General features: G+C 49.9%; 5 protein-coding genes and 1 pseudogene across 11 annotated transcripts; 2 read left to right on the top strand and 4 right to left on the bottom strand.

Moving 5' to 3' along the window:
- Positions 1–1,270: 1,270 nt before the first annotated feature.
- On the bottom strand, positions 1,271–5,783 carry SPN (sialophorin). The gene is made up of 2 exons (XM_080830943.1): positions 5,738–5,783; positions 1,271–5,368 (listed from the first exon to the last, which is right to left on the bottom strand). Exon 2 carries the CDS (start codon positions 5,336–5,338, stop codon positions 4,064–4,066), a length of 1,275 nt encoding a protein of 424 aa, XP_080687069.1. The 5' UTR covers positions 5,339–5,368; positions 5,738–5,783; the 3' UTR covers positions 1,271–4,063.
- Positions 5,784–39,581: 33,798 nt separating this feature from the next.
- CD2BP2 (CD2 cytoplasmic tail binding protein 2) lies at positions 39,582–42,562 on the bottom strand. 5 transcript variants are annotated; one of them, XM_080830805.1, is made up of 8 exons: positions 42,436–42,562; positions 41,517–41,626; positions 41,328–41,431; positions 40,959–41,094; positions 40,678–40,835; positions 40,117–40,558; positions 39,928–40,034; positions 39,582–39,832 (listed from the first exon to the last, which is right to left on the bottom strand). In XM_080830805.1, the coding sequence occupies exons 3-8, from the start codon at positions 41,403–41,405 to the stop codon at positions 39,722–39,724; spliced, it is 1,032 nt and encodes a 343-aa protein (XP_080686931.1). In that variant the 5' UTR covers positions 41,406–41,431; positions 41,517–41,626; positions 42,436–42,562; the 3' UTR covers positions 39,582–39,721. The 5 variants fall into 5 exon arrangements, with proteins under 5 accessions (XP_080686931.1, XP_080686930.1, XP_080686928.1 ...); XM_080830804.1 differs by lacking the exon at positions 42,436–42,562 and adding an exon at positions 41,973–42,069; XM_080830802.1 differs by lacking the exon at positions 42,436–42,562 and adding an exon at positions 41,973–42,045 and having other exon boundaries at positions 39,582–39,853.
- A 68-nt stretch (positions 42,563–42,630) lies between these two features.
- LOC308359625 (sesquipedalian-1-like) lies at positions 42,631–43,693 on the top strand (annotated as a pseudogene). Its single transcript, XR_013968494.1, has 2 exons — positions 42,631–42,705; positions 42,926–43,693. The product of XR_013968494.1 is annotated as a sesquipedalian-1-like (transcript).
- Positions 43,694–43,729: 36 nt separating this feature from the next.
- TBC1D10B (TBC1 domain family member 10B) lies at positions 43,730–54,205 on the bottom strand. Its single transcript, XM_080830800.1, has 9 exons — positions 53,010–54,205; positions 49,981–50,080; positions 49,576–49,683; positions 49,380–49,486; positions 46,273–46,387; positions 46,080–46,145; positions 45,722–45,911; positions 45,223–45,377; positions 43,730–45,121 (listed from the first exon to the last, which is right to left on the bottom strand). The coding sequence occupies exons 1-9, from the start codon at positions 53,960–53,962 to the stop codon at positions 44,477–44,479; spliced, it is 2,439 nt and encodes an 812-aa protein (XP_080686926.1). The 5' UTR covers positions 53,963–54,205; the 3' UTR covers positions 43,730–44,476.
- A 3,442-nt stretch (positions 54,206–57,647) lies between these two features.
- On the top strand, positions 57,648–62,549 carry MYL11 (myosin light chain 11). Of its 2 annotated transcripts, none has more exons than XM_080830604.1 (7): positions 57,648–57,902; positions 58,540–58,635; positions 58,885–58,960; positions 59,157–59,261; positions 59,368–59,446; positions 59,951–59,999; positions 60,090–60,294. In XM_080830604.1, the coding sequence occupies exons 1-7, from the start codon at positions 57,900–57,902 to the stop codon at positions 60,192–60,194; spliced, it is 513 nt and encodes a 170-aa protein (XP_080686730.1). In that variant the 5' UTR covers positions 57,648–57,899; the 3' UTR covers positions 60,195–60,294. The 2 variants fall into 2 exon arrangements, with proteins under 2 accessions (XP_080686730.1, XP_080686729.1); XM_080830603.1 differs by lacking the exon at positions 60,090–60,294 and adding an exon at positions 61,746–62,549 and having other exon boundaries at positions 57,812–57,902.
- SEPTIN1 (septin 1) lies at positions 60,469–64,753 on the bottom strand. The gene is made up of 11 exons (XM_080830602.1): positions 64,526–64,753; positions 64,260–64,350; positions 64,061–64,147; positions 63,711–63,834; positions 63,261–63,395; positions 63,048–63,165; positions 62,071–62,172; positions 61,834–61,933; positions 61,450–61,615; positions 61,116–61,206; positions 60,469–61,009 (listed from the first exon to the last, which is right to left on the bottom strand). The coding sequence occupies exons 1-11, from the start codon at positions 64,526–64,528 to the stop codon at positions 60,923–60,925; spliced, it is 1,104 nt and encodes a 367-aa protein (XP_080686728.1). The 5' UTR covers positions 64,529–64,753; the 3' UTR covers positions 60,469–60,922.
- Positions 64,754–68,012: the final 3,259 nt, after the last annotated feature.

Here is a 68,012-nt window from a genome sequence, read left to right as displayed (position 1 = left end):
GTGCTCTGTCTGTCAAATAAATAAATAAAATCTTTTTAAAAAAGATTTTTATTTATTTATTTATTTGACAGAGAGAGAGAGATCACAAGCAGGCAGAGAGAGGAGGAAGCAGGCTCCCCACTGAGCAGAGAGCCCAATGCGGGGCTTGATCCCAGGACCTTGAGACCATGACCTGAGCCGAAGGGAGAGGCTTAACCCACTGAGCCACCCAGGCTCCCCAAATAAATAAAATATTTTTTTTTAAGAATTTATTTGTTTATTTGACAGAGAGAGATCACAAGTAGGCAGAGAGGTAGGCAGAGAGAGAGAGAGGGAAGCAGGCTCTCTGCTGAGCAGAGAGCCTGATGTGGGACTCGATCCCAGGACCCTGAGATCATGACCTGAGCCAAAGGCAGAGGCTTAACCCACTGAGCCACCCAGGCACCCCAAATTAATAAAATCTTAAAAAAAAACAAACAAAAACTATACAGGGCACCTGGGTGGCTCAGTGGGTTAAAGCCTCTGTCTTCGGCTCAGGTCATGATCTCAGGGTCCTGGCATCGAGCTCCGCATCGGGCTCTCTGCTGAGCGGGGAGCCTGCTTTCCCTTCTTTCTCTCTGCCTGCCTCTCTGCCTATTAGTGATCTCTGTCAAATAAATAAATAAAATCTTAAAAAACAAAACAAAACAAAACTATACATACTCCCCCACCCCACCCCATCCCCCGCACACACCAAGAAAATAACATGGCATATTCAGGGAGTTACCAGGACTTTGATGAGTCTGGGGGGCACAGTGTTTGCACTGAGGACTGACCAGGCAGGGTCCAGATCCTGAAGGGGTCTTACCCTGCTGAGTTCCATCTTGACTGCCGTAAGAGGTGCAGGGATAATCGGGACAGAGTGGCCTTTTAGAAGGGACCATCATGGGCAGAGGATGGAAATGACTGGGGGTCAAGAAACCCAAATAGAAGACTGCACAGGATCCAGGCAAGATGTGTTAGGGCCTGGGAGAAGGAATGGCTCCAAGGGATTATGGAAGAAGGGTCAGAGAACTCGGCACCCAAGAAGAAAGGACAAGAAGGAGTGGGAATTCGTGATGGTTCTGAGAAGCCCTGGAAAAGTCTAGAACAAACTTAGGTTTGGTAACCTCCCCACTTCTTTCAGAACCGAACTCAAACTCCCTCACCCTTCAGAGACAGGCTTCAACCTGCCCTTCCAGCCTCCTCTCTTGAACCAGACCCCATCTCCTCAGCGAACACCTTCTTATTAATTTTTTTTCTAATTGTAAAAGTGATAGGCATTTATTATATAAAACTTGTAAGTACAGAAAAGTATAAACAAAAAAAAATCGTTCATAAATCTATCACCTGACGGATAAGCACAGTAACCATCTGGGATATTCCCTTCAAATTGTTTTTCTATAAATGTCTTGTTTTTGCATTTTCTTTCCTTATTTATTTATTTATTTATTTATTTTTAGTATTTATTTGTTTATTTGAGAGTGAGAGCTCGAACATACGAGGGCAGAGAGGGGCAGAGGGAGAGAGAGAATCTCAAGCAGACTCCTCACTGACAGTGGAGCCCGACATGGGACTTGATCCCATGACCCTGAGATCAGGACTTGAGCTGAAATCAAGAGTTGGACCAACCAACTGAGCCACACAGGCGCCCCTATGTTTTTGCATTTTCATTACAAAATTAGATTCATACTTATTTACAAATTAGTAACTAGCTTTCGTTCCTAGGTAATGTTATATTGTAGACATTTTTCAAAGTCATTGCATAGGTTTTGAGAACATGGTTTTTAGCACCATTCATTCATTCAAATGAATATTTACTGAGGCCCCACCACTTGCTGGCACGATGGCCACTGGGAGCTTAGTGGTGCCTCAAAGTCCTTGAACAAGACTTTCAGCTAAGTCAGCTCTTGGGTTTTGGAGGTTCCTACCCTTCCTCCAGGAGCAGTGTCTCACTCCCTTTTTTGGGTGCACTCACAAAATTTTGTCTGTATCTCTATTTGAATACTTCTCACATATCGTGTTATTTTCCGGGCTGTCAGAGCTCTGTTGGGAGCCATACCTATCCTCCCCCCACCATTTCCTTCAGGACTCGCCCAGGACCCAGAAACCGGTAATAGTTCAGAAAAGTGATTGCAGGGATGCCTGGGTGGCTCAATTGTTAAGCGTCTGCCTTCAGCTCAGGTCATGATCCCAGGGTCCTTGGATCAAGTCCTGCATGGGGCTCCTTCCTTGTAGGGAAGCCTGCATCTCCCTCTCCCACTCTCCCTGCTTGTGTTCCCTTTCTTGCTGCATCTCTCTCTCTCTCTCTCTCTCTCTGTCAAATACATAAATAAAATCTTAGGGGAAAAAATGTGATTGCATGTGTCCATTGAGAGGAGGTGGAGCAGATGGCTTTGGAGTTCATGACAGTATTTTCTAAACCTGAAATCGGGGTGCTTGGTTTGGCAAATCGGAAACAACAGTTGCGGTGTGTCTAAGGGACTCTGGGAACTTGCCCCTGTTGCTGGGGCTAAGGTCCATCCAAATAGCTCCCGGTGACAGCTGTGAAAAGGCACTCCGCCCCATGGTGCCCTGCTTGGCTGGTGAGGGCTGCACTTTCATCCCTGCTCAGCCTGTCCCCAAACCAACCACAGGTGGCACAAACCATGGTGGCTGCGTGAACCCATGGCCACCATTCTGTCCCTTCATCCCCCTCTCCTCCACTCCCATTTGGGAACAGACACACCCAGGCTGTTTCCAGATCCCTGCACCCCAGGTCTGGCAAGGGGTAGTCACACTACCCCCCTTCCCAAGGACCTCTCCTATTGTAGGTCAACCTGTCCCTCAGCCACTGAGCCCCTCTGAGTCAACAACTTCCTCTTTTTGTAAATTTCCTCACCGTCCTGGGGAAGTACCAACCGCCTCTGGTGCACGTGGGCCCCCAGGCTCTGGCTAGGGGTGGGGTCTTGTCCCTCTGCCCCCCTCCGTTGCATCCCACCCCAGAGCCTTATGGGGAGTTCCTGGTTCTGGGGGCCTGCCAGTCTCACCAATTGCCCTTGGAGAAGGGAAGGAGCTCGCCCCCTCCCTGGGGAAGACGAGATACAAACACAGTACCTGGGTAACAGCAAACTTCCTGCCTTCAGCCCTCCTCTCCCCCTTCCTGGAGAGCAAGCAGGCAGGGGCAGGGGAGGCTGAGGACAGACGGCGCCTGAGCCGAAAAACCACACTTGGGTCACACAGGCAGACTTTCTCTCAGGCCCCACAGTCTTTATTGGGCTGCAGACAAGTAAATCTGCTACCTCCACCCAACCTGAGCAAAGACGAGGCCCGATATTCTTAGTGGTTCCTCAGGGTGGCCCCTCGGACAGCCCGTCCTGCGCTCCTCCCCACCCCTCCTCACACCGCTGTACTCACCCCCACAACTTCACACACAGAGCCAAGGCCTGGCCTCTTGCACACCAACTGCACCCATGTCTGGACCCACGCAGGTGCCGGGGTTTCTGAGAACTTGACCTGCCCGGAAACCCTTCTCACCCTTGCCCTTGGGAGAAGTAGCAGCGGCCGCCTCTGGCCGCCTCCGTCCGCAGGTGGAGGGAGGGTGGCAGCGTGGGCCAAGGGCACGCCTGGGAGCACAGCTGGGTGACTCCAGCCCCCCCCCCCCCCACAGAGCACCGCACGCAGTTAAAGGAGGGCGCTGGCCTGACCCAGCAGGACTGTCCTAATCTATGGGGCCGAAAAGTACTTTTCAGAGTGATCCGAGGTGGGAGTTTGCTTCCACCCTCCTTCCTACACTCTGGGGTCCCTGGGGAGTCCTCCGAGAGATCATCAATCTCAGAAGTTCATTACTGTGGAGACTCAGCAGGACTAAACATGGGGAGGGTGGTGGGGAGAAGTCAGAGTGGATGAGGAAGGGTGATGGATTCAGTCTGGAAGCGTCCCGTGGGTATAGGGCCCTGGGCACCCGAGGTGGGCGCCGGCAGGAAGACCCCGCGGTTCAGAAGCTGGATGGGGTTCAGATGAACATGCTGGTGACAAGGCGACTGGAAGAAGATGGAAGGTGGGAACTGGCCTCTGCTCTTGGTCCTCACAAGCACTGAGGGACCTCGGCCTCCCCGGCTCCCTGGCACTTCGCAGCCTCATCATCCTTGCTGCCCACCAGCGGCTCCTCCTCCCCCTGCAGGAGCGGGGCTGAGCCGGCCTTCAGCTCCCCCAGCTCCAGGCAGCCCTGCTGAGACTTGTGCCTGTCTAAGAACGTGGTGAGGGTGGGCTGCCGGCCAGCCCCGTCCCCCACAGATGCCCCAGGGCCTTTCTCGCCCCCAGAGCCTTCCGTGGGGCCCACCATCAGGGCCTCCTCGTCGGGCACCGGGGCCGGCCCAGCCCAGGCATCCACCACCCCGTTGCGCTTGCCACCCCCACTTAGCGTCAGGGCTCCCGTCCTCCTCTTCTGCCGCTGGCGCCACAGCAGGAGTAGGGCCACGAGGACAAGGACCACCAGCAGGGCCACCAGCACAGCCACCAGCAGGGTGTCCTTTGTCCCCTGATCTGTGTCTTTGAGGGACGCTGACGTAGTCACAGCGAGTATTTTTACCGTGGAGATGGGGGAGCTATGGGTCCCCTTGGGGATCCGGGGAGAGCTGGTTGCCATGGTGACAGGGGGTCCACTGGCTCCATCAGAGGGCTCCAGGGCGCCGGTTGCCATGGTGACGGGGGGTCCACTGGCTCCGTCAGAGGGCTCCAAAGTGCCAGTTGCCATGGTGACAGGGGGTCCACTGGCTCCGTCAGAGGTCTCCAGAGAGCCGGTTGCCATGGTGACAGGGGGTCCACCGGTTACATCAAAGGTCTCCAGAGTGCCAGTTGCCATGGTGACAGGGGGTCCACCGGCTCCGTCAGAGGTCTCCAGAGGGCCAGGTGTCACGGTTCCATCTATCACAACGTGGAGTGCCAGAGAGTTTCTTGGTGTTTCAGCAGGGTTACCGGTCGCATTAATTTCTGGGCTTGTTGACTCCTGGGTGGAAACTTTCCAGAAGACTGCTGGGTCGGATGCGTGGAGGTCACTGGTGGCAGCAGTGGACGCCTCAGGAAAGGTCACCTCGTTGGTTGTACGGAGGTCTGAGGAAGGTGGGGAGACCTGGTGCGTGGTGCTGTTGCCCTCCTCAGGGACCTTTGTTGTCACAGTGTTGGGGGTCGCTAAGTTGAGGTTCTCAGCCTCAGAGAACGTGGAGGCCAGAGAAACAGAGGCCCCTCCCGGTACAGGCTTCTCTGAAGTGGCTGTGATGTCCTCAGGCTCTGGAATCACCTCTTGAGTCCAGACACCCCCAAGGAGGAGGAGAAACAGGGTCACCCTCATGGCAGCAGGCATGGGCAGGAGGGGGGACTGACGGTGGGCAAGCTGGAGAAATACACACATAGAAAGAGCTGAGGGGGAGAACCTGGCCAGGCCCTCCCCTTCTGCCCACTTCCCTGCTAACTGCCAGGCCTAACTTGTGGTTTAACGGCTTTTTCCACCCTTGCTTTTACCATTATCAGAAAGAACAAGGGGACAGACGCTGGCGGATCTGCCATCCCCTCAGACCCACAGGCCCCCTCAGGCCTGGGCTGCTTGTGCTCCAGCCATGGCCACCCCTCCCGCCCCTTCCCCAACCCTATTTGGCCCCAATGGCTCCTGGTCCTCTCTTCCCATCATCTACAAGGGTCTTTCCAAGCCGTAGCATATTCCCAGGTCCGCAAAGGCCCCTGGCCCCCAGGTCGTACCCCTTACCAGCTCACTCGGTGAGGGCACAAGGTTGGGCCCAGGCCAGCTCCAACTCCTCCTGAAGCGGGAGCAGGACTGGGCAGATGGGCCCCAGGGGGAAAGGAAGTGGCCCTGGCTCCACCCACCCCACCCCAGCATCCTGCCCCACCCACAGTGCTCCCACAGCTGCCGTGATGATGGCTCCATCACTTGCTCTTTCTAGGTCTGAGACGGTGCAGGGGAAGGGTGCTCTGGGGTCTCAGCCGAGGCAAGAGGGGTTTGTGGCGGGTGGAACTGGAACGGGTACTTAGCCGGGAATTGGGATGGCCAGGGGTGAAGCAGGATAGGGATGAGGGTCAGAGCTGGGGTGATGCGGAGGCATTCTTGACAACAACGGGGTGCAGAGGAGGAGATGGGAGGGGAGGGTGGTTTCCTTTGCATCTGTGGTCCCCAAGCTGTTAGGCCCAAAGCCAGGGCAGCACCAGTTTCCTGCCCCGAGAGTTCCTAGGAAGTATCAAGGCAAAGAGAGGCCTTCCTTGCCTCTGGCTGGGGGGCAGCGGAAGCCTTCATAGACTGGCAATCCCTGGTGGGCTCAGGAAGCTGGGGGGGGGGTGTCACCACCATGGCCCCCAGTCTGTGGGGTGCTTAACTAGACCAAGGTGGTTACTAAGCTCTCATTAGGTTACAATTTTATTTTTATGGAAGACTAATAAAGATATAGGACTCTATATGGAAAACAGTCTGGAAAAATATCTATTGGGGCATTAATCTAGTTTCTTTAGACAAGTGTGAATAGGCTTCTTTTTTTCTTTTTTTTTTTTTAAAGATTTTATTTGTTCATTTGACAGAGAGAGATCACAAGTAGAGAGGCAGGCAGGGAGAGAGGAGGAAGCAGGCCCCCCGCTGAGCAGAGAGCCGGATGCGGGGCCCGATTCCAGGACCCCGAGACCATGACCCGAGCCGAAGGCAGAGGCTTCAACCCACTGAGCCACCCAGGCGCCCCTAGGCTTCTTTATTTTCTTCTTTGGATGGCTGTTGTTTTCTGAATTTCCTTTGAATTTTTTTCTCCTCCTCCTCCTTTTTTTGGGTATGTATGTGTATATATATATTTATTTCTTTTTTCTTTCTTTTTATTTTTTAAAAATATTTTGTTTATGGGCAGCTGGGTTGCTCAGCTGGTTAAGCGTCTGACTTCGGCTCTGGTGCCAAGGTTGTGGGATCAAGTCCCACGTTGGGCTCCATGCTCTGTGGAATGTCTGCTTCTCCCTCTGCCCCTCCCCCAACTCGTTTTCTCAATCCCTCTTTCTCTCTCTCTCTCGCTCTTTCTCTCAAAGAAATAATTAAAATCTTTTAAAAATACACACATCTTATTTATTTATTTGAGAGAGAGAATGTGCGTGTGCGTGCGAGAGGAGGAACAGAGGGTGAGGGAGAGAATCCCAAGCAGACTCCATGCTGAGCGCAGAGCCCAATGCAGGTCTTACCGCCTGATATCATGACCTGAGCCAAAGTCAAAAATCTGACATTCAACCAACTGTGCCACCCAGGCAGCCCTCTTTTTAATTTAATTTAATTTAATTTTTTCTCTTCTGATTTTTAAATGATTTTTTAAAAGATTCTATTTATTTATTTATCTTTTTTTTTTTTTTAAAGAGAGAGAGTGAGCATAAGCAGGGGAAGCAACAGAGGGAGAGGGAGCTCCCCACTGAGCAGGGAGCCTGATGTTGGGCTCTATCCCAGGACCCTGGGATTTTGACCTGAGCTGAAGGCAGACCTTTAACCAACTGAGCCACCCAGGCACTCCTACTCTGTTCTGGTGTGCAAGCTTTGACTCTCTGTGTATGTCTGGTTTTGTTTTGTTTTGCCTTTCTTTTAAAAAAACCCAAACTGATTTTCGTATTCTAAAGGCAATAGTATATGTATGTGATAAATGATTGAACAAGCTCCTCTCAGGGCCTGGAGTCATACCCTGCTCTCAAGCTAAAGAGTTAGTCTGACGCAGATACATGAGACCCCTGGGTCTGAGACAGAGGAATCTATTACTCACCGCAGAGCAAACAGCAGGAGCATAATATTTGCATCAGTTCTCCTTTCCCTCAAGTCCCAAGGGGGTGACGCAGAGAAGCTTGCCCTGCAGCTGAGGAACACTGAGCTGGGGGCATTTGCCTCTACTTGAGCAGGTGGTAAGCTAGCCTTCATCCCTCCAAGTTACTCACCACAAACACAGCCCTGAGAAATTGCTGGGAGGTAGAATGGCCGGACCTGGTGGTCTGGGCGTGCTCTTGGGAGGGCGCAGGGATGCTCAGGGCTTCGGGGGATTGCCTCTCCTGACAGTCAGGATGGAATAAAAGGAAAACCTCCAAACTCTGCTGCGGGAGGAGCCTTCATAACAAAGTCGTGTTTTGTGTCTGTGTTTACGCAAACATATATGCTTGTCATCTGTCGTATTAATTGGTACATCCTGTTCTGTACTTACTGAACAAAAGAAAGAAGAAAAGAAGAAAGAAAGAGAAAAAGGAAGGAAAGAAACCATTCCTTTGTCAGACACTTAGGTTATTTTGACATCTTGCTGTGGAGAACAGAAAAGTACAAATAATTGGCTGGAAAGTAATTGAAGGTTAGATTTTTTTTTAAATTCTAAAAAGTCAACAAAAATATTTGTAAGACTACACAAAGATTCCCAATTTCCCAATCTTCAAAAATTACTAAGGTTGGGGGTGGGGAGCCTGGCTGGTTCACAGAGGGGTGTGGGGCTCTTGATCTTGGGGTTGGGGGTTAGAGCTCTGCATTGGGCAAAGAGATTACTTAAATAAACAAATAAAATAAAATAAAAAGAAAGAAAGGAAAAAACCCCAAAAAGCTCAGAGGAAAAGACATTAAAAAAATCATTTAAAGGGGCGCCTGGGTGGCTCAGTGGGTTAAAGCCTCTGCCTTCGGCTCAGGTCGTGATCCCAGGGTCCTGGGATCGAGGCCCGCATTGGGCTCTCTGCTCAGCGGTGAGCCCACTGAGCCACCTAGGCGCCCCTAAATGAATAAAATCTTAAAAAAACAAAAAGGACCAGGGGCGCCTGGGTGGCTCACGGGGTTAAAGCCTCTGTCTTTGGCTCAGGTCATGATCTCAGGGTCCTGGGATCTAGCCCCACATGGGGCTGTCTGCTCAGCGGGGAGCCTGCTTCCTCCTCTCTCTCTGCCTGCCTCTCTGCCTACTTGTAATCTCTGTCTGTCAAACAAATAAACAAAATCTTTTTAAAAAAATTTTTAAAAAAGGACCAATCTACAGCCACCACATAATTGACACAAGTAAGAACGAGTGTTAGAGTTGTTGAGTAAAATTGAGGCAGCAGGGAAGGGTGCATGTGTATGTTTAAGTAATCTCTACAACAGTCTTGAACTCACAGCCCTGAGATCGAGAGTCATGCGTCCTATCGTCCTACCGACTGAGCCAGCCGGGCATCCCAAACAAGTGATCAAACTTAACACCACCAGTAATGGGGCAGGCCAACATCAGGAGACTCCAGACGTGAAGCACCCAGAAGGATACAACGTACTCCTGTGATAGCCCCAGGAACAATGCAGATCCAAATTGAGGGTCATTTTACAAAAATAACTGGCCTGGACTCTCCAAAAATGGCAGTGTCAGGAAGGACAAAGAAAGCTCTGAGACATTCTTCCAGATCTTTTTTTTTTTTAATTTTATTTTATTATTTTTAATTTTATTGGTTTTTTTTTGTTTGTTTTCATTTGTTTGTTTGTTTTTAGATTTTATTTATTTATTTGACAGAGAGCACGAGCTGGCAGAGCAGCAGGCAGAGAGAGAGGGAGTCCAATGCAGGGCTCCATCCCAGGACCCTGGGATCATGACCTGAGCCAAAGGCAGACTTTTTTTTTTTTTTTTAAAGATTTTATTTATTTATTTGACAGACAGATCACAAGCAGGCAAAGAGGCAGGCAGAGAGAGAGAGAGAGAGAGGAGGAAGCAGGCTCCTCGCTGAGCGGAGAGCCCGATGCGGGGCTCGATCCCAGGCCCCTGAGATCATGACCTGAGCCGAAGGCAGAGGCCTTAACCCACTGAGCCACCCAGGTGCCCCCAAAGGCAGACTTTTAACCGACTGAGCCACCCAGGCGCCAGTATGCTCATATATTTTAATATTTTCCTAAGCTATAATTTCCCTCATTTCTTTAGTGCCTGACCTGAAATTTGAGAAGAACTCAACTCTGGAATAAAAAAGCAAGAATGAATGTCTTCCAGATCTTAATTCTCTTCTCAGTTGTTCATAAAAAAAAAAAAAAAAAAAGAGAGAGAGAGAGAGAGAAAGAAAGAAAGAAAAGAAAAGAAAAAGAAAAAGCCTTTAATTAGGGGCCTTTAACAAAAATGCTTGGTGGGGTCATCACCGGTCCCTGAATTCAAGAACAAAGAAGACCCAGAAGGGGCTTCTGAGAACCACAAAGTGTTGAAGATGTACCCAAATGCCATACTGCAAATTCTATCACCAACTGTCATTTGCTTAGGCATACAGCAGGGGACATGTTTAAAAAATAAAATAAAATAAAATATAAAATAAAATAAAATATAAATAATAATAATAATAATAATAATAAAATAAAATAAAATATAAAATTAACTGGTAGTAAAGCCATGCTGGGTGTTCATTGTTTTATCCTTGCAACTTTTCTGACTTTGAACATTTTCAAAATAAAACAGCATAGAAAGATCCAGAATCTGGCTACTCTTGCTCACCTTCACTGCTGCCTCCCTGGGCCAATCTCGCCTCTGCTCCAAACCCTGAGACAGCTCCCACCCGACTCCAGTGCTCAGAATGGTCAACAAAACCACTTCCTCCCTCTCCCGCCAGGATTCCCTCTGCTCCTGCCACACATTCTTGCTTCTGAAGAATGTCAGCTTGGGGTCTTGGGACCGTAGTGGCCCCGCTTGGAAGGCTCTTCACCCGGGTACCTGGACGGCTCCCTTTCTCACAAGTTTTGGCTCAAATGTTACCTTCTCTGGATGGCTTCACCCTGTTTAAAATTCTACACCCCCCCAACTCCCCTCCCCTCCACCCCACCCCTCCTTTCTCTCTGCCACACTTCACACCTTGTCATTTGCTGTGTCTACCTTCTTTTTTTTTTTTTAAGATTTTATTTATTTATTTGACAGACAGAGAACACCAGTAGGCAGAGAGGCAGGCAGAGAGAGAGGGGGAAGCAGGCTCCCTGCTGAGCAGAGAGCCCGATGTGGGGCTCAATCCCAGGACCCTGAGATCATGACCCAAGCTGAAGGCAGAGGCTTAACCCACTGAGCCATCCAGGTGCCCCCACTGTATCTACTTTCTTATCTTCTTTCTGCCTTTCTGCCCCCGGGACTTTAGCTTCGTGGCAGGATAAGCCTGTCCTGTACCAGTGGCCCCTGGAAAGTGCTTCTACACAGCTGGTGCTGGGGGTTGGGGATGGGCAGTTGCCTGGCTGAGAGAAGGAGGGCATCCAGCAGGCCAGAGGGAGCGGGGCGAGGAAGGGTTGGAGGGGTGGGAGCTGAGGGAACCCGGAGCTAGTGGTGGTGGTGATGGGTGTGGAGGGGGGGTTTGAAGTCCCTGCCCAGCACCCACCTGGACTTCCTGGAGGCCATCCCGGGTGGTCGAAGGCTTTAGAGCTTTGGAGCACTGCAAGCCACTTGTGTTCTATGAAGATATCTGCCCCCCACCCCCACCCCCACCTCCACCCGCCATTCCTCACCAGGGTCTGTACTTGCAGCTCTGACCTTCAGCAGGTCCTTTAAGAGCCATTTCCTGCCAGACACCGCAGCAGATAGGAGTTGGCATAGGACAGCCTGCCCCCCCGCCCCCCGCTTTGAAGTGGGGTGCCAGGAAAGCCACAGGAGAGGGGACCAGGGCACCTGAGCTGTGTCACCTCCTCTCTGTGTGGCCTAGGCTCAGTCATTCCATCCCTCTGCCTCAGTTTCCTCATCTGTAAAATAGGGATAATAATGCTATTTTTCCAAAATTGGGGGGAGGATTAAATTAAGTTAGTGTGGGGCCCTTGGTGAGAACTTAGTGTCTAATAGCTGATGTAATAAGAACCGAATGGATAAGTCTGATTCTGAGCTTCCAGGTGAGCGGGGTCCAGGGCGCCAGGATGTGGGCTTGCTTTGGGGTCCTGGGACCCTTTCTTTGCATCCATAACCTTGTCCAGGGACAGGACAGGCAGGCAGACCTTGTTCTCTGGGGAATTTCCATCTGGCCAGAGATGTCTATGTACTAATTTATTCACTGGACAAAATTGTTTGGTATTTTTACCTTTTTTATTTATTTATTTTTAAAGATTTTTATTTATTTATTTGACAGACAGAGAGAGATCACAAGTAGGCAGAGGGGTAGGCAGAGAGAGAGGGGGAAGCAGGCTCCCCGCTGAGCAGAGAACACGGTGCGATGCGGGTCTTGATCCCAGGACCCTGAGATCATGACCTGAGCCGAAGGCAGAGGCCTAACCCACTGAGCCACCCAGGCGCCCCTTGTTTAGTATTTTTAAATCAAAGTAATGATATTATAAACACAGAGGATTTATCACCAATGACCAGTCTCCTCTCCAAGTCACGGTCCGGGAAAAAAGATTTTTTTTAATGTTTTTAACTTATTCTAGTCTCGGTTCTTCCGATGGGTCCATATCCCTAAACAGGCTGCTAATTCAGCTAGTTCTTACCATACCCCCATTCTGCCTGCCATAATCTACCAGCTTCAAGCTCAGTGGCTGAACATTTGACCCACTGGCCCTGTCCCACTTCCCAGGTCAGCTACATCCTTTTTTCAGGCCCTTTGCATCTGTAACTAAAGTTGCATTATTTTATTTTATCATTTTTAAATATTTTATTTATTTATTTGACAGAGAGACGCAGCAAGAGGGAACACAAGCAGGGGGAGTGGGAGAGAGAGAAGCGGGCTTCTCATGGAGCAGGGAGCCTGATGCAGGGCTCGATCCCAGGACGCTGGGATCATGACCTGAGACGAAAGCAGACACTTAACCACCGAGGCACCCAGGTGCCTCTAAAGTTGTGTTATTTTAGATAGTAGCGCTGGCTATGGCCATCTGGTTAAGCTCCACGGCACAGTGGTTAAGGAAGTGGACTCTGGGGCCAGAGTTTCTGAGCCAGACCCAGGCTCAGGCACCAGCTGAGAGTGTGTGATCCTGGGCATCGATGTGGCCTTCCTGTGTCTGCCGTTGCTCATTCATGAGAAGAGGTTGACCGGGGCAGTATCTGACAGGCAGCCGTGTCCTGAGGGCTGAATGAGCTAGGACACGGGCGGTGGTTGGAACAGTGCCAGCGCTGTACGCGTGGGCTGTAATGAAGCCGCCATGGTCACTTCGCAGCTTCCCTTCCCTTAGCTCTCTTCCGTCCAAGAGCTGTTATGTGTACGTTTGCTTTTATAGGGCTCTGGGTAAAGCGTACTCGCGTTCTCTTCTGGCATTGTCTAGAGCCGTCCTACCCAAAACGGCAGTGACTAGCCACGTGGGGCTATTTTAATTTAGATCAGTGAAAATTAAATAAGATTTTAAAATTCAGTTCCTCTGTTGCAAGTAACCTGCTACATTTCAAGTACTTGAAAACCACATGTGGCCAGTGGTTACCTGACTGGATACAACCCAGTAACCTATTTGCAACCCAGTAACATATTTGCTGCATCTCAATGGCTGGTCCAGAATTTCAGTCTAACAATAAAAAACCATTAATTGTCTTTCCTTTTAAAGGTTATATAATTTGGGAAGCATCTGAGTGGCTCAGTCGTTTAAGCATCTGCCTTAGGCTCGGGTCATGGTCCCAGGGTCCTGGGATCGAGCCCTGTATCAGTCTGGGGAGTCTGCTTCTCTCTCTCCCTTTGCCCTTCCCCTTGCTTATGTTTTCTCTCTCTCTCTCTCTCTCAAATAAATAGATAAATAAGTAAATAAATAAAACACCTTATTAAAAATAGTTATATAATTTTTTCTGTGCACAGCCAATACTTTACTATGATTATCCTGAATTATACATCTTTCCATTTTTCCTAGAGTTTCTTCTTTTTTTTCTCTTTAAGATTTTTTATTTATTTATTTGACATGCAGAGAGAGATCACAAGCAGGCAGAGAGGCAGGCAGAGAGAGAGGAGGAAGCAGGCTCCCCGCTGAGCAGAGAGACGGATGCGGGGCTCTATCCCAGAACCCTGAGATCATGACCTGAGCCGAAGGCAGAAGCTTAACCCACTGAACCACCCAGGCGTCCTTTTCCTGGAGTTTCTAATTGTTTTTCATAATTCCCTGCTCCCAGAGGAGGCCAACCTACCCCCTGCCTCTTCCTGCTGCTACACAGTTTTATGCTAGAACCAGTGGTTATTTCTCTCCCAGGTGGGATCCCCCATTTCCTGTGCCTCACATCCTCTTCTTTCAAAGGCTTAACCTCCCAGTTTAATTTTTATTGTATTTGTTTATTTATTTTAAGTAAGCTCCATGGCCAAGTGGGGATGAACTCACAGCCCCAAGATCAAACGTTGCATCCAGGCACCTTCTCATTTTTGCTAGAGCACATCCTCAAATCATTTCTTAATGAAGAGACCTTCCTAAGAAGAAGGTAAACTTTTTGATTAATCTTTCCCCTAAATATGTCTTTATTTTATTCCTACACTTGCCTGATATAGAATCCTAAGTTAAAAATTATTTATTTTCTAGTAGGCTCTGAACACTTGATTTGACTGAGGAATAGTTTGGTGCTAATCCAAGAGATTTTCTCAAAAATAAAAAGGGTGGGGGCACCTGGGTGGCTCAGTGGGTTGAAGCCTCTGCCTTCGGCTCAGGTCATGATCCCAGGGTGCCGGGATCGAGCCCCCCCCCCCCCGCCCCCTGAATCAGACTCTCTGCTCAGCGGGGAGCCTGCTTCCCTCCCTCTCTCTGCCTGCCTCTCTGCCTACTTGTGATCTGTCTCTCTGTCAAGTAAATAAATAAAATCTTAAAAAAAAAAATAAAAAGGGTGGGAAGGGGAACTTGAAAATCCAATCTGTAAGTTAGAATGCCCTACTCCAGTACTGAAAGCCCCAATTAGTGTTTTAGTGGCTCACTCTGAAGGATGAAAGGACTTTGAAAAAATGCTAGACATTCAAAGAAGCCTGGCAAAGTGGAAAGAAAGCACCAAAATGAAACTATCCCATCAAAGATTGTCTCCCTCCCAGCTAAAGAACCCCAATTTGTTCAGAGATCTACCCTCCATGCATATCGAGAATAGTGAGCCCTCCTTCAGCCCCAGGGAAAGCCTGGTTAGGGGCACCTAGCTGGCTCAGTCAGTGGACTGTGTCACTCTTGATCTTGGGGCTGTAGGTTTGATCTTCATGTTGGGTGTAGAGATTACTAAAAGAGAGAGAGAGAGAGAGAGAGAGAGAGAGAGGAAGAAAGAAGGAAAGAAAGAAAGAAAGAGTTTGATTAATTTAAAGGAACTACCTTAACCCTTGCCCATGATTAGAAAGGGAAATGTGACCCAGTTATAGCCAGTAAAATGAAGGAAGGGAGGCTTCTTGGAAAGTTCTTTACTTTTGTTATTTTTATTTTTTAAAGATTTTATTTGTTTATTTGAGAGAGAGAGAGAGAATGAATGGGGGAGTGGGAGGAGAAGCAGACTCCGAACTGAGCAGGGAGCCCGATGCAGGGCTCCATCCAGGGACCCTGGGATCATGACCTGACCTGAAGGAAGATGTTTAACAGACTGAGCCACCCAGGCACCCCAGTTCTTTGCTTTTAAAAGAAAACAAGGGCCACTGATTTCCCTCTCCCACTAGAGATGATTAAAGACACACCCAACAACTCTGGAAAGAACCAGTCCTTAGATGATGACGTGAGTGGCAGAGCAGGGAGACAAAGAGCATGGGGTCCCCGAGGCATTGTAAAAGCTAGATCAGCAGGCCCTGAATACCACCTGTCCCCTTCTGTGGTCTTCCTAGAAGCTAGTTCTTTAGTTATTCGTAGTTAAGAGCATCGAGGCACCTGGGTGGCTCATTTGGCTGCGTGTCTCACTCTTGATCTCAGCTCAGGTCTTGATGCACAGTCATTGTGAGTTTAAGCCCGGTGTTGGGTTCCACATTGGGTGTGGAACCTACTTAAAAAAAAAAAAGAATGTAGTAAAGATTTATTATATGTATATAACAAACTGAAAAATAATCCTTGAGGAAACAGTAGAAGTTATATAAAGAAAACAGAAGGAAGGAAAGAAGGAAGGAAGGAAGGAAGGAAGGTAGGTCTGATATTCTTGGAGAAATTGAGAAGATATTGCTTCCTTAAAATAAGAACAGGATGCTATTAAAAAGAAATAGCATGCAAGATTGAATTCTTAGAAATTAAAACTGTGATACTGAATTAATAAAAGTATTAGAATATAAAATCAAGAAACCATCCCCCAAAATAGAACCCTCCAAAGGTGGAAAGTGGGGGAGAAAATAGGAAAGACAATATATAAGACCAAATTATTTCAGACAAAGTTACGTGGTATAACAAAGAGGTGGCCAAAAGAACAAAGTAGATTATTTGTCTTTAATGTAAACAAGTCCAAGTTAAGTGGTGGTGCTGGTGAGGCAGCTCTGTATCTCACATCACTCAGGGACCAGACCACTTCCTCCTCACTTTTTTTTTTTTAATTTTTAATTTTTTATTTAATTTATTTGATAGACAGAGATTACAAGCAGGCAGAGAGGCAGGCAGAGAGAGGGGGAAGCAGGCTCCCTGCCGAGCAGAGACCCCGATGCGGGACTCGATCCCAGGTTGCTGGGATCATGACCTGGGCTGAAGGCAGAAGCTTTAACCCACTGAGCCACCCAGGTGCCCTCCTCCTCACTTTTGTACCATCCACTGGTGCTTAGATAAATCTACTGTCTTGAGTTTTAACTGGAAGGAAGAAAAGAGAGTATGGAGGAGGATGCCTTGCCCACCTTCTTAGACGTATGCCTAGAAGTCTTTCTTTTTTAAGATTTATTTATTTAAGTAATCTCTACACCCAACATGGGGCTTGAACTCATGACCCTGAGATCAAGAGTCACATGCTCTACTAAGCCAGTCAGACGTCCCTGTTTGCCTGAAAGTCTTAAACATCAATTTCAAAACATTCTGTTGTTGAAAACAGTCAGATGATCACGCCTAACTGCAAGGAAGGCTGAGAAATGAGGTACAGCCACGTTAGCAGTGGGAGAGGGGATGATTGGATTTTGGTAGAAAATGAGTAGTGCTCATGACAGAGAGACAGATCAATTCAAGAGGATCGAGCTAACCATACCTGGAGGAGACCACCAAAAAAAAAAAAAAAAAAAAAAAAAGAGGGTTAATTATCAGAGAAATAACATCAGACACTCACTCAGCTGAAAAACATGCACTTTCAGACAGATCCCAATAAAAGCCTCCTTGGCTAAATTTATTCCTATGTATTTTATTTTATTTATTTATTTATTTAGAAGAATCAGTAGAAAGTCATTTATTTATTTATTTGAGAGACAGAGAAAGGGCACTCTGAGGGGCAAAGGGAGAGGGAAAGAGAGAATCTTTAAGCAGGTTCCACACCCAGTGTGGAACCCAACACGGGCTCTATCTCATGACCCAGAGATCATGACCTGAGCTGAAATCAAGAGTCACGGACACATAACTGAGTGAGCCACCCAGTTGCCCCCTCTTATATATTTTAAATTTTTTGATGCAATTTGTTCCTTTTTTTAAAAAAAGGTTTTATTTATTTATTTGACAGACAAAGATCATAAGTAGGCAGAGAGGCAGGCAGATAGAGAGGCAGAAACAGGCTCCCCGCCAAGCAGAAAGCCCAATGCTGGGCTCGATCCCAGGACCCTGGGATAATGACCCGAGCTGAAGGCAGAGGCTTTCACCCACTGAAGCACCCAGGCACCCCACAATTTGTTCTTTTTGATGGAGATTGAAACATTTGCCCAATAAAAGAAGACTCATGCCCAGACACTTCACAATTCCCAAAGATGGGGGCGCCTGGGTGGCTCAGTGGGCTAAAGCCTCTGCCTTCGGCTCGGGTCATGGTCCCGGGGTCCTGGGATCGAGCCCCGCATCGGGCTCTCTGCTGCATAGCAGGGATCCTGCTTCCTCCTCTCTCTCTGCCTGCCTCTCTGCCTACTTGTGATCTCTGTCTGTCAAATAAATAAATAAAATCTTTAAAAAAAAAAAAAAAACAATTCCCAAAGATGCCAATTATGACTTCCCTCTTTCCGAAGGCATAGAAGGCACCTGAGTCCAAAAAACACAGGATGAAATCAGAAATGAAAAAAGAGACACTACAACTGATAATACAGAAGTACAAAGGATATTGAGAGACTACAATGAACAATTACATGCCAACAAACTGGACAACTTAGAAGAAAGGGATAAATTCCTAGAAACCTACAACCTACCAAGAGTGAACTGTGAAGAAATAAAATATCTGACAGACTGATCACCAGAAGGAGATTGAATCAGTGACCAAAAATCTCCCAACAAACAAAAGTCCTGGACCAGATGCTTTCACTCATGAATTCTACCAAACATTTAAAGAAGAATTAATACAAATTGTTCTCAAACTCTTCCAAAAATAGAAGAGGAGGGACTACGTCCGAACTCATTTTATAGGGTGAGCGTTACCATGATACCAAAATCAGACAAAGAGACTACAAGAAAAGAAAATCATAGACCAATATCCCTGATGAACATAGACACAAAAACTCACAACAAAATATTAGCAAACTGAATTCAACAATACATTAAAAGGTTCATATGCCATCATTAAGTGGGATTTATTCCAGAGATGCAAGGAAGATTCAACGTCCGCAAATCAATCAATATGATACCACATTAACAAAATGAAGGGTAAAAATTATATGATCATTTCAATAAATGCAGAAAATGCATTTGACAAAATTCAACATTTATGATTAAAAAAAACTCTCAACAAAGTGAACATAGAACATAGTATCTCAACATCATAAAGGCCATATATGGCAAGCCCACAGCTAACATCATACTCAATGGTAAAAAACTGAAAGCTTTTCCTCTAAGGTCAAGAACAAGATAAGAATGTCCATTTTCACCACTTTTATTTAACATACTATTGGAAATTCTAGATGGAGCAATTAGGCAAAAAAAAAAAAAAAGACACTTAAATAAAAATAAAATAAGTAAAAAATTAAAAAGGCATTTAAATTGGAAAGGAAGAGATAAAACTTTCTATTAGCAGATGACATGATGTTATATATAGAAAATACTAAGACCACCAAAAAACTGTTAGAACTAATAAATGAATTCAGTAAATTTGCAGGATACAAAATCAATATACAAAAGTCAATTGCATTTCTTTCTTTCTTTTTTTTAAGATTATTTATTTATTTATTTGACAGAGAGAGATCACAAGTAGGCAGAGAGGTTGGGGGGGGGGCGGGAAGCAGGCTCCCTGCTGAGCAGAGAGCCCATGCACTCGGCTCTATCCCAGGACCCTGGGATCATGACCTGAGCTGAAGGCAGAGGCTTTAACCCACTGAGCCACCCAGGAGCCCCATCAATTGTGTTTCTATACACTAACAGTGAATTATCAGAATGAGAAATTAGGAGAACAATTTATAATTGCATCAAAAAGAGTAAAATGCATAGGAATTAATTTAACCAGTAGATAAAAGACCTCTACATTGAAAACTATAAGACAGTGATGAAAGAAATTGAAAAGGAAACAAATAAATGGAAAAAAAAAAAGTCCATGCTCATGAATTGGAAGAATTAATATTGTTAAAATGTCCATACCAACCAACATAATCTACAGACTCAATAATCAATTTAATCACATAGAAAAATTCCAATGGCCTTTTCACAGAAATAGGACAAACAGTTCTAAAATTTGTATGGAACCACAAAAGGCCCCAAAGAGCCAAAGCAACCTTGAGAAAGAACAAAGTTGGAGGCATCATCCCATCATGATTCCTATTTCAAACTATATTGTAAAACTGTAGTAATCAAGTATGATATTATCATATTAGCATAAAAACAGACACACAGACAAACTGAACAGAATAGCGAGCCTAGAAGTAAACCCACACATACATGGTCAGTTAACTCATGACGAAGAATCCAGACTATACAAGTGGAGTAAGTCTAGTCTCTTCAATAAGTGGTATAGGGGGAACTGGGCAGCAATTAAAAAGAAAGAAAACAGACGCTGATCTTCCACCATACACAAAAATCAACTCAAAATGGATGAAAGGTTTGGACATAAGACCTAAATCATAAAGCTCTTAGAAGAAAACATAGAGGGTAAACTTGACATGGATCTTGGCGAAGATTTTTTTGGATTTGACTACAAAAGCAAAAATAAACAAGTGGGATGACATCAAAAAGCAGAACCTAAAAGCTTCTGAACGGCAAAGGAACCACTGGCAAAATGAAAGAGCAACCTACCCAGCGGGATAAAATTTTTGCAAATCACATATCTGATAAAGGATTAATACCCCAAATATACAAAGAACTCATACAACTCAATAGCAAAAACAAAACAAAAAACAATTCGATTAAAGATGGGCAGAGGAAGGGCGGTACATGGGTGGCTCAGTGAGTTAAGCATCTGTCTTTGGCTTGGGTCATGATCCTGGGGTCCTGGGTTTGAGCTCTGCATTGGGCTCTCTGCTAGCGGGGAACCTGCTTCTTCCTCTCCCCACTGCTCGTGCTCTATCTCTCACTTTGTTTCTCTCTCAAGTAAATAAATAAAATCTTTTTTTTAAAAAGGGCACAGGAGGGGTGCCTGGCTGGCTCAGTCAGTAGAGCGTGCAACATGTGATCTCAGGGTGGTGAGTTTGAGCCCCACGTTGGGTGTGGAGCCTACTTAAAAAAATGGGCAGAGGATTTGAATAAACATTTTCCTGAAAAAGACATCCAGATGGCCAACAGACACATGAAAAAGTGCTCAACATCATGAATCATCAGGGAAATGCAAATCAAAACCACAATGAGATCTATGAAATATGACCTTACACCTGTTAGAGTGGCTATCGTAAAAAAGAAAGAAAGAAAGAGAGAGAGAGAAAGGAAGAAGAAAGAAAGAAGGAAAGAAGGAAGGAAGGAAGGAAGGAAGAAAGGAAGGAAGGAAGAAAAAGTGTTGGTAAGGATGCGGAGAGTAGAGAATGCTGTGTACCATTGGTGGAAATGTAAATTGGTAACGCCCCTATGGAAAACAGTACAGAGATTTCTCAAAAGCTTAAAAATAGAAATATCATATGATTCAGCAACTCTACTTCTGGTATTTATCTGAAGGAAATGAAGACATTAATTTGAAAAGATATCCACACTACCATGTTTATTGCAGCATTGTTTACAATAGGCAAGGCATGGAAGCAGGCTAAGTATCCATCAGTGGGTGAATGGAAAATACACATACACACTCAGACACGTACACACACACTGCAATATTATTCAGCCATCAAAAAGAATAAAATCTTGCCGTCTGTGACAACATGGATGGACCTTGAGGGCATTATGCTAAGTGAAATAAGTCCAAGAAAGACAAATACTGTCTTGGTCTCACTTGGTCTCACTCACTCTTGTTTTGGACTCTAAAACAAGACAAAACCAAAAAAGGAATTCATTGATACAGAGAATAGATTGGTGCAGGTCAGAGGGGAGGAGAGGAGGGAGTTGGGCAAAATGGGGGAAGGGGGTCAAAGGTACAACCTTCCAAGTGTGAAATAAACAAGCCCTGGGATGAAATATAGAGTTTGATGACTGTAATTCATAATGCTGTGCTGTTTATTTGAAAGTTGTTTGGGGAGTAGATACAAGTTCTCATCACAAGAAAAAAAGATAACTGTGTCACAATATATTTTCAGTAGACTTATTGTGGTGATCTGCAAGTATTAATACACTATACTGATACAAATACATTATGCTATATACCTCAAACTGATATAATGTTGTATGTTAATTTTGTCTCTATTAAAAAAAAAGAACATAGATGATGAAGTAAAATAAAAATGATGACGAAGTAAAATAAAAATGAGAGAAAAAAAATCCAAGCCTAATAAAGGGCTAATAGAGGGACCAACTTCACATTCGACTTGGAGCTTCCTGGGGCTAACCCCGGAAGGGACAATTTACATGAAGAGATCCCTTAGTCAAAAAGGAGAAACATGGTAGTTAGTTCCTCTGAGGAGTCCAGAACTCACTTCTAAAATTAGTTTTCATGAGAGACTGTACCTCATGCCAGTTGATGTCATGGCTGTAATGGCGGGTGGACAATGTGTCAGTTATGAGAGAGGGTCTGGGGCTTGGAGTCGGACAAACGGGCTTGAAGGTGATTTTGCCAGTCATTAACTGTGTGCTCCTGGGCACATTTCATTTCTGGGTCTCAGTTTTCCTGCCCGCCCCCACTTGGAGATGTGGGGAGGGGCAGAGTGAGAGAGAGAGAGAGAGAGAATCCCAAGCAGGCTCCACACCGAGCATAGAGCCCCACCCGGCTCTGAGATCCTGAGATCATGACCTGAGCTGAAATCAAGAGTTGGACGCTTAACTGACTGAGCCACCCAGGCTCTCCTTCCTGTCCTTTAAAATGGATGGTGATGTCACCATGTTATTTAGTCTCTCTCTCTCTCAAGTAAATAAATAAAATCTTTTAAAAAAAAAAAAGGGCATAGGAGGGGCGCCTGGCTGGCTCAGTCAGTAGAGCGTGCAACGTGTGATCTCAGGGTGGTGAGTTTGAGCCCCACGCTGGGTGTGGAGCCTACTTTAAAAAATGAGCAGAGGATTTGAATAAACATTTTCCTGAAAAAGACATACAGATGGCCAACAGATTCATGAAAAAGTGCTCAACATCACAAATCATCAGGGAAATGCAAATCAAAACCACAATGAGATCTATGAAATCAGTCCTTACAACAGTTAGAGTGGCTATTAGAAGGAAAGAAAGAAAGACACAGAGAGAGAGAGAAAGAGAAAGAAAAAGAATCACATAATCTGTTCATTTTTTCCACAAATATTTGTTGCACACTAACCACGTGTCAGGCATAGGCTAGAATAATGAACCAAATCAAGCACCAGTCACCTGTCTTCCTGAAGGTCACCTTCTCCTGGGGTGAGACAGACTCCACAAAAGTACATAATGTTAAGTAGCGTGGAGGGTCATCAAGCAGGACGGGGGTGATAGGAATTGCCCCCTCCTCCAGGAAGGCCTCTCGGAAAAGATGCCGTCTGAGCGGAGAGCTGAGGGAAGTGAGGCAGCCCACCGTTGTGATCCTTGGGGAAGGGAATTCCAGGGGAGGAGAAAACCAAGTCAAAGGCCTTTTTAATTTTTTATTTATTTCTTCTAAGGTTCTTTTTTTTTTTTTTTTTTCTCCTAAAGGTTTATTTAGGGACGCCTGGGTGGCTCAGTCATTGGGCGTCTGCCTCTGGTTCAGGTCATGGTCCCCGCGTCCTGGGATGGAACCCCGCATCAGGCTCCCTGCTCAGCGGGGAGCCTGCTTCTCCCTCTCCAGCTCCCCTGTGCTTGCGTTCCCTCTCTCAATGTTTCTGTCATAAATAAATAAAATCTTAAAAAAAATAAAAAATAAATAAAGGTTTATTTATTTATTTTAGAGGGGGAGGAGTGAGGGGCAGAAGGAGAGGGAGGGAGATGATCTCAAGGAGACTGGCCACTGGCCCGGAACCAGAGGGGCTCCACCCCAGGACCCTGAGAGCAGGACCTGAGCCAAAATCAAGAGTCGGACGCTGAACTGACTGAGCCACCCAAGTGCCCCAAGGCCCTTGTTAAAAGTGGGTCACGCTTGCTGTTCTCTGAGAACCCCAAGGAGGCCGGTGGCTTGAGCAGAGCACACCACAGGTAGAGGGTGGGAGGGGAGGTCAGAGAGGGGATCTTAAGGACTTCTGCTCTGGTTCAAAGAACCGCTGTGGATGGGCTCTGTCTTTGCTGCAGGGAATCTGGGGGGAACATGGAGGGGTGGGTGGGAGCAGGGAGACCAGTAAGGACGCTCCTGGACCTGGCCAGGACGGAGACCACCAGGTCCGAACCAGGATGATGGGAGACACGGAGAGAAGTGTGCAGTTGTGAAACATCTTTTGAGGTAGAACCAACAGGGTTGTTTAATAGATGGGATGTGGGTGTGCAAGAAAGAAGGTCAAGGTCAACACCAAGGTTTGGGCCTGACAGACTGCAGGGATGGAATCTGCATTTTCTGATATGGGAAGGCTGGGGTGGAGCGGGTTTGGGGAGGAAGATAAAGAGTTTATCTGGGGACCGGTTAAGGCTGGGAAGCCCTAGTGGGCAGTTCTGAAGCTCACAGAGGAGGTCTTCACTGAAGACATAAATTTGGGGACATCAACATTTGGGTGGTGAGGGTTTTTTTTTTTTTTAAGATTTTGTGTATTTATTTGACAGAGAGAGAGACAGAGAGAGCACACAAGCAGGGGGAACGGCAGGCAGAAGGAGAAGCAGACTCCCCACTGAGCAGGGAGCCCCATATGGGGCTTGATCCCAGGACTCTGGGATCATGACCTGAGCCAAAGACAGACGCCCAATGACTGAGTCACCCATGTGTCCCTGGATGGTGTTTAAAGCCATGAGTCTAGACAGGTTCACCTCAAGAGTGAGTGTGAAGAGAAGAGGCCCAGCACTGACATGTGAGATGGGTACTACTTCAATTACAGAGAGGACCATAGGGGCTCAGAGAGGTTAAGTAACTTGCCTCAGGACACACAGCTGGTAAGGGGTAGAAGCCTTGGAGCTGGTTGTGATCTACCTTCCACCCCCCAGATCCATCCTGTGCTCTGCTCTATGCCTTGAAGATTCCTTTGCACTCTGGCTTCCCCTGGGCTTGGCTAAAGGGAGGACGGGTTGGAGAGCGGAGGGAGAGGCGGAGCAAAGGCAGTCAGGTCATTTCTTCCTCTGGCTCCCTTCCTAACGTGGGTCGCACCTCTGGCAGTGGTTTCATCTCCACACCCTTGTCTAACATCTATCAGGCGGCCCCTTGTGATAGCGAGACTTATCATAAGAACTATATATTTGGTCTCTGTCCCCATTTCTGGTACAGAGTTCTCCACCTCACACACACACACACACACGCACGCACACACATGCACACACACTCTGGAATTGGTGATCAGGATTTTAGCCCTCCTTCATAACTCCAGCTTTCCCCTAGTTTCAGTGACAGCATTCCGTCCCCTTCCCTGACACTCCTGTCCCTTGTTGCTGGCCCCTGAGTGCTTCTGCATTCCTTGTAGATTCTTTCAACCATCCCCACCTCTACATGGGGTCCCTATAGTAAAGTCTCTAGAATTGGTTTGTGTGTGTGTGTGTGTGTTTAAGATTTCATTTATTCATTTGGCAGAGAGAGGGAGAGAGCACAAACAATGGGAAGGAGCAGAGGGAGAGGGAGAAGCAGACCCCGCACTGAACGCGGAGTCCTACGCAGGGCTCGATCATCAGACTCTGAGCCAAAACCAAGAGTCAGATGCTTAACCGACGGAGCCAGCCAGGAGCCTGGGAATTGCTTTTTCTTTTCTTTTTCTAAAAGATTTTAATTATTTATTTGGGAGAGAGAAAGAGAGTGAGCACAAGCAGAGGGAGGGTCAGAGGAAGAAACAGACTCCCCTCTGAGCAGGGAGCCCCCAAGGGGTTCGATCCCAGGACCCTCAGATCATGACCTGAGCCGAAGGCAGATGCTTAACTCACTGAGCCACCCAGGCGCCCCTGCTTTTTCAATATAAGCCTTGGGGGGCACCTGGGTGGCTCAGTGGGTTAAAGCCTCTGCCTTCGGCTCAGGTCATGATCCCAGGGTCCTGGGATTGAGCCCCACATAGGGCTCTCTGCTCAGCAGGGAGCCTGCTTCCTCCTCTCTCTCTCTGCCTCCCTCTCTGCCTACTTGTGATCTCTGTCTATCAAATAAATAAATAAAATCTTAAAAAATATATATATACAAGCCTTGGAAAGCTATTTGAATTCTTTTTTCTTAAAAAGATTTTATTTATTTATTTGACAGAGGGAGAGGGAGAGAGCACAAGTAGGCAGAGCAGCAGGCAGAGGCAGAGGGAGAAGTAGTCTCCCCGCTGAGCAGAGAGCCTGACTCGGGGCTTGATCCCAGATCCCTGGAACCATGATCCAAGCCAAAGGCAGATGATGCCTAACCAACTGAGCCACCCAGGCTCAGTTTGAGCCCAGGCTATTTGAATTCTTAAACTATGTGCAGTATTATCTTGATAGAAAAATAAACCATAATTTTAAAATAAAAAGAGACTTGGGCACCTGGGTGGCTCAGTGGGTTAAAGCCTCTGCCTTCAGCTCAGGTCATGATCCCAGGGTTCTGGGATAGAGCCCCGCATTGGTCTCTCTGCTCAGCAGGGAGCCTGCTTCACCGCTCCCCCCCCTGCCACCTGCCTCTCTGTCTACTTGTGATCTCTCTCCCTCTGTCAAATAAATAAAATCGTAAAAATAAAAAAAAATAAAAAGAGACTTTTAAAAGGAGGAGTTTGCTGTTGAAAACAACTACTTTAAGAAGTTAGTTTGGAAAACAGTATGGGGGTTCCTCAAAAAATTAAAAATACAATTCTATATGATCCAATAATCCCACTCCTGGTTATTTACACAAAGAAAATGAAAACATTAATTTGAAAATATGTATGCACCCCTATGTTTATTGTAGCATTATTTACAACAAGCCAAGATATGGAATCAACCCAAATGTCCATCAATAGATGAATGATGAAGAAAATGTGGTATAGATAAGCAATGGAATATTACTCAGCCATCAAAAGGAATGATATCTTGCCATTTGCAACCACGTGGATGGATCTAGATTATATTACACTAAGTGAAATAAGTCAGTCAGAGAAAGACAAATACGATTTCACTCCTATGTAGAATTTAAGAAACAAAACAAATGAACAAAGAAAAAAAAAAGACAAACAAAAACAGACTCTTAAATACAGAGAACAAACTGATGGTCTCCAGAGGGGAGGTGGGCGGAGGGGGAGTGGGGGAAATAAGGGATGAGGACTAAGAGTGCACTGTCCCAAGACATCCCTCTGGTATGGTGAGTATGCCAGTCACTCTGGCCTATCCTTCAGGAAACTCCTCTGGACACGGACTGGCCTCGCCAGTGGAACGTGTGACTCTTGATCTCAGGGTTGTAAGTTTGAGCCCCACGTTGGGTGTAGAGATTCTTTAAAAAGAAAATCTTAAAAAAAAAAAAACAACCCCCCCAAAACCCCAAAAAACAAAAACCAACTCCAGAAAGCCCCATTTTCCAGGTAGTGACAAGTTTATACCTGGATAATAATAGCACCCCTCAGCCCGTGTTCTAACGTGTATAGCATGTATATACACACCCATGCGTGTAACACAAAACACCTTTGTCATCAGGTAATTAATATGTACGTCACGAATACATCATGTATATAAAAGTTAGCCTAGAGTCTAAGTGCACATTACAGTGCTTAATAAACTGGCAAGTCTGGACTTCTCCAGGGCACTCCCGGTTGATGTCATGTATCCAGCCTCCTCATGGATCCTGGATTAGCGGGCAGCGAAGGATCACAGGGAGCCCATGGCCGCGATATTAAAAGCCAGGCTCTTTCCTCCGCCCCCACGTGGCTCGGGTGCTCAAGAACACAGAGAATAGCGCCCTCTGCTGATCTCCACGGAGAACTTTGGGTACATTTGGGGAAAACCAGAGGCTGCCTACTACCGTCTCTCTACTACCACTGATATTGGGGCACGAGATGGAGTTGGGGCACAGCATAGTGTAACCAAAAAGGCTGACTGGGGCTTCTGATCAGAATGAAGAAACAGGGACCAGATATACCTGATGTGGAGAACAGAGGCAAAAGAAAAATATTCAATTTCCTTACAACCTACTGCCCATTGACAAGTGTCTGGGACAGGCAGGGGGAACTTCCTCTAGGAACTCAACGTCCTTGATGTTAATACCTTGCTAAGGGCAAAAGGCAACATTGGCTTAACATTAGCCTGACCTCCAGGATCCTGTAAAGTCTCTTTTAACATGTAAAAAATTCCTTTGGAAATTTCCTTTATCTCTACTCTGCAAGATACATGTTAGCAATCATCTTCCAAGTGTATGACCCACCAGTATATATCTGAAGGGTCTCATGACTAAGATTTTACTAGACAGTCAGAAATGACCTTTTTCTAACAACAGCTATCCCCTCAAGGTCCTGGAAACCTTGCTTCCAAATTCCTTAACAACTTCTAACCCCCTCCCAACCTGAAAGTCTATAATCAGTCCTTCCTCACAACCCTAGTGGAGCTCTTTCTGCCCACGGGTCCTATTCCTGTGCTTTAGTAAAACCACCTTTTAAAATTTTTTTTATTTTTTTAAATTTTATTTTATTTTTTCAGTGTTCCAAGATTCATTTTCTATTTTTTTTTAAGATTATTTATTTATTTGTTTGACAGAGAGAGATCACAGGTAGGCAGAGAGGTAGGCAGAGGTGGGGGGAGAAGCAGGCTCCCTGCCGAGCCCCGTCCTGATCCATAGGCAGAGGCTTAACCCACTAAGCCAGGCGCCCCAAGATTCATTGTTTATGCACCACACCCAGTGCTCCATGCACATGTGCCCTCAATAACCACCACCAGGCTCCCTGGGGTGGCTCCCTCTGCTCCTCCCCCACTCCCTCCCCTCCAAAACCCTCAGTTTGTTTCTCAGAGTCCACAGTCTCTCATGGTTTGTCTCCCCCTCCAATTTCCCCCAACTCACTTCTGCTGTCCTTCACCCAGTGTCCTTTGTTATTGCTTATGCTCCACAAGTAAGTGAAACCATGTGATAATTGACTCTCTCTGCTTGACTTCTTTCCCTCAGCATAATCTCCTCCAGCCCCGTCCATGTTGATACAAAAGTTGGGTATTCATCCTTTCTGATGGAGGCATAATACTCCATTGTATATATGGACCACATCTTCTTTAAAACCACCTTTTTTGCACCAAAGACACCTTAAGAATTCTCTTGGCCATTTGCTCCCAAACCCCAACATTTTCACATCTTAAACAAGAAAAAGAACTTTCGGTCCCTGGACAACAGGCAGTGCAGGATGGAGAGCTGTATGGCTTCCTTGGCTTCCTGCCTGGAGAGAATTTCCGGGCTGTAGCCCGGGAAGAGGGAACCCAAACAGACTCCAGCAGTCTCCCTGGGGTGAGGAGACCGAGTTTCATGGGGAGAATCCCCAGGGCAGAGAGAAAACGCTAGGCCTGGGCAGAGGTTGCCACACACCTTCAGGTGAGCACCAAGGGGGTCAAACAATCCCCAGGGTCCGCATGGGGTGGAAAGAGCTCATGGTCCCACCAGCCAGAGTGAAAAGATCACCAAATGCACAGGTGTCTAGTAGAGGACTCAGAAGGTCATTGCCGCAGCAATGGGGCCAAATTCACCCCAGATGGAAGCTATTCTGGTCCTGTCTAACATGTAAAGGCAAACCTTGAAAGGATCAGACTGTTTCCAAGGCATTAAGACCCTCCAAACTTTTTGGACGAGGAACAGAACTATTTCCCAGAACAGAGTTCAAAATATTTAAAGGAGGACGTTTCCACCTATGGTTGAGTGAGGAGGTCAGCAAATCCTCTCGCCAGAAGCAGCTCTAATGCTGCACAAGACAAACCAAACAGCCCCTTCAGGGCTCTGAGATCCACCAAAGGCCACCACAATCTGAGATGCAAACCGTCTTGAAACCCACTCAACTTTGAGTTAGAACAGGGGGAGTCTCGCTTTCCAGCGTGGGAGGCGCAGAGGCTCTGCCAAGGTTGGGGGTCAGGGGTGGACTTTCAGGACTGGAAGCTTCTCTGCTGCAGGGGGTTTCTTTGATTTGGTCGCGTGGACGATGGCCACGCCCCGTGATGTCGCAGGAGGAAGCGGCCATCTCAGTGGCAAGTGAGTGGGGACAGCCCACGGTGCTCTTAGCCTGACTTCAGGTTGTGGTGGAGGCAAGCATGCTCCCTGCTGAGCCTTTGTGCATTTGCAGGGCTAACCCTGGGGCTGCGTGCGCGGGGGTGTGGGAGGAAAGCTGGGGTCAACTTGAAAATGGCCCGAACTTTGTACTCTCCCACCCACATATAGATCATTGTCAGAGGACAGAATTCTCACTGGCTCAAGGTGGGTGGCTCAGTGGGTTAAGCGTCTGCCTTTGGCTCAGGTCATGATTCCAGGGTCGTAGGATCAACTCCCCTGTTGGGCTCCCCACTCAGCCTGGAGTCTGTTTCTCCCTCCTCGCTCTGCTACTCCCTCTGCTTGTGCTCTCTTTCTCTGTCAAATGAATAAATAAAACCTCAAAAAAAAAAAAATAGCTGATCATGAAGCTACACAGACACAGGGGCATTCTTAGGAATCCAAGCTTAAGAATAAAAACAAGAATTATTTTAAACGGGGCAAAGACGGCAGTGGCCACCCACCCTGGGGGAAGCAGATTCACAGATTTGGCCCTGGCAAATTATTAAACAAAGAAACAAACAAAAGCCAATGACAACAACAACCTGTAGAGGGCATCAGAATCCAGTCTAAACCCAGGAAAAGCAAGTACTCTGTAGATCTGTCTCTGCCGGTCCCCAGATGTTGTAGTTAGCAAAGACTTTGGAACAGCTATTATAAAATATGCTCAAAGAACTAAAATAAAAAGACTCAAAGGAAAGTGTGACAACAAAATAAATAATCTTGATAGGGGGCTAGAAAAAAAATTTTTTGAGAGAGAGCTGGGGAGGAGCAGAGAGAGAGGGGGACAAGCAGACTTTCAATGTGTGGGGAGCCCAAAGCAGGGTTCGATCTCATGACCCTAACTGAGACGATGGCCTGAGCTGAAATCAAGAGCTGGTCGCTTAACTGACTGAGCCACCCAGACGCCCAGATTTTTTTTTTTTAAGGAATGAAGTACTGATATGTGCTACATTATGGATGAGCCTTCAAAACATGCTAATTGAAAGAATCTGGATGCATAAGGAAAAATACTGGGTTTGGGTTTTGTTTGTTTGTTTGTTTGTTTAAAGATTTTATTTATTTATTTGACAGAGATCACAAGTAGGCAGAGACGCAGGCAGAGAGAGAGAGGAGGAAGCAGGCTCCCCGCTGAGTGGAGAGCCCGATGCGGGGCTCGATCCAGGACCCTGAGATCATGACCTGAGCCGAAGGCAGAGGCTTTAACCCACTGAGCCACCCAGGTGCCCATGTTTGTTTGTTTTAAGGGAGGGAGGGGAGGAGCAGAGAGAGAGAGAATGTTAAGCAGGTTCCACGCCCAGGGGGGAACCCAACATGGGGCTTGATCTCATGACCCTAAGATTATGACTTGATCCAAAATCACGAATGGGCTGCTTAACCGACTGAGCCACCCAGGTGCCCCAAAAAGGAAAAATATTGTATGACTCCACTTATATGAGGTACCTAGAATATGCAAATTCATACACAGAGACAGGAATAAAACAGAGGTTATCAGGAGCTGGGGGAAGGGAGGAGTGGGATGTTGTTTAATAGAGTTTTTGTTGAGAAATGAATCATACATGTACGTAATGCTATTGAATTATACACTTAAAAAATGGTTACAAGGGAGGGGGGCCTGTCTGACTCAGTCGTTGGCGTGTGCACCTCTTGATCTCAGAGTTGTAAGATAAAGCCCCACGCTGGATGTAGAGGTTACTGAAAAAGAAAATCTTTTTTTAAAAAAATGGTTAAAATAACAATAAAAAAATAAATAAATTCCAGAGTTGAAAAGTACAATAATAACTAAAATTTAAAATTCAGGACAGGAGCACCTTACTGGCTCAGTGAGTAGAGCACATGACTCTTGATCTTGGGGTTGTAAGTTTGAGTCCCATGTGGGGTATAGAGATTATTTTAAAAATAAAATCTTTAAAAAATTTTAAAATAAAATCTTTAAAAAAATTCACTAGAGGGGCTCAACCACAGATTTGAGCTGACAGATGACCGAATCAATGAACATGAAGATGGGTTGATAGAAACTATCCAACCTGAAGAGGGGAAAAAGGAAGAAGAAATGAGTCCTTACTCAGAAATCTGTGGAACGACATCAGGTATACCAGCATAAGAATAATAGGAGTCCCAGTAGGAAAGGAAAAGAGAGAGCAGAAAAAGATACTTGAGGAAAAAATTGTAGAGCTTCCAAGTTGTGTTCCACTAGAGTTCCACATCCTGGGAGGGTAGCACACCCCATTTTCATGGGACCCAAAACTCCTGAGCTTGGGACCCTTCCAGACCTTCATCTGGTTATCTGTATTCTTTTTTTTTTCCCTAAAGATTTTATTCATTTATTTGAGAGAGAGAGAGATCACAAGTAGGCAGAGAGGCAGGCAGAGAGAGGGGGGGAAGCAGGCTCTCCACTGAGCAGAGAGCCTGATGCGGGGCTCGATCCCAGGACCCCAAGATCATGACCTGAGCCAAAGGCAGAGGCTTAACCCACTGAGCCACCCAGGCACCCCGGTTATCTGTATTCTTTATAATACCCTTTATAATAAAGCAGTAAACATAAATTAAGACTCAAAGCCACGAAGGTACTTGTCCAGATTCACACAACTCGTAAGTGGTGGAGCTGGAATTGAAACCTGGGACTCTGTGACTAGGAAACCAAAATCTTAACCATTTTGTCACAGAATACATCATCACAAGAACTCATAGGGTACTTTATCAGGGAAAAGGAGAAAAAAAAGAGAAACAATGGCCAAAAATTTTCCAAATTTGATGAAAAAATAATCTACACATCCAAGAAGTGCAATGAATGTCACATAGGAACAATATGAAGAGATTCACAGTCAGACACATCATAGTTGAACCACTGAAAGAGAAAACAATAAAAGCAGCAATGAAAATGACTCATTATGTGCAAAGAAGCATCGATACTGATCTACACGAACTTCTTGTCTGAAACAATGGAAATCAGTAGAATGACATATTCAAAGGGCAACAGACCAAAAATGAAATTAAGAAAGTAACTCCAAGAACAGCTTTGTGCCAGTAAATTTCAGTCGTATAGATGAAATGGACAGATTCCTTAAAAACAGCAAACTGCCAAAGCTAACTCAAGAAGAAATAGAAAACTTAAATAGTCCCACATATAATTAATGAAATTGAATTTGTAGTTAAATCTTTCCATAAAATTAATTGGAGCTCTGTGCCTAAAATAAAAGCATTATTTTTGGAACGGGCACAGACCTCTAGGCACTGAGAGGAAACCTGCCTAGAGGTCTGTGCCCATTCCAAAAATAATGCTTTTATTTTTCTCTTTCATTCCCAGAAATACTCTTTCATCATACAATGTTTTTTGTTGTTGTTGTTGTTGTTGTTTTACAGGAGCCAACTTTCAAAATACTTGGAAACAGAAAGGATTCTCTCTCAAGTTTCTCATCATTGCTTTGCTGGTGAACTTGATAAAACCTATTGAATTCTTTTATATTTCCCATATACTGGAGATAATAAATGGAAATATTCAGGGGAAAAAATTCCTACAAAAAAAAAATTCCAGGTACAGATGGTTCCATTGGTAAATGTAGTAATTCTACATAGATTTAACATTATTCACATCAAACTCCAAAAACATTTTTTGAGAAATTGACAATCTGATTCTAAAATCTGCATAGAAATGCCAAAGGACCTAGACTAGCCAAAACAATTGGGAAAAAAAAGTTAGAGGATGTTCACTACTTGATGAACTCACTATAAGCTAGTTATCAAGACAGTACAGTATTGGAGGGCACCTGGCTCAGTCAGTAGAACATGCAATTCTTGATCTTAGGGCCATGAGTTTGAGCCCCATGCTGGGCTTAGAGATTTTTTTTTTTTAATTAAGGGGAAAAAAGACTGTACGGTATTAGTATAGAGATAACCATCAAAATCAATGGAATAAGGGTGCATGGGTATCTCAGTCAGTTGAACATCTGACTCTTGATCTCAGCTCAGGTCTTGATCTCAGGGTTGTGAGTTCAAGCCCTGTGTGTGGAGCCTACATTAAAAAAGAGAGCGAGAAAGGGAGAGAGAGCATGCACCTAGGTGGCTCAGTCAAAAGTCTGACTTCAGCTTAGGTCATGATCCAAGGGTCCTGGGATCGAGCTCCACATCGGGGTCCCTGCTCAGCAGGGATCTGCTTCTCCTTCTCTCTCTCTACATCTTCATCCTTGCTTGTGTTCTCTCTCTCAAATAAATAAATAAAATCTTTAAAAAATTCCAATCAGTGGAATAAAATCTGTAATTCGGAAATAGATGAACATATATGTGGTCAGGTGATGTTTTGCAAAGGTGGCAAGGCAATTTTTCAACAGCAGAAAGGATAATCTTTTCTACAAAAAGTACAGACACAACTGGCTACCCACAAGCAAAAAAAAAAAAGCGTATACAAAAGTTGACATGAATGGGGGCGCCTGGGTGGCTCAGTGGGTTAAGCCTCTGCCTTCAGCTCAGGTCATGATCTCAGGGTCCTGGGATCCAGCCCCGCATCGAGCCCCACATTGGGCTCTCTGCTCAGCAGGAAGCCTGCTTCTCCCTCTGACCTTCTCCCCTTTCATGCTCTCTCTCTCTGAAGTAAATAAATAAAATCTTTTAAAAAAATAAATAAAATCCTTAAAAAAAGAAAAAAAAGAAACATGCATTTCACCAAATATTCTGGCTGGACTTTAGGATCCCACAGACCTAGGTTCACATGCTGGCTTTACCACTTTCAGGCTGTGTGACGTTAGTCACTTTACTTCACCTCTATGAGCCTCATTTTTCTCATCAGCAAAATGGAGGAAACTTGTAACTAAGTAGCAGGTAGTCAAGAAAATTAAACCTAATACTTCTAACTTACTTAGATACTTAAGAAATGCCAGATGCCCTTTTCTTCCCTTCCAAATACAGATAGGTTTAGTGATCGAATTTCAAGCCTGGGAAAAGCCGACATTGTGTTTAAACAAGCGGAAGAGTTTGAGACAGAGAAATGTGTCCAAAACCGGGCATTGGAGCTGCCACCCCTGGGGCTGCAGGGCAGAGATCCATGGTCGGTGGAGACCGGAAACCAAAAGCAAGAACAATAGCATCAGGACAGGAAAACCAGAGGCTGCCCAAGCAAATCTCAGGCAGCACAAGCGTCTGCTGTGGGTCGTACGGGTTTGTCGCATGCTGTGTTTACGCAGGTGGGGAGGCCCAAGCCAGCCTCCTGGAGAACAGGGGACCTGGTGGGGACAGGGTAGCAGCAGCCTCCACTGGGCCGGAGGGAGATGTGTGCTGGGATGGCCCCTTGGAGGGGGCTAAAGCCGTCGGGGGGGAGGGGGGGGCGCAGCACCTCCCATGGAAAAGCACATCCTTGAACCTGGGGAATGGCCCAAAAGGACCAAGGGGCAGGCCTGGCCTCCAGGTGCAGTTCAGAAGCGGCTACTGACTGGAAGAAACATCCATCCTTGGGCCTCGTGCAGAACGTTTGCTTCCAAATCCACCCTGGGGTTGAGTGTCTAGAGGGGCTGGGCATCTCTAGGACTTTAGCTTGGTTCTTGGGGGAAGCAGAATGGAAGGCCAGCTGCTTGGGCCCAGGCCTGCCACTGCCTGGGAGCCTGGCATTCAGTGACCCTGCCTGCCGAGGAGGCTTCAAGCCAGCCAGGTGGGTCTGGAAGGGGTGACAGATGGATCAAAGGCATTGAGGGTCCCCCCAACTCCATGGGCTTTGTGGAGCCTGACTCTTTGCTTATTTTAACTCCTTTTTGCCATCCTCCATGGTCTTTGTCTCCCTCAAGACCCCACAGATGCCCAGGACAGACCATGACACCCTAAGCCCAGATTCGCCTTCTCCCACTCCTGCTAGTCTTCTGGAAAATGGCCTACCAAAGACAAAAGGCTGCATTTCAGAGGTTTTCATGTCATCAATACAGTGATGACATCTGCGGGTTTGAACTTGAGCCCCCCTGGAAATTTTGCCCATGGCCCCGGGGACACCCCAGTAAGAATGACCTTACTGACCCCTCGGCCCTGTTCCCTGAGACTCTTGGATCTAGATACCTGTACACTGCCAGGTCATAGCTCACCCCTTCGGGGACAACAAATAATCCCATTAGCCCCAAGTTTCTGGTCTTGCTCAAGAGGGGAGTATCCCCCACAGGACCAGGAAAGACTTGGCTCGTTCCCTATTCATTCATCAGGACTGATCTCCAGTCTCAAGCTAACTGGTGGAAACAGACCAGAAAAACTGTTCCGGGTATGGCATCAGGCATCTATGCTGTTGGGCCCAGTGGAAGAAACGCTGACCAACCTGGGGGATGGGGAGTGGGTTGGGAAGCCTTGTAGGGAAAGGAGGCTTTGGACCTGATACAACACACATATATTAATTGGTCTTTCCCAGATAAAAGAAGAGAGAAAGTCATCCCTGCACAGGCCTGGAGAAATGAAATGGCCTTGTTCTGGGAGGAGGCTGGAGCTTGGAGTCAGGGGAGGGAAGGGAGAAGGAAAGCAAAGGCAGACGTGGAGCTGGAGGGCTGGCTCGAGCCGGGCCCTGGAGACCTTCTCGGTCATCTTCAAGCTGTTGAAGTTTATTTTGAGGGAAATGGAGCCAATACAAGTTTTCAGTAAAAGGGGAGGGATTTCACCGCCATGGTCTTCCTTCCCAAAACCCATAACCCATATCTAAGCATGAGAAAATACCAGGCAGAAAAAGCCCACATTGAGAAATATTTTACAAAATACCTAGTCAAGTCTTCTCAGAACTGTCCGAGTCAGCAAAAACAAATCTGAGAAACTGTCAGACCAGAGTTCAAGGAGACCTGACAATTGCATGTGAGGGAGAATCCCAGAAGAGATTCTGAAACAGACAAGGGGCATTAGGGGAAAATGAGTAAAATCCAAACAAAGTGTGAGGTTTAGTTAATGGTAATATAGTATACATCCATACGGTGGGATAGTATTCAATAATAAAAAAGCATAGAGTACTGTTATGTGTTACACAAATGAATCTCGAAAACTGGCCAAGTAGAATTAGACGCAGAAGACACAAGACCACATGTTTAGGAGTCCATTTGTATGAAATGGCCACAATAGGCAACTCTACAGAGACAGGAAGACTAGTGGTTGCGGGGGGAGGGGGGTGGCTGGAGGATGAGGAGGGTGGAGAGGAAGGGGGCGGGACTGCTGATGGGTGGGGTTTCTTCTAGGGTCCACAAAAATATTCTAAATTTGGATTGTAGTGATGTCTTACAACCCTAAGGATATACTGAAAAAAAAAAATTGTACACTTTAAGTGGGTGTTACATCTCAACAAAGTGGTTGGTCAAAGTAATAATGTTGGTTCATTACAACAAAGGTACCAGTGAAAGAGGTTAATGAGGGAAACTGGCTGAACTCACTGTACTATTTTGTACGTTTTCTGTAAATCTTCACCACCACTGTGTTGTATAGAAGGCTTAAGAAAAATTACGTATGTACATATCTACCCGCAGACGTGTACACACTGTTTAAAGAAGGGCAAGGGAGGGGCGCCTGGGTGGCTCAGTGGGTTGGGCCTCTGCCTATGGCTCAGGTCATGTCAGGGTCCTGGGATCGAGCCCCGCATCGGGCTCTCTGCTCAGCTGGGAGCCTGCTTCTCCCTCTTTCTCTGCCTGCCTGTCAAATAAATAAATAAAATCTTTAAAAAAAAAAAATGAAGGGCAAGGGAGTTAAGCGTGGATAAGGGCTTGAAACAGGGACAAGGCCACAGGGAGAGAGAACTTAGGGATGTTCGTGGGAGGGGAAGGACATTCAGCTAGATGGGGAATGTAGTTTCCGACTAAGGCTGTAACAAGCACAAATTCAGTGGCGTGAAATACAAACTTTGTTAGGATTCTAGAGATCAGAAATCCACAGTGGTTTTCACTGGGTTCAGACCCATAGGAGGGCTGCCTTTTGTGGTGGCCTGGGGAGACTTTTCATGCCTTTGCCAGTTTCCACAGCCATGCATTCCTTGGCATATGGCCCAGTCTTCCATGTTCAAGTCCAGCAGCTCTGTTTAACGCCTTCACCTCCCTCTCTTTGACCCTCCCAACTCCCTTTGCTTTGTAGGACCCTTGTGATGACATTGGGCCCACCCACCTCAATAATCCAGAGTAACCTGTCCCCCAACTCAGTCACCGATTTAATCACCTGCAAAGTCTCTTTTGCCACAGAAGGTCCCATATTCAGATTCTCTTGAGGATATGGACATCCTTGGGGGACCACTGTTCTGCCTACACAGCACCATCCAGGAGGTTGGGGCACCTGGGTGGCTCAGTGGGTTAAGCGTCTGACTCTTCATTTCCGCTCAGGTCATGAGCTCAGGGTGCTGAGATCAAGTCCCATGTTGGGCTCTGCGTCAGGTTCTGCACTGGGCATGGAGCCTGCTGAAGATTCTCTCTCTCCACTTTACTCCTCCCTGCCCAGCTGGCTCTCTCAAAAACAAAACAAAACAAAAACAAAAAAAACAAAAAAAACAACCCCTCAATCCAACGGTGAACTCTGTGAGGGGAAGACAGGGTAAGCTCTGGATAGGCGGAGCCTGAGGTGCCAGTGGTCTGTCCAAGAGCACCATGCCCTTGGCCTTCACCTCTTCACCAAACACTAAGCACCTCTCACAAGTCAGTCACTGGGGTTATAAAGGAGATCGGTGTTTTATTGCTTTCTAATTCTGAACGTTTCTGAAATCAAGACGCACCTTTTAATCAATGACATAAAGGTAACTAGCAGGGGTTTCTTTCTTAAGGGCAGAGAAAGACTTACTACAGGTGAAAGCATCTTGGGAGTCAATAAACACCAAGTCTGGGCCAGCACTAGCGTGGACCCCGTTATTACAGAAGCTGGAGCCCTCACTCGAGCCCCGAATATCCCCAGCCTGTCCTCATCTTCCTTTTTCCCAGCCTGGCCCCTTCCACCCGGGTGCCACTCTGGTGCTCAGCAAGCCTGAGCCAGATGCCAGCAGCGACCTGGCCGCACATGCTCAGCTCTGCCACCACCGCAGGATCCGGGAAGCTGCCCCTTCCTTGTTCTAGGCGAACTGAGCCACGGGAGTCTGGTGCTTCTCCACCTGTCCGCACACTGGAATCCCCTGGGAGTTTTCAAAAGCCCCAACCACTAAGCCACTACCTAGACCGATTCATTTAGAATCTGAGGAGTAATCTTACAGCTCCCCCAAGACTCCAACGGACAAAGAAGGTTCAACCTCACCTGGTGCGAGAAGAGGCACAAGGCAGCACTGGTGAGAGGCCAGGGTGTTGGGTCCAATTACACCTGCTGGTCTCCCTCCCAACCCCACGCCCCAGAATCTCAATTCCTGGAAGGGGATCAGCCCCCTAGTTAGCTCAGTTCCTTCAATGCACTAGCCCCATACCAGGCACACTGTGGGAGCCCAGGAAATGGAAGCTTCAGGGCCTCAAAAGTGCCAGGAAAAGTCTGGGAAAGAAGCCCAGTGGATCTAGGCCAGCCCCCTGCTTTGATCTGAGCTCCAGGGAGGCACTGGTCTTTTTTGTGTCTGATCAAGTGTTGGCCCAGGTGGCCCGGAGTTTCCCCTTCCCCTAAGGAGCTTGAGGCCCCTGGGGGGCCAGTGTGTACCAGGCTTCCCACTCATCCCCGACAAATGTCCTAGCCCTTGGAGGCCTAAAATCTTCACTTCTGGTGCTCTACCTTATACTGGCTGTAAAGACAGACTCTGAGGTTCTAAAAGCCAAAGGCCGAAGACCAGTAAAAGAGGAAGCCTGCTCTGAGAATACTGGAAAACAGCAGGGGAGCAAAGGGATTTTTTTCCATGGTGAGCAGAGCCCACTCTGCCCCAGGAGTGGTAAACAAAGGTGAGGTGGTTCAAGTGACCAGAAACTCCCAAGAAGGAACTCAGGAAACAGTCATGAGGCAGGTCCAAAGGGGCTACGAAGGGCCTTGGCTTCCGGTCAACAGCACAGCCAAGGCCCTAATGTACAACTAAAGGCTTTTATTGGGAAAGGAAAATTGACTGAAAAGTGGCCCCCAAATCCTCACTGCCTAAGGCAGCTGGGGCCTCCTCCAGAGAGTCCAGGAAAGAAGGGGACACCAAACTGGGCCCTTGGCCAGCTCAGGTATAGAGGTCAAAGTCAATGCGTTTGGAGTTGTAGAACTGTCCACCGGGAGGGTCCAGCTTCCGGCAATAAACACCATCTGCGAAGTAGCCTTCGTTCACCCAGGTCTGCAGGAAAAGAGAGCAGAGCTGAGAAAGGCCTGATATGGGTGGCGGGGGTGGGAGGGGAGAGCAGCAGCAGAAGGAAGTAGGAAGGGGCTTACCTGCATCTGGGTGCTGGTGAAGGGTCCGTACAGCTCAGCATCCCCCGTGTTCTCCCATTTATATTCCCACATCACGTCCACCAGACCATCTCCTGGCAACTCTGCTTCTAAAATAACAGGCAGGGCCATCTGGGCCTCAGGTGCCCTGCTCCCTGCCCCCATCACCCCTCCTCCACCTTCCAATCTTACCTCCCTTCTGGGTAGGAGTTGGAGTCTCTAGCTCCCCCTCTGCCACTTCGTCAGCAAACATGTCCAGAGAGGGTGGGGGTGTGGGCTCAGGAGGTCCCTGAGTCCGGGACCCCAACCCCTTCAGTCGCATGGCTAAACGTTCCCTTGTCTCCTGATATACACCAAGGTTGCCCCGGGCCACCATCTGGTCAGCCAACCCAGAGAGCCGATCCAAGCGCTGGGGGGAACTAGGCCGCCCAGCCCCCTTGCTGCCCCCTTTGCCTCCTCCTCCTCCTCGGGCCCCCAGACGCCTCAGTGCTCCAGCCACTGTCTCTCTTGGCAACAGCAGCTCCAGAAGGCCCTCCAGGAGAGCCTGGGCACTCATTGGTGTCTGGCCCAGGCCGTCCTCCTCCTCTGAGTCTGATGGCGGGCGCTGATCAGGTGGCCGCTCCCTGATCTTCACCTAGGATATGAAAACAGGGTGGGGGGGTGTTATCCCCAACAAACCAGTGCCTAAGAAAGTGCCTAAGCCCAGCACTTTCTGTCTCCAGACGCCCAGCAATGTCAAGCCCTGGGCCACACCCAGTCAATGTTGTCCAGCCAACTGTCTCGGATCTGAGCATCCCGGTTCAGGAAGTAGTTGCCATCGGCATCAAAGTGGCCTTCCTCCATCTCCTCCTGCAGGTTGAAGGGTGTGATCCGCACACCTCCCTCACTGGGGAGCGTGGCTGCTTCCTGACCTGCACCGAAGACACAGGTGTCCCACACTGAGCAAGCAAAAAGACAAAGAAGCCTTCCCTGCCCCACACCCCCTGAAGCCCTATCTGTTCCTCCGGTGGCATCAATTCTTGGGTTTAGCTCACCTTCCACATCCTCTGAAGCCAGGATGTCATATTTGCTGGGCCCCTCATCATCATCATCCTCCTCATCGCTGTCCAAAGAGTGCTTGTCTTTGAAGCGGCTCCCAGGACCCCCTGCCCCAGTCACAGGATCCACCAGCTGTGAGGAGGAGCCAGCGAGTCCAGAGAGGCAGGTTACTAGCTTTCCCCAAAATACTCTAGGTAGATTATTCTTCAAAGCCTCAAACTGAAAATTCTCCAAAACCATTTCCCAGAGAACAATGGAAAAGCAAGCCCTTTCTATGCGTTCTTTGTTCCCTTTTCTCTTCTAGCTTCTAGTTCCTTTTCCCTCCCCTCACTCCTCCCCACGTTGCAGGAGTCTGGCCCCCTCACCTTCTTCTTGGGGACACTGATTTCATCGTCATCATCCTCATCTCCGACGCCTTGGAAGGTCACTTTCCTCTTTGGCATGACTGCACAGAGGGGCCTTCCCCAAGCTGAGCCGAGGTGAAAGGGTGCAGATTAAGGGAACTGGGAGAGGCTGCTCACCGCCGAAGGGCCCCCAGCACAACAAATAATCACCTGGTACGCATTAGATCCAGCTTGGGAAGAGAGGGAGCCCAGAATCAGGGACCGAAAGAGAAGTTGGCAGCCAGGAGGCCCCCGGGACTTAGTTTGGTCCAAAAGAGTTGCTGGAGACCGACCAGAGAGGCGGACGCGCTGAGAGGCTTCCCACGGGCAACCCCCGCCCTTGACAAAAGGAGAGAGGCTCCCCCCACCTGCACCCCCCATTCCTGGCCCTCGCAGTCCCGGGTGCGACGGGGCTCCGCGGGCTGACACTCGCTCCTACACCTCCAGCTCCCTCAGAGCCCGCGGGGCCCGGGCGGACCCAGGACCAGGCGTCCGGGCCGCCCCACTCCTCCCCTCGCCAAACTCCCAACTCCGCGGGGTAACCCCCAACTGTCCGGAGCTAACCATACAAATCAAAGGGGCGGCAGAATCGTGGGGATTCGAGGAGCCCCACCGGCGCGCGCTCACCTAAGGATCCACGGGAGGCGGAGGGGAAAGAAAAAAGAGAGAGGTTTTCACCAGGGATACGTCCGGGGCACCGGCCGCCATCACCCGGAAGAGAACTGCGAAGGCGCCCGAGGAAGCCGGAAGTGGCTTCACCCGGGGTAGAGGACTAGTGGAGAAACGGGCGGAAGTGTGCCCTGAGCGGGGAAGACCACTCCGCCCTCCCCAGAGTGACGTGAGCAGCAGGGGGCGACAATGGCGAGGACGGGGGACGTATGAACGCCTAGACCCTGATCAAACAAGAGGGATGGCCGGATGCGGTTTCGACTCCCTCCTACAGCAGTTAGAGGCTCTAGGGAGAAAGTGGGGGCGCTTACAGGGTCGCCCAGGACAATGATCAAAATGGGACAGTGGGTTTCGGCCTGTTTCCCTTCCCAGGGTTGAGTCACCCTTCCCGAGGGTTGGCCAAGAGCTTTGCGCCCCTCACCATCTCTTTGGGAATCCTGCCTTTCCTCTCACGGTCCAGTTCTGTCCACTCCCACTCCTAGGTTGGGCCTTGCTCTTCTCCCTGAGGAGGCCCCGGATCCTCTGGGGGCATTTACCGAACTCGGCTCTCTTTAGGACCCAGGGGAAGTCATTTACCCCACGCCTATCCCCTGGGCTAGTTCCTGCCTTCCGAGGTGGGAAGTACCGGAAAGGTAACGGTGATACCTGCGCCCGGTACTCAGGCCAGAAGTCTCTTGTGCCCTGATCTCAGGTAGGCCTGGAAAAGGGCAACAGTGCCTCTCTCAAACCACAGCCGCAGGTAGATAGGGGCCCAGGCTAGCGGCCCCTGCCCAGTCTGTAAACTGGCCCAAGGGGCAGAGCTGGAGGTGGGAGGTGTGGGTCCGAGTGTCGTGGGGGCAAGACCTCTACCTCTTGAAGACAGTCTTAAATCTCACTGGGCTAGGACCACCTCTCTTCTCTGTTGCCACCAGTGTTTACTCTCAGATTGGATTACCATGAAACTGCACCAGAAGTCCGTGCTCAGTTTCTTCCGTGGATGCAGAACACAGGCTCCAGACCGGGAGGGCATCTTGCTTAAGAAGGGAGCCCGAAATACCAGCTATCAACGCCGCTGGTTCATCCTCCGGGGAAACCTCCTCTTCTACCTGGAGAACCAAGCGGACCACACACCCCTGGGCCTCATTCTCTTGGAAAACTGCCAGGTGGAGCCACGCCTTGGGGCCACAGAACCCTATGCCTTTACCATCCTGACCCCCAGGGTTGAGGGCACAGGTGGGCGGGCCTACAAGCTGGCAGCAGAAAACCAGGAAGAGCTGGGAGCCTGGCTGTGGGCGCTGGCTGGGGCGAGCTGCAGGCAGCTGGTGGTGCTCCTACCCACCCTGGAGGCCCAATACCGGGAGCTGTGCCAGGCAGCTGGCCAAGAGCCCAGCTCACCCCCAGAGGGCTGTGGCTTCCTAGCCACCCTCAGTACCCCCTCCAGCTTCCAGGAGTTGCACGAGCACTTTGGGAAGGAGATCCGGGTGCTGCAGGTGGTACGTCGAAGACCCCAGGCCAGTGACAATGGAAGCAACAGATCCCAGGCAGAGGAGGAGCCGGAGCTCAACAGCTGTTGATGAGGGACTGAAAGATGGACCAAAGGCCAAGAGGTACCTACCTGCTAAGACCAGCCAACTGCTTCAGTAGACACCCAGATCCTGGCCTGCTCCACTGTTTCCCACCCCCTGTCCAGTCCTTACTCTGCCCCCCATCATCAAATAACAAAGCAGGAGACAAGCCCAGGTACAACAGCAGGTTCTTTTCTGATTCCTCAAAGCGCCGCACAGGGTGGGAGCAGAGACAGAAGAGAATGTAAACATTGGGTTCCACCCCCTGGAGCTCAAGGGAAGACCCCTTCCCCAGATAGGGGCTGGAGGGGAAACAAGGCGAAAGGTGGGGATCCTGGTGGAGACAAAGCAGGCGAAGCCTGAGAACACACAGGAAGGTGGGTGAAGAGGAAAGAGAGCAAGGAGGATGGCAGGTGGGGAGAGGGGGGACATTTCCTGTTCCAGCCCATGTCCCTTTAAATAAATGAGCGCAAAAACACTGTGGAAGGAGAACTAAAGGACAGAAGATAGAGCAAACACACCCACCCTGGACCCACCAGGTCCTCTGTACATAATTACAACAGAGATGTCCAGAAGTAGAGCGAGGAGAGCCTTGGCCTCCAGGCAGGAAGAGGGGGAGACCGGCAGAGCTGAAGAAGGGAAAAAGGAACCCAGCTCCACTCACGGATTAGGGGAGCAACTGGTATAAGAATCTGAAAACCGCTGATTCCCATTGCCAAGTCACCTCCGCGGTGACAAATGGCCAATCAGGACTGCACCTGGGACGGACCCCAGAGGGAATTGGGGCAGGAGTGACAGAGACCCCAGCTGGGCCCAACTGGAGGTGATGGGCTCCAGACTTGTTCACGGCTGCCCCAGGCCGGGCCTGCTCTTGACTAAGGAAGAGGGAGGCCATGCAGTCCAGCCCCAAGACAGAGGTCAGAAGTAAGCATCCTGCCGGGCCTCAGATGCCGAGGACCTGTCCCCACCATCCTGGGGGGCCGGGGGCCCATCTGCCTTTCGACGCAGAGAGAGCTTCCTGCCTTGGGCCTTCTTTTCCTGCTTCTGTCGCTCCTTCTCCTGCCTCTGTTGCTCCTTCTCCTGCTCTTTTTCCCACTTCTGGCGCTCCTTCTCCTGCCTCTCCCGTTCCTTCTCCTGTTTCTGCCGCTCCCTCTCACGTTCCTTTTCCTGTTTCTGCCGCTCCTTCTCCTGCTTTCGAGTCTCCTTGCTGGGACCCAGTGGGGCGCTGTTGCCGGTAGGTGAAGGAAGGGATGGATGCAGTCCCTCAGCGGTGACCACAGGCCCTGGGGCAGGCCCAGCACTGGCCCGGCGGGCAGGAGGGGGTGGAGAGGGGGCCCCCCCAGCTGCCCGGGAACCTCGGCTCTTGAGGCCAGGGAGGCTAAGAAGGCTGGAAGAGGGGCCCAGGGGTGGCTGCTGTCGCCGCCGCTCCTCATGGATGGCCCGGGAGCCATGTAGTCGCCGAGAGGGCCGATACTGCAGCTCCCCCCGGGTTTCCCGCCACTTCTTGAGCTGGGCCGTGTTCTCTCGCTCAATCAGTGCTTCCGTCACTGGGAGGGTGGTCACCTAGACCGAGAAGGACTGGGTAGTAGGATGCAGGGGAAGGGGAAGGGGAGGGCGGGGACAGGCAGAAGCAGGTGCCGTGGCCTTGGGCCGCCGTGGCCTACCTCGTGCACCAGGAAGTCCTCTTGCATGCACTGCTGGGGCAGGTTGCGCAGCTGCTCCATGGTCTCGTACATGCCCTGGCAGGAGCGCAGCTTCTCCACTGAGCCCAGCGTGTGCCTCAGCAGCACCAGGGCCACCCGGAAGATGATCTTGACGCCTGGGAGGGCGGAAAAAACACAGCACAAGCGATCAGGGCTGGAATTGCAGTCCGTCCCATTTAGAAGGGACCTGCAGGCCCTATGCCCAGCTTACTGCCGTCCTCACAGATGAGGAAATGGAGGCCCCATGGAGGGAAAGGAGCTGCCTTGGGTTTCAGGTTCCCGGGAGGGAGAGTAGGCTTCGGGCTGATGGCAGAGCCAAGACCGGTCCCCAGTTTCTCCGGCCCCCACACCGTGTACAGGGAAGCCAAGGCCCCTACGTACCTCCCGGCAGCACGCCCCTTTCTGGCAGCCACTGTGGAAACCCCAGGCCCCGCCGTGGGCTGAATGGGTGCAGAAGTACCTTCACAGAAGAACATGTCCCAAACACGCAGCACAGACGCCCAGGGCAGGGTGCGGGCGAAGATGCACATGAACCACTCGGTCATGTAGAGCACAGGGTCGATGCGCTGCCGCCGCAGGTGCCGGTGTGCCAGCGGGGAGGCCCGGCGCAACAGTGCAAAAAAGATCTCTCCGTCCAGCTGAATGGCCTCCTGCCGGCGGGAGAAGCCATGAGAGGGGGTCGACGGGGACCCCCTCAGGGTAGCCCTGTCCCTGGGTGGGGATCCTCACTTCAGTGGGAGAGGCGCAGAGCAGAGGGACAAATGGGCAGGACAAGGACCCCCCCGCAGCCTGGGGCGCCCCAGCCTTCGCACACTCACCAGCCCTGCGCTGTAGTAGCCGGGGAGGTACTTGTCGCAGATCTGCACCAGGCACCAGAAAGCTTGCTGAGGAGGGCAAGAGCAAGCGGGGGAGAGATGGGGCCTGAGAAACAGGGAGTAGAGTGCTCCCCGATCGCCGCCGCAGGCCCAGGTCCTCCCGGGCCCTCCCCTCCCAGGACCAGGGTATGCTGACCTCCGCAGGCATATGCATGAGCAGCACGGCAGCCACAGGGGCCTGGGCCTGGCAGTAGCCCTCATCGGGCCGGTAGATCGTGTAGGCCTTCAGGATTCGGTACAGGTCCTGCTGCCTGTGGGTATTGGGGATGACGATGGGGGCAATCACAGGAGTTGGGGGCTCTCTGCCCCAAACTAAGCCTGCTCCCCCCAGCCAGCCCCATTCCAGACCCTGCCTAGACCCACTTCCAGATTAACCTCAGAGCCTTGCCACCACATGCCTCCACTGACGTTCCTAGTGCTGCCCATTGAGATGAAGGCAAAGACTCCGACCATAACCAAAGCATTCCAGGCTCCAGCCTCCCACCCTGCCTGCACACCCCACATGTTCCCTACCCATTCCCCCGCACAGGCTGTGCTCTCTCTCCCTTTTCATCTGCCACCATCCCGTAGACCTTCAAGGTCACCTTTTTCGGGAAGCTTCCACTGCCTGCAGCATCAGCCCTCCTGTCACACTGTCTGAATGCTTTAAGCACCCTAGGGCAGGGGCTCTCCCAGGGCAGGGCCCACCTCATCTGCCTCATTGGACTGTCAGGTCCCCACCACTATGTCCAGTGGGCCCTGGTTCTTGATGAAGGCCTAGGAAGCCGGCTGTGCCTCAGAACTTTCTCCTGTCTCTGCAACCAAAAGGATAAAGTCTCTGCCCTAGACCCCGCTCCTCTTTCTTGAAGGTGCACCATCACTGCGTCTGGGAATCCCATTCTGTCAGCCCCACATTGGAAAAGAGAGGCCTTCATCAGTTCCAGTGGCTAATCACCAAATCTCAACACTACCTCTTGAATTTCATTCGTGCCTGTTCCTTCGGCCTCCGCAGCCATTCCGTAGCACAAACCCTCATTTCTTACCCAGAAAAACATAAAAAATGACCTCTTCTATCCCAAAATTTAGTCACTGAAGTGTGATCTTCATTTGTGCTTCATTTGCATACCTCCCCGCTATTTTTCACTTAGTATTTTTTTTCTCCGCTTTGCAATGGCATCCATGAAATGACAGGTTGGACGCACTAGTTATTTTATCTAATACCTATTCAAATAAACACGAAATGCCCACAAGCTCCCATGCTTCACTCACCTACCTACCTGCATGTGTCCCTGTTTTCTCCCCTGTGGCTCTGGGTGAAATGTCTGTAATCCTGGCCAAACACAGCCTTTCCTCTTGGGTACCGCACCCCATCAGCCCTCACCTACACGGGCCATCACCCCAGCAAGCTCCCACCTCTCCTGCACCATCAGATTTTCTCTCCCTATTAGATCATTCCCATTGGCATACCAACATGTTATTTCCTCTTGCTTAAAAAAAATGTCTCTTGGCCACCCCCTGCCCCCTCCAAACACCACATCATTTCACTCCTTACCTACTCAGCAAAACTTCAGGGTACAGACTCGCTGTCATCAAGCTCTCTCCTCCCATTCTCCAGTCAGGCTTTAACCCACTGCCCCGCACAAAATGGCTCTTATCAAGGTCACCAATGACCTCCACTGTGCTGAGTCCCGAGGTCAATCTGCAGACTTGACTTTACTTGACTCATCAGCAGGATTTCAAACAGCTGGACCTGAAACCCCTCTTCAATTTGCTTCCAGAAATCATACTGCCCTGGTTTTCCTTCTACCTCTCCAGCTTCTGTTTCTAGTCTCCCTTGTTGGTTCGTTCTCATCTTCCCATTCCTGAAAATGCTCTTTGAGCTTCCTTTTATATCTACACTTGCTGCTCTGATGATCTCATCCAGTCCTATGGGTGAGATTTAGTCCCATCTAGAAGCTGACAACTTTCAATCTCCAGCTTACCTTCACTTTAAACTTCTCCCCAAGTCCCAGACTTGGATATAGCAGACACCCATCCAACTGACTTGGCATCTCCATCTGGACAGCCAATCAGCATTTCAAGCCTCATATTCCATAACTGAGCTCCTGACGTACCCCTTAAACTTCATTTCCCCCATTTTCCCCATCCACATCAATATATAACAATTCAATTTTTCTTGTTTTTCAGGCCCAAAACCTTCAGAGTCAGCCTTAATTGTACTCTCTCGCTCGCTCACTCGCTCTTCCTGCTCTCACTCGCTCCCTCTTACTCTGCATCTGATCCACTGGCAAATCCTTTTGGCTCTACCTTCAGAATATACCCAGAACCCAGCTACTTCTCCTCATAGTTCCACGGCTACCATTCTGGTCTATCTATCATGATCTCGCTCCTGGATTACAGAAATGGCCTCCTAACAGGTCTCTCTGCTTTTGTCCTTGTCTCCTTATAGTCTATTCTCAGCACAGCAGTCAGAATGATCCTTTTAAAACACAGATCAGATCACTTGTAACTCCATCTCCATTCTCATTCTCTATTCCCCTTTCTTGTTTTAAACTCCTCTTTCATACTTACCACCATTTCACATGCAACATACTTTTTCTTTGGCTTCCTTATGTATTGTCTATCACCACTAAAATGTAATAAGCCACATAAGGGCAGGAGTTTTTGTCTCTTGTTAACTGCTGTCATCTGTGGCTAGATCAGTGTCTGGCAGATAGCAGGAGTTAAGTATCTGCTGAAAAGATGAACCAACTAAAGAAGAAAGTCCACCTGAGAACCACTTAATACCATCCTGCATATTACTAAGGACTAATATATACACATCTCGGGGAAGCCTAGTATATACAACAAAAGTACAAGTGCCTGGCAAGTTTTTAAGGGCCTTTGGTGACCTGGCCCTAAACTGCTTCTCCAGCCTCAGCTCTACCCAACTGCACATCCCAGACAGAGCTTACATAAACCCCCGGCCAAGAAAAACCTGCCCCCTGCTCTGCTCCCATCTATCCTTCAAAACCCAGTTCAAATGCGACCTCTTCGGTATGTTGTTGTTGTGCCCTCCTGTCCCCCCTCCAGCAGTCCCCCAGGATTCCAAGTCAGAATCTTCCTCCCAGGACGTTTCCTTCAATATGGCTTGACACTCAGCCCATTAAGCACCACTCTCCTACAAGCCCTGGAGAGCAAGAACCGCTTTCAACCCAGCCCTGTATCCACCTGGAGCCCTCTACCAATGTTTGCTGACTGACCCATGTGGTCAGGCCATCTTACCCATGCCCCCCTCGAGCAGCAAACATCTCATGGAAAGGGAACTGGCGGTGCAGGTCCTTCTCAATCACATCCAGCCACTTAGGGTCCCCAGGCGCCCGTTCCAGCTCCTGCAATGGGACAGCAGGGATGATCTCAGGATCTGGGGGGACTGATGATACCCTTCACACCATGTCACATCCCCATACCCTGGACACACCTCAAACTTGCCAGGGTTCTGCTCCAGGAGTTCCTTGCTATTGGACAGGTACTGCCAGGCCTTGGCTCTGAGGGAAGAGGGGATCCCCTTCCGGCAGCGCAGCTTCACCTAAGACAGAACGGCGGGCAGGGCAGTAGCTCCAGGGGCTGGCAGAGCCTCCAGGCTTTCCCCCAGCAGTCCTCAGGCTTCCTGGCACACCCCTCACACATCCCATTGGCTGGACTCCACTGGACCTGGCCTGGCCTTCTATCATCAAAGCTGCTCCTCCCCCCAGGCCCAAGTACCACCTGCCCCCAATGTGGTCTAGAGAGCAAGAACTAATATGGCTTCCCCGGAGCACACGAGCCCTCCCTGCCCCCTCCCCAACCTGCCCCATTGGCCTGCCCACCACTCAGCCTTCCAAACCTTCTGGAAACGCCGTGACAGCCACTTATCCCAGTTACTGAACATCTCCAGCCATTTGAGCTCCCGCTGCCGAGCCACATCTACAGGAATGGAGCTCTCTCTGCAGGATGAAGGGAGCATGGAAGGGGTCAGAAGCAGTAGTGTAAAACATGGACTGCTGGCAGAACTGAAGCAGGCCACCTCCCCACTTTCAAATGAGAGACTGGATGCAAAAGCATTTTGTGAGCTACCAAGCCATCAGGACATCTGGCCACTTCACCATCCAAGAGCCTTGCTCACCACACTGAAAAGACTTCTCTTTGGAAGGAATCTCTATACAAAGGTTGAGCTCTCATGGTGGATCTCTATGCATGCTGAGTGTGTTCAAATCCTGCTTATGGCACATACAAGTTTGGGGGGTAGGGTACAGAATATTTAAAAATCACACTTTGCATGAGACCTGGGTCCAAGTTCTAGCTTTACCACTCATTCACTGTGTGACCTTGGGCAAGTCACTGAATTCTGAGCCTCAATTTCGGCATTTGTAAGATGGGGAGGTTATAGGAGGTAGCAAACAGCAAGTGCTCAGTAACAACAATAATTATCCACAAAATAAAATACAGAACAAATATATTTCTCTGCTCCTTAGAAGCAACTACCTGAGTTTCCTCCTATCAGACTCTTGAGATCTCCTTGGCCATCTACAATCCCCTCTACCTCCTCCTTCCTGCAATCACCCTCGATTCCCAAGCACATGAAGTTTTCCCTCCACGGTTTGCCCACCGTTCTGTCACAGCCTCACACTCAAGATGCCCCATGAGTCTTGAAACAGTTACTTGTAGGAGCCAGCACCAGGAGGTGAGTGGAATGGAAGAAAGAGCTTGAGTTTCCAGACAGACCTGAGCTCAAATCCAAGTTCCATCCATTAGAAGTTGGGGAATCTTGGCAAGTGATAACCTGAGTCTCTTCCTCTTCAATAAAAAAGGGATGTCACCACCTACATCACAAAGTTATGAGAGGATTACTGAGAAACTATATAAAGGACTGGTAAATGGAAGGGCTCATTAAATATTAGTTTCTTTTGTCTTAGGAGCCCCTTAAACACCTTTCATTAATTTCCATCAAAAGTCAGTTCCAAACTCTGCTAAGGATCAGAAGAATAAGATAATATCTTTCCTGCCCTCAAGAAGGTCACAAGCTTGCAAGGGAGATAATTACAATGTGGTATGGGAAAGGCAATGATAAAAATTGCACAGAAGAGACACCGACTGGAGTAGGAGCAATGGATATTCGAAAAGGCTTCCTGGAGGAGGAGACATCGAGTTGTAAGCCATGAAGGACTAAACAGAACATACTAAGACAAGAAGGGGGAGAAAGGCATTCCTGGCAGGTGGGAAAGCCTGAGTAGGAAGGGGGAAAGACTACAATCCATCTGTTCAACAGGACCACAGGACTAAGTACATGGTGAGGAGTGGTGAGAGAGAAGACCAGAAAGGCTGGCAAAGCCAGAAACTAAGGAGCCGATCTGCAGAATAAAGCACTTGGGACTTTATCCTGTGTCCAGTGGGGAGCCACTACAAGCTTTTAGGGTAACATGTGCCTCAGTCAGTTTTGCTTCAGAAGTATGTTCCTCCAGCACAGATGATAGATTTTAGAGGGACAAAATTACAAAGCATAGAAACAGCAACCAGCACGGTGCCTGGCATACAAGGGGGGCTCATTAAAATCCAATTCAATCCAAGTTCCCTAGGGCAGCATAGTACTGACCAGAAGCCCATCACACAGATCCAGATGTGAGTGGGGTAATTCACTTAACTACTTCCATCCTGTTTCTTCACCTATAAATTGGGTACAACAATGCCTCGGCTCTGTGCATGGGAAAACACCAAGGTCAAACTTCGGTGCCTTCCTAAGACCATGAATGTTCGTGCTCAAAGATTTCCTATTTTTGTTGGATTATAAAACATGCTTAGATTATCCTCCCAAGTGTTTCCCCCAACCCCAGGCAGGTGCCCCCCACCCCAACACGCACATACACAACTAAATCCTATTCATTCTTCAGCATTCGGACGAGCCTCAGCGGACTTCTGAGTGGGCCCCTTCCCTAGATGCTCAGAAAATCCTGTGATGATCTCTAGGCTAAACCTAACACATATTGAAACCAACTCTTTAAGCATTTGTTTCTCCCTCTAGATGATGAGCGCCTTGAAACGACTATTTTATCCCTAGTACCCAGCACAGGTCTGGCACCTGGGTGCTCAGGTGATGCTGGAGGCTGAACTGACCAGCAGGTGACAGGGGTACAGGAACAATGCGCAGGATCCGGAGAGAGGGAAGGAAGAAGTCAGAGGCAATCACACTCCTACATCAGGAGTGACTCAGGCCCCTGGAGGGAACTAGGAAAGAGTAAGCCGGGCTGGGGAGATGAGGAAATGGGGAAGAGGCCTCCCCCAACCCCTTTCCTTAAGTAAGAACATAAGACTGCCCTTCTCTGTTCTGCAGAAGAGCCTTGCCTTCAGGGTCTCCCCTCCATCCACGACTTCCCCATTGCACCACCCCATCAGACTTAGGGCTATGGGGGAGGGGAGACGCCTGCATCCCTCCTTCCCCCTCAGGGACCAAAGATCTCTCCCACAACCCCTGCCCAGCCAAGCTTTTCAGAATATCTGGCCCATAGCTGGAGTTTCGCATCAAGGACCTGGGACGACCTTAGGTATTGTGTCATTCAACCTTTCACTTTATAGAGAAGGAAACCGAGGCACAGAAATAGGGAAGACATCAGCTCAAGAGCACACGACACACTAAAAGCACAGCTCCAACCCAGAACTCCTGACACCTGGTCTGAAATTCTAACATGCAAGTGCCATCAAAACCTCAGGATGCTCTAGGCTTGAGAGGGAACACGGAGTATCTCACTCCTCTGCTGGAGCCACTCCCCTGGAGCCTCAGAAGAGGCTGGGCTGACAGAGTCTGGGCAAGGTGTATCATTTCCTCCTCCCCAACCTCTGCTTCCCTGAAGCAGTCCCACTGGATGCCCACTGGGTACTCACAGACTGCCCGAATACTGGCTGCCCCCAAGGAAGCCATACTTGTCCGTCTTGCGCAGGGCCAGCCCGTTTATCTCCGAATCTGAGCCCATGGAGCTCACATCATCTGCCAAGGACTCCAAGGTCCCAGACATGAGGCTTACAGAGTCCAAGTAGCTCAGAGTGTCCGGGGCCTGCCCTCGAGGCCCAGAGATGCCCGGTCCCAGGCTGGACGTGGAGCCTAGGTCCTGAGAGTTTTCAGCAGGCTCCGGAGCAGGGGTGACCGTCACGACAGCTACCAGAGCCTCACACGTCCCCGAAGGGCCCGGGCCAGGCCCTGAGGGGTCCTCTGGAGCCTGTGCAGTTGATGCTGATGTTGCTGCTGCAGCTCCATGTCCACTTGTCACCTGTCCTGCTGTCACTGCTGCAACCCGCGCAGTCACTCCTGAGGCAACTGTGGTTCCCGGCTTGGGGGCAAGCGGGGGTTTGGCGATCAGAGCCCCAGGAGCCGTTCTGGAAGGGGTCCTGGTGGGGGTCCCGGTGGGGGTACCTGGTCCAGGGACGGGGGAGGGTCTAGCCTCCTCCGCCTTCGACGAGTCAGGCCCCGGGCCCAAAGCCATGGACATCTCGGTTCCTGCCACCGCCGCGGGCACCGGGGGTTCTGAGCCAGGGGAGACCTGCGCCCTCGCGGCTTCGGGTGAGGCCTCCAGAGTCAGCACCACCACTGTGCTGCTCGTGACGGTCGAGGCCGGGGCCGGAGCCGGGGCCGACGTCTGGGGGGGCTCCGGTGCCCAGGCGGGCCGCGCCTCCCCGGGGGGCACCAGGGTGACCGGGGCCGAAGTGGCCGTGGTCACTGGCGGCCCCGGGGCCACCACCACGATGGGTCCGGCCCGGGAGCCGCGGGGCGGCGGCGAGGGGGCCGCGGGGGCGCCATGACGGCGCGGCGGGGCCACCAGGGGCGCCGGGCCCGTCTCCATGGCCGCGGGCCTACCCTCACATCCCCTCGCCGGGGCGGCCGCAGAAGGCGCCGCCCCTCAGGCCGCTCCGCGCCGCCCGCCAAGGAAGGGGAGAAGGATAAGGGCGCGGCCCGGCGCGCGTCGGGGACGGGGGCGGCGCGCCGGCCGCCGCCTGGAGCGCGGAGGCGTGGCAGGGGTCCCGGGGCGCCAGGCGCGGGGGTCCCGCTCGCGCCCTCTCACCCCTTGCGCTCTCTCGCTGCCGCCCCCTCCCTCCTGCTTCAGGCGAGCGGCCGACCTCGCGCCTGCGCACATGCCCCAGTGCCGGCTAAGCGGCCAGCGTTTCAGCGTTTCACGCCTGCGCGCGGGCAGTCCCATCGCGCTCCTTTTTTTCTCCCGCCTCGTCAGAGTGTTTGGACGAATAATAGGAGAGAGGGAACTGGGTTTCTGCCAATGGTTGGAAGGGTGGGTGGGGTTGGCGGTGGGAAGGGGCTGGGTAATTTGGAAAGAGGAAATGGAGAAGGGAGAGGGCTATAAGACCAATGAGAGGGCGAGTGAAGGCAGGAGGAGGCGGAACCAAAGAGATAACTAATAGAAAAGCGGGAAGCTGAACCTTCTGGCCAATAAAAATGGCTGAAGGGTGAGTGACCGCGGAAGGAGGCGGGTGCTGCGCGAGAATAGGCGAGCCCGGCCATTGGAAACAGTAAAAAGGGAGCCAATGAAAAGAGGGAGTAGGAGGAGGGCAAGTTGACAGACAGCGGTGTCTCTTTGGACGGTGACAGACAGCAACCGCAGTCAATAGGAAGAGCTGTGGAATTCTTTAGGTCTCCCAAGAAGGTCAAGAAGGAATGACAGCTGGGGGTGGGCGGGCTAGGTTTGCTATTAATTTGCATCGTCAGCCAATGAGCGTATTCCCTCACTTTAGCAACAGAGAGGGAAGATAGACGGCTGTCTCAGCCAATGGCAGCATCCAAAGGGTAGGGGAGTTGCCAGCAGGCGGTGCCAGCCCAGGGATATCGGTGACAACCGGAGACAAGCGCAGGAGGAGGTGACAGTTGGGGACAGCGCCGAGAGCAGGCGGGGGCCACGGACATTAGAGCAGCCCTTAGCCAATAAGGGGGCCGCGCTGCTTTGCTTGAGTCCTTTTTGGGCTGCCATTCTCTTTCTCTCTCAAGTAAGCAAGGTGGGGCTTGAACTTACCCTGAGATGGAGAGCCGCAAGCCCTACCGACTAAGCCAGTCAAGCGCCCCCGGGGGTCCCATTCTCCATCCAGAGCCGCCTCACTCTGGTGGTGTATGAGATCCTATCAGAGATCCAGTGCCCTGATCAAGTACTCTCAACCTTCACTTTGTCTCTAATTTTCATCTAGGCCCACAACCAGCCTCAACATTCAAAGCCCATACGACTATAACCAGAGCCCCCAAATCCTCTAAGCGTCCCATCTCCCTGGATCCTCCATTTCCTATGGGAATCCCAAGCCCTAAGTTCCTCTCCTCAGCACCCCACCCCCAATCTATCTCAGCTCCTCCCCAGAATCCAGGCTCTAATTCCTTGGACCTCTTCCTCTCAAATGCCCCCCCCCATTCTAGTGGGTATCCTAGACCCCAAACCATGAATTCCTATATCTATGTTCTTATTCTTTGGGGGATCTAGGACCCATCAACTCCTCTCCCATCACTGCCAAACCTCTCTATACTCTATACTCTCATTTTCTGCTGAGAAAGCAGACCCCAATCTCATGAGCCCCCAGGCTACAAACACAGAGTCCTGACTTTAGGAGTCCCTCTTCTCTCTGACCCCCATCCCTTTGAGCCTCAGGGTTAGAGGGCCCCAATTTCCATAAAGGGTCCATCTCCTGAAATTTCAGTCAGGCCTAGCTCCCAATGTCCCAGGTCCTCCTTGGTTTCTGAGTTCTTTTAGGCTACTCACTCCCAGCTCAGACCCAGATCCTGTGTATTTCCATTCAGTGTCTGAGTTAGATATACAGCTCCTGATCTCCTTCTCCTCAATTTCCTCACTTTCCATTTGACCCAAGCTACCTGAGCACTTTCCCCCTTCCCCTCTTTGGAGTTTATCTCCCCTCGCAGAACCCAGAATTGAGTGGGCTCCTCCCTGGGCCTAGACCCCCATGGTAACCGTATAAGGTGAGACAGCTGTCGATTGAGGCAGGGAGGAGCCAGTGTAGGAGGCCAAGGGCAGCTGCTAAGTTTAGGGTGGCTCCTTCTCTTTTCTTAGAGACAACAGGTGGCTGAGCCCCAGTGCCCAGAAAAGAAAATGTCTTAGAGACATTGGCATGAGCCTGGAGGAGGGCAAAGGGAGGAGGCACCTTCCTCAGGACATCGGGTCCTAGAGGGAGCAAGAGAAGGAGGAGATGGGTGTACTTGCCAACCTGGGCCTCCTGGGGCTTCCTCAGCCACTATTTCACTGGGAGAGGGTACCTCAAAGTCACACAGTCAGCCGAGGTGGTTCTTGCCCGGAAGGGAGAAAGGAGCCACTGGCCATCCCAGCCACCTGGGAGGAGGTGACCAACTAGTGTCCCTCTTAGTGCTTTGACCTCCCCCTCCTCTGAGTTCCAAATTTCACAATAGGATCCAAAGAAATGATTATAGATGCACGTTAGATTATGTTCTTCTGTTTCAGACTTTTCCAAGGTTCCCAAGGTCTCAATCCTCAGCCCTCTCGGTCTCCAGCTTGCACCCTCTCCTCCATTCTGGCAACGTGATTTTTCACTCCTCCAGGGCTCTGTCCATCTGTGCTCTCCGCTTAGTATGCCCGCCCTTCCACTTTCACCTGACTCACTTCTCCCGGCCTTCATAAAGTTATCCCCATACTCCCACACAGGGGCCCTGTACTTCTGTACTCCTAATCAGCTATTATGTCATTTTCTCCCTTTATCTTGTCTCCACAGCTAGGCTGTAAGTCCACCAAGGCAAAGCATAAGTATTAATTGTAGTGATTATATTTCATGAAATTGTTTCCAAATAGTGTTCCTAGCCACAGGTTCTGTGGGAAGGGGAAAACAGGGCCCCGGGAGCTGAAGCACAAAGCCCAAGATCACAGTGCAGGCTTTCTACTCCGGGCAGTCTAGCCTCTTTCTCCCGGGTCATTCCATACTTGGCATCTTTTCTTGAAACATCCTCCCTGCCTCCACCAGAGGGGATATAGAAGACCTTCTTGATTCTTCAGCTTCCCCAGACAGTTGTCTCCCTTTCAATTCTACCATCATGCCACACACATACATACACTTGACTGTGAACTCCCACAATGGGAATGGGAGCTGTGCTTGCCAAGGGGCACCCATGAAGCACAGCCCAGTGCCTGGCATACTGTAAGTCCTCAGTAATTTTACTGGCTTTCAACCTGGATGGGGCGCCTGGCTGGCTCAGTTGGTTAGAGCATGCAATTCTTGATTTCTGGGTTGTAAGTTTGAGCCCCACGCTGGGTGAAGAGATGGCCTAAAAATAAAAATCTTTTTAAAAAAATACAAATACATGGAAACAGAAAAATGTTAATTTCAAAACAAGGAGTGTTTTTTAAATAAACAAACAAACAAACAAATAAATAAATAAATATGGACCCACCCCACTCAGGGGTACAGGGGCCTGGTCGATCTTTCTCCCAGTACTGTACCTCACTTTGGTTCCTCTCTGAACTCTGGCACATTCGAGCCCCCTTTTGGGAAAGAGAACATCCTTTCCTGCCCAGGTCCTAGTGAGACATGCATCCCAAGACCCACTCCCTCCTCCCTCCCTAGGCTCCAGCTGCTGCTGGCCCTCCAAGAAAGGAGAGGCCCTGAGCTGGGCTATTTTGGTAACTGGGGTGGGCACCCACAAGGCTAAGGTTACCCTGGTATGTTGAGGGCTCCCTGGGGCAGGACTATATAACCCCAGAGGGACCGGCACAGGCTGACTCTGCTCCTTTCCAGCCAGAGCCACAGCCTTGCCCCCAGGAGACTGAAGACATGGTAAGAATCCCCCAGCCCCTACCCAGATCCCTCTGACCTCAAGGCAGCCTCACTTTTTAAAAGAAAGTAGCCGATTCCCAGTACAGTAAGAGGAAACAGATGAATCCTCTTTTTCTTGGCATTGCTAATGAGGAGCATACTGAACGATGTCCTAAATCTGCCTAAGTCTGCCAAGGATCATCTGCCCAGACTCTCCACTCACAGGAGACCCATCCCTCTCAATGCATGCTCCATAGCTTCCTGCACTCCCCCTTTCTAAAACCCTCTGGGATCAGTCAGGCAAGGATTCCAACTCCCATTTTATAAATGACAGAGCAGAGATTCAGACAGATTGAGTGAGTAGATCAGGGTCACACAGCGAGTCTGGGACTCAGAGGAGGCAAGCTCAGGGCACTGAGAAGGGGACTTGTTGAGTCCCGCTTGTTGGGAAGGATGGAGGATAGGAATGTGGGGTTGCACCAAAGCATGTCCTCTCAGCAAAGAGGTCATAAGGAGGGGAAAGCCTAAAACCAGAAGCGTTGCTTTTTTAAAATGACTCAATTCAAAGAACCCTGAATCTAATCCATTGCCTCCAAAGAGGAGGAGGCATTAGCTCATGGACCCCTTTGCCCATTCCTCACCCCCACCCCAACCCCAGGCACCCAAGAAGGCCAAGAGAAGGGCAGTGGCAGAGGGTGGAAGCTCCAACGTCTTCTCCATGTTTGACCAGACTCAGATCCAGGAGTTCAAGGAGGTGAGTAAGGGGAGAAGGGAGACTGAAGACTGACCAAAAGCACCCCCTGCCACCCCTCCCCCCAATACTGCCTCCCTGGAATGTGCACCTGTTTGGGGGGAGGGGAAGGGCTTAGAACTCCTTGCTCCCCTCCCCATTTGGCATGCAAGGGAACAGCTGGCTGGGGACCAGAATCTGATCTGCCTGGGGTAAAGATGCTGAAGCCTGGCCACGGGGGACCTAACCTCTCCTTGCCCCTGCCTTCCACAGGCCTTCACGGTAATTGACCAGAACCGGGATGGCATTATTGACAAGGAAGATCTGCGGGACACCTTCGCAGCCATGGGTGAGCCCCTTATCCCACCTGTAAAGATTCAAGTCTTCCGAGTACTGGGAATTCAGAAGCCTTGGGTTTCAGCCCTGCCAGCTCCACGTTGGGCCTCAGTCCACCCAGATGAAAAATGGGTGGGAGGATCTGAATTTATGGGAAGATCAACCCTTGGCCATGGGACCCCACTCCAGCTTCCCCCACCCTGCTCCAGGGCGCCTCAATGTGAAGAATGAGGAGCTAGATGCCATGATGAAGGAAGCCAGTGGTCCCATCAACTTCACCGTCTTCCTGACCATGTTTGGAGAGAAGCTCAAAGGTGAATGAGGTGTCCAGGGTCTGAGCCCCCAGCTGCCTCTCCCCAGACCTTTCAGGGACAGACCCTTCAACGACTATTCAGCTTCATGTGCCTTCTGATCCTCCAGGTGCCGACCCTGAGGATGTGATCACTGGAGCCTTCAAGGTCCTGGACCCTGAGGGGAAGGGCACTATCAAGAAGCAGTTGTAAGTGACCCTTCCAGCTTCTCTTACACACAAAGCCTCCTTAATTTTTTTTTAAGTTTTTTTTTTTTTTAAGATGTTATTTGTTTGAGAGAGCATGGGGATAGTGGGGATAGGGAGAAAGGGAGAAGCATGCTCCCTACTGAGCTGGGCTCCATCCCAGGATCCCAGGATCCCAGGATCATGATCTGGGCCGAAGGCAGCCGCTTAACAGACTTAATCCAGGTGCCCAAGCCTCCTTAAATTCTTACCAAATGTTAGGTGTGATGGAGGGGCTAAGGGAAAAATTAGGACTGTGGAAATGGGCAATAGGGTTACATTTTCACAGCACATATAGGAGGGGAAGAGCAAAAACTGGGAGGCCAGACTCTTTGGAAGACCAGTGAGGGATCTAGAGTGACTAGGGTTTTCAAGCTGATACTAGGAATGGCAACCAGATGAGGTAGGAGGGAGTGGAAAGGAACCACGAAGCCCAATCTCAACTCCCCATATGTCACCTCTCTCCAGCCTGGAGGAATTGCTTACCACGCAGTGTGATCGCTTCTCCCAGGAAGAGGTGAGCAGGGGAGGGGGTCCGGGAGAAGCAGAGGGATGAGGGAGGGCAGCATATAGAACCCGTAGGAGATGCCCCTGCATCTTTCCCCAGATCAGGAACATGTGGGCAGCCTTCCCCCCCGACGTGGGAGGCAACGTAGACTACAAGAACATCTGCTATGTCATCACGCATGGTGACGCCAAGGACCAGGAGTAGGGGACCCTCTTAGGCCTCTGCTGGCCAACGCCTTGCAGCCACCCCCATCCCGACTCTAATAAAACTAAACTGGTCTCTGTTTCTTAGCGGTGGCGCCTTCAGTGCATTTGTGGGGGAGGGACTCCGGTGGGACAGCGGGGCTGAAATACCGCCCGGCAGGAAGCCAGCGCCCAACAAATGAATGATTCGTGGCCCAGAGGTCTGGGTGGGGCGGTTCCGTTCCACCCGCTACACCCGCCACTTATTCCCGCTGGGAAAGAAAGACTCGCGTGGCCTCAGGGAAACTGGTTTTATTTTTTATTATTTAAGATTTACCGATTTATTTATTAGAGAAAGCGCGCGAGCAAGGCGGGGGGGGGGGCGGTACAGAAGAAGGGAGAGAGAGAGAAAATATCTAGCAGACTCCCCGCTGAACAGGGAGCCCAGGGCCGCTAGATCCCAGACCCTGAGCCGAAATTAAGAGTCCCACACTTGAACAGACAGAGGCACTCCATCCCTGAAATTGCTTTTATTGAAGTCACAACTTGATTGAAAAGCGGCGGTGTGGGGGCCAGGGGCGGGGCTGGAAGCTGGGGCGGGGCCAAAGGCGGGGCTACAGACTTGGGACTGGGCAAACCTGTTAGCCCGCGAGCCGCCTGCCGAGGCGGGCCTCTCGGGCTGGGGCTCCAGGATTGGTCAGGAGACCGACTGAGGGCGGAGCCGAGGTAAAGCAGGGCGGGGCGGGGTCCTCAGAGAGCGTCCGACTGCTCTCCCTGAGTCTGGCTCTGCTGCATCTGGGCCTGCATCTTCTCCAGCATCTCTTGCATGCGGCGCAGCTGTACGGGAGCAAGATTGTAGGCGTGGGGTCGGGGAGGCCAGAGAGGGACTTCGAAGAGGACTTGGGGCCTTGGGGGGAGGAGGAGGAGAGAGATCCTTGCTCACCTCCTCGTCTTTCTCGCGGATCAACTTCTCGGTGTCTGCCAGAGGCAGCATGGGCAGCGGGATCTCTGTGGCGCTCTGGCGGGAGAGCTTACTAGGGGGCGGGGGGAAAAGGGACAGGGAATCAAGGGCGGGACACTCCGTTGTGGGTCGCAGAAGCGGGGGGGGGGGCGTGGGGCGAGGTTGGGGTCTAGGAGGCAGGGCCCTGTCTTTTCAGTTGCGGTAAGCAAAGTGGGCGGGGAAAGATTCTGGGAGAGTGGTCCGGATGGTGAGGGCCGGGTCCGGGACTTTGAGGGCCGGAACTTGGGAGCCCCTGGGACTCAGGTCGGGCTCTCACCTACGACTGGCCCGATCACGAGCCCCAGGCCGGGCCAGGCTCTGTAGGCAGCGGGCCCGGTAGCCCTCGTAGAGCAGATCGTGGGTCACCTCCTTCAGGTCCTGCAGGTGGGTCTGCACCAGCATCCGTCGCAGGTTCAGGAAGTCGCAGTGATGTGGGTTCTCCACTGCGGAGCGGACCGGCGAGCGTCAGGAAGCTTTGAGTCCAGCCCTATTGGCCGGGTCGGGTCTGCCCCGAGTCCTGCCCCCGGTCTAGGTGAGGGTTTGAAATCCGAGGACCCCTCTTTTGGCTCTTAGGACTCCCGACTTCATGTGTTGGATGCGGTTGACTCAGAGCCGTTCTGGGCTCCCTGTTGGCCTCAGAAGGCGTGCCCACCTTACTCACCCTCCACGGTACCCCAGGAGTAGCGGCGTCCCCTCACCGGACGGGTCCCGCCGTCCCTCACAACCTCGCAGGAACCAACCACTGCGAAAGGGATGCTTTCCTGGAAGGCAGGAGTCAGGGATCACCGTTGGAACACTCCCACCCCCAACCCCGCACCCCACCGAAAACTTATTGTCAGCCTCCACCTCCACATCCGCCTCCCTCGCTTCTTTGCGCCTTCCTCCTTTGCCTCTGCACCTTCATTTCTGCATCCTGCCTCTTGAAGTCTTCATCCTCATCAGAGTCACAATCAGGGAACTGGTAGATATTGATCTCCTCCTCTTTCAGCTGGTCCCGGATCTAGGAGGAGACATGCACACATGGTGAGAAACAGAGAGGCTGTGAGCTACAGACATTGCATGGCTGGACCCAGTGAGATGCAGGTTCCCGGTGCTCAGAGACAGAGAGGAAGACATGAAAGAGATGGTAACATACAGGATGCCCCAAACCAAAATCTCAGAGGGGCGCCTGGCAGGCTCAGTCAGTAGAGCATGTGACTCTTGATCTCAGGGTTATGAGTTTGAGCCCCACATTGGGTGTAGAGATGACTTAAAATCTTGGGGCACTTGGTTGGCTCAGTGGGTTAAGCATCCAGCTTGCTTTCAGCTCACGCCTTCATCTCAGGGTCGTGAGTTCAAGCTCCGTGTTGGGCTCCACACCGAGTGTGGAGCCTACTTAAAAAAATAAATAGAAATCAAAAATAAAGAAATAAAGAAATAATCTTAAAAATAAATCTCAGACAATGAGAGAGATATAGATGGTGAAAAAGAGACAAAGACACCCAAATGGGGATGACTGAGGCCTGGAAAGATTGTAAGATGAGGGAGACACCAAAGGCCCTGGAGAGAGAGGCCTAAGCAGAGAGAGTGGGAGGGGCCTCTGAAGTCACAAGGCGGGTCATCCTCCCAGGGCTGGAGGGATGACAGGAGTCATTAAGTCTTTGCCACCACCCTCAAATAGGCCTTAGCCAAGTATCCAGTCTGGGGATTGTATTCCGGGCCTCCAGGGACGTGGCTCCTTCAGCCTTCCTTGGAAACTTTCTCCCACAGTGTAGCTTGACCCCTTAGGCTTCCCAAAGGCAATCCCAAGGTCAAAGAAGTCAAAGCCGAGCTCAGATGTGATAATGACTTCTGGCCTCACATGGGACCAAAGCAACCAGAGGTCACCAGACATACCTTCTGCTTGAGGGCCTGGGTTTCCTTCGGCATCAGGGCATCCGCTTTGCCAATGACCGGGATGATGTTGACCTTTTCGTGCACTGCTCGGAGGAAGGCCACATCTAGGGGCCGGAGCCTGCATGGAGTGATTGGTCAGGGCTCAGCCCTGGGCCACAGAAACCCTCCCTGCCCCTCCCCAAGTACCCCCACCCCCCAAGGTGTCCCCCAGACCCTCGGCCAAAGGGGGAGATGAAGTAGAGGCAGCAGTGGACACGGGAATCCTGAATGTTCTTCCGGTTCAGGCCGCTCTCATCCCTCAGATACTGCTCGAATTGCTCCTCGATGTAACGCACCACCGGCTGCCAGCTGGGGTGTGGGGCAAGGGAGTACAGTCAGAGAAGAGGGGCTGCAGGGCAAGGAAGGGGCAAGGCTAGCCAGGACTATGGGGGTGGGAACTAGTGTCTTGGGCTCCAACCAAAGACATCAGGAGAGATCAGCAGGGTGTAGTCAGATGTCGGGAAGCACCGGGCACTCTGGGCCATGTGGCCCCCAGAAGCAGGCCCCACCTTCTGGGGAGGGCAGGGGCTGGGACTGGCCAGGGCAGCCCTGGAACTGAGCCCTCGTCTTCACAGAGAAGCCACATCAGGCAGCTTAGTCCCCGCTCCTTCCCCTGCCCCTCACCAGTCTGAGCAATCCACGGAGTCCCCGAAGCCAGGTGTGTCCACCACGGTCAGCTTCACCTTAATACCCCCCTCCTCGATCTCCACACCCCGACGCTCAATGGTCAGCGTTTGTGTCAAGCGAGCTGTGGGGATGGGGAGAGGCCAGGGAGCTGGGTAAGGGTCTGAGCCGGGACTGATTTCCCTTCTCAGAATCACAGTTGTCCCACCCATTTTTCAGGGAAGTCTCAGAGAAAAGCAGAGAGCTGCCCAAGTCCCCCAAAAGTCAGGGGAAGAGCCAAATGAAAAGAAAGAGAGCACAGCCTGGGGATGGGAGAGAGAGAGTCTCTGGAGAGGACGGGAGGGTCTTACCACTGGCCTCTGGCAGTTGCCGGTCCTCGTAGAGATTGGTGAGAAACAGGCTGTTGATGAGGGTGGATTTTCCCAGGCCTGACTCCCCTGTAGACAAGACAGACCCTCCCACCTGGTCAGGGGAGGAGACACCGAGGGTCTCTGGAGGAAGCCCACTCCCAGCCCCCACCACTGGTCCCCTGTCCAAAACCCATCAGACCTGCTACCATGAGTGTGAAGTCAAAACCCTTCTTGACGGACTTGCGGTGCAGCTGGTTGGGGAGGGCGGCGAAACCCACATACTCCTTGTCCTGTTGGTGGGAGGACAGACAGTATGAGGCTGCTGGGAGCGGCAGGCAGGGCCCGCAGGATAACCTGCCCTCGCGGGAGAGAAGTCAGCCTACTGTGGCTTGACCTGAGCCTGGCTACTCTGGGGGTTGGGGGTTGAGAGCAGAGATGCCTGTATTCTGGGGCAGAAGGACTCACCATGACCCTGCTAGCTGTCGCTGCACCTGTTGTCTCTCCCCACTTCCTCTGGTGGGGCAGGAAGTTGAGTGTGGCAAATAAGGGGGCGGGCAGTATAGGAAGCTGAGATGCTCAAACGGGTGGGGAAAGCCAAGTCCAAGAATACCTGGAGTTCTCACTTCCTGGATCCCTTTGGCTACCCCCCCATGGGAAGCTTCGGCACCTCAGTTCTCTGCACACCCTTGTTCCGAGCCCCTACTGTAGCCCCATCACCCTGGTGGGAGGGAGGGGTGTAGGCAGAGAGGAAGGAAGCAGATTGGTGTCTCTAACAAGTGAGATGAAGGCTTTGACTGGGATGGTTAAAAAAAAAAATTCCCAGGGTCTAAGTGGACCAAAAGTCATAATAGGATTAGAGATGGAGGGGGCCATCAATTTTCCTTACTAGCTCGGGCAACTGATTCTTTTTCTTTTTTTCATGCAATTGATTTTTTTTTTTAAGATTTTATTTATTCATTTGGGAGAGAGAGAGCACTCTACACGTGAATAGGGAAAGAGGGGAAAGGAGAGGGGCAGAGGGAGAGAGAGAAGCAGACCCCCAGCTAAGCAGGGAGCTCACCTTGGGGCTTGATCCCAGGACCCTAAGATCATGACGTAAGCTAAAGGCAGACACTTAACCACTGAGCCCCTCAGGCACCCTTTGTGCAACTGATTTTTTTTTAAAGTTTTTTAATTATTTATTTGACACGGGGTGGGGGGAGAGAGAGAGAGAGATCACAAGTAGGCAGAGAGTCAGGCAGAGAGTGGGGGGGGGGGAAGCAGACTCCCCGCTGAGCAGAGAGCCCGAAACGGGGCTCAATCCCAGGACCCTGAGACCATGACCTGAGCCAAAAGCAGAGGCTTAACCCACTGAGCACCCAGGCGCCCCTGTGCAACTGATTCTTAAAAGGACTTCAAGTCTTTGGACATCACTGCCAGAGAGACCTTCCATTAGAATCCTGGCCAAGGCGTCCCCTGATATAGCTCCTTCAGGGCCTTCCCAGTAACTTCAGAATTAACTCTGAGTTCTGGCCTGGCAGGCAGAGCTTTCCACATCTGACCTCATCAACCATCCCTCACTCCTCCTTGGAGAGTGCCCACACCCTTCACTCTGTCCACATTGAGCTTTTCCTTCTGCTCTTCCAGATCCTTCAAAGGTTTGATTCCAAGATCTCTTCTTGCTCCGATAGGAAATCTTGCCCAATTATGCCAGGAAGAGTCATTTGCCCTCCTCCAAACTCTCCAACACCTTCCACAGACCTATCCCCAGTGCTTGCATTTGTTTATCTGGCTATCTTTTCTACTGGCTGAGCTTTCTGAGGTCATGGACCATGTCCTCTTCATTTCTACATCCTCAGTGTCTTGCCCTGGGCCTGCCACAAAGCAGGTGTGGGGAAGTAATATCCTAGATGAATGTGTGCATGAAGTAATGAGTGAATGAAGTTGGTCATGGCCCAAGGCTAGCAAAACATGTAAAAGGAGCCATGCTTTGGAGGCAGAAAGCTCTGCAAACCTCAGTTCTCACACTTATTATGGGACCTTGGGCGAGTCACTGCCTCTCTAAACTCCATTTTTCTCCTGGTAAAATGAAATACACACATTTCCACCTGGTTTTCAGGACTCCTGAGTAGTTTTGGATGCCATGAGCTTTGGAGTCCGATCAGCTGTATACACGAGCCCTTTATGAACTGTAGGTTTTAGCCTTTATGAACTGAGTCACCTCTCTGAGCCTCTAAAGCTAGTATGCTCCTAGGGCCTTGAAGGCCTGGCTTGAGCTCGATCGTGTCTATTGCTCCAACCTCATTTTCTTTTTCCACTCCTTGTGGTTCTATTTATTATTTCTCTGTTACCCGCTGTTGTGGACTCAATTATGTGTCTCCCCCCGTGCCCCAGTCTCAAATTCATGTGCTGGAGCTCTAACGCTCAATATGACTTGGAAAGAGGGCCTCTAAGAAGATAATTGAGCGGGCACCTGGGTGGGTCAGTTGTTAAGCATCTGCCTTCAGCTTAGGTCAGGATCCCAGGGTCCTGGGATCGAGTCCTGCATCGGGCTCCCTGCTCAACGGGAAGCCTGCTTTCTCTCTCCCACTCCCCCTGCTTGTGTTCCCTCTCTCGCCTTCTCTGTCAAGTAAATAAATAAATAAATAAATTTTAAAAATCTAAAAAAAAAGAAGAAGAAGAGGAAGGTAATTGAGGTTAAATGAAGTTGTAAAGACCCCTGATCCCATAGATCTGGTGTCCTTATAAGAAGAGACACCTGTGATCTCTGCATAGGCGCAGAGGAAAGGCCACATGACCACATAAAGCCACTGTGAGAAGGTGGTTCTTTGCCACCCAAGGAGGCCAGAAACCAGCCCTGCTGCCGCTGGGAGCTGAGACTTCCAGTCTCCAGAACTATGAGAAAAATCAATGTCTGTTGTTTAAGACTCCCAGCCTGTGCTTTTTTGTTATGGCAGCTGGAACAGACTGGTATACATCGTAGCTCGTTCCTATCCCTCACCCTAAGGCAACCACCCTAATGTGCTTCGTGTGTAGTTTTTTGGTTTATATACATTTCAAAAAAATGTGTAGTAACATTACATGTTTACACAAATGGTCTTATACATACATATATATGTGTATATATATACACACACATGTATGTATGAATACATATTTGTTAACTTTTTCATTCAGCACTATCTTTTTAAAACTTTTTAAAGCTTTTTAAAAAAGTAATCTGTACACCCAATGTGGGGCTTGAACCCATGACCCCGAGATCAAGATTGCATGCTGTTCTGATTGAGCTACCCAGGTACCCCCTTCTGCACTATTTTTTAAGATCCATCCATGTTGCCATGTGTATATCCGTCCTTACTCACATAATAATACTCCACATAGAAATACTCCACATAGAAATACTCCACAGTATTTCTATCACTGTCCCCTTCGTGTAACCTTGGACATCAAGTCCAGGACCTCTCTGGGTCTTACTTTCCTTATCTACCAAATGGGGGATTGGAATCTCCTGCCACATTAAACTCAGAAGTTGTTCAAGGGTCAGAGGATTTTTTTTAAAGATTTTATTTATTTATTAGACAGAGACACAGCGAGAGAAGGAACACAAGCAGGGGAGTGGAAAAGGGAAAAGCAGGCTCTCCGGGGAGCAGGGAGCCCAATGCTGGGCTAGATCCCAGTGTCCTGGGATCATGACCTGAGCCGAAGGCAGATGCTTAATGACTGAACCACCCAGGTCTCCCCGCGCCCCCACCCCCACCGTCAGAGGATTAAGAGATTTACAATCTTGCTGTGTGATCTTGTGCATCCTTTACTTCTCTGTGACTTCAATTCTTTATCTGTTAAATGTTAAATTAATAGTTGTACCTCTTAGGGTCACAATGGGGATTATACAGTCTAATGAATATAAAGCTCTTAGTTCAGTATCCAGCATTTGAGATGAGCTCCCACAGAACGCTAGTTACAGCGAGCATGA

This window comes from Martes martes (assembly GCF_963455335.1).
Source record: "Martes martes genome assembly, chromosome: 18".
NCBI lineage: Eukaryota > Metazoa > Chordata > Mammalia > Carnivora > Mustelidae > Martes > Martes martes.
The sequence above is the reverse complement of the archived record's forward strand: the minus strand, read 5'-3'. Positions and strand labels throughout refer to the sequence as shown.

What these genes read in the sequence shown, in the direction of transcription:
- SPN (XM_080830943.1), bottom strand. Translation starts at nt 5,338, where the DNA reads ATGCCTGCTGCCATGAGGGTGACCCTGTTTCTCCTCCTCCTTGGGGGT.
- SEPTIN1 (XM_080830602.1), bottom strand. An exon ending in CTTCACACTCATGGTAGCAG is followed by an intron (nt 64,148 to 64,259) that starts GTCTGATGGGTT and finishes TCTTGTCTACAG; the next exon opens with GGGAGTCAGGCCTGGGAAAA. An exon ending in GGCAGGATGCAGAAATGAAG is followed by an intron (nt 61,934 to 62,070) that starts GTGCAGAGGCAA and finishes CCTGCCTTCCAG; the next exon opens with GAAAGCATCCCTTTCGCAGT.
- TBC1D10B (XM_080830800.1), bottom strand. Translation starts at nt 53,962, where the DNA reads ATGGAGACGGGCCCGGCGCCCCTGGTGGCCCCGCCGCGCCGTCATGGC. An exon ending in AGAACCCTGGCAAGTTTGAG is followed by an intron (nt 49,487 to 49,575) that starts GTGTGTCCAGGG and finishes GTCCCATTGCAG; the next exon opens with GAGCTGGAACGGGCGCCTGG. An exon ending in GCTACTACAGCGCAGGGCTG is followed by an intron (nt 45,912 to 46,079) that starts GTGAGTGTGCGA and finishes TCCCGCCGGCAG; the next exon opens with GAGGCCATTCAGCTGGACGG.
- CD2BP2 (XM_080830801.1), bottom strand. Translation starts at nt 41,405, where the DNA reads ATGCCAAAGAGGAAAGTGACCTTCCAAGGCGTCGGAGATGAGGATGAT. An exon ending in GGCTGGACAACATTGACTGG is followed by an intron (nt 40,559 to 40,677) that starts GTGTGGCCCAGG and finishes TTCATATCCTAG; the next exon opens with GTGAAGATCAGGGAGCGGCC. An exon ending in TCACCAGCACCCAGATGCAG is followed by an intron (nt 39,854 to 39,927) that starts GTAAGCCCCTTC and finishes GGCCTTTCTCAG; the next exon opens with CTCTGCTCTCTTTTCCTGCA.
- MYL11 (XM_080830603.1), top strand. An exon ending in AGATCCAGGAGTTCAAGGAG is followed by an intron (nt 58,636 to 58,884) that starts GTGAGTAAGGGG and finishes TGCCTTCCACAG; the next exon opens with GCCTTCACGGTAATTGACCA. An exon ending in GTTTGGAGAGAAGCTCAAAG is followed by an intron (nt 59,262 to 59,367) that starts GTGAATGAGGTG and finishes CTGATCCTCCAG; the next exon opens with GTGCCGACCCTGAGGATGTG.